A 72089-nucleotide genomic window follows, 5' to 3' on the forward strand; every position below is an offset into this window, starting at 1 on the left:
TGATACTAAAACTGCAGCAGATGGGCCTCCACCACAATATTGTTGCGGATTGTCCTGTCATGCAGAGACCATCTCTGACAGCTTGGGAGCCCCGCTTCTGGCAGCTTCACTGCCCATATGGGAACCTCCCCTAGATGAAATTGACTGCCATCTGGTGGGACATACTCTTGACCGACCAAAGAAATGAATGGACCGAAACCTGGCTTGCTTGGGTTTAGCACTGCTGACAGGCAGAAAGAAGCTTTTACGTCCTGGAGCTACTTAAATGATTTGTTCCAGCTCTAAACCAAAAGGAGTAACTGCATCAAATGGTAAAGGCTCCAGTGTACGTTTAGAATCTGCATCTGACTACCACAATCGCAGCCATAAAGAACTAAATAATTTAGCATTACATTTGGTATAGTGTTGCACAGATGTATCAGCAGACCCTTTAGTCTTGGAAGTCCCTTTCTCACCTAGTGGTTAAATTAAAACACACAGAAACACTGAAGAAAGAATAGAAATTACATTTTTCAATAAACATAGAAGCGGGTCAATTACAGCATATATATATATATATATATATATATATATATATATATATATATAAAAGGAGAAAAAGAGACCCACTCACACACATCAACAGTACACAAAAATAACTGGGTAGAAGAGAGTGTGAAAAAACTAAACCAATAGCTTTACAGCCTATACTGTTTGTTAATAACAGCAACCAATGAGGGAGAACTTTAGGGGAAAACAACAGAGTGTCTAGAATTGACATTTTCGCTGAAGAAGCCCGCCAAAGAGAAGAAGAAACACACCCATTCACACTAACTGTCAGAAGGAAGTGCTGCCTCTTATCGCTCCATCATGAGCACAGCCCCAGCCACACTCTCCATCATGGAGATCTGTTGTGGCTGCCATCCCCTGGCCGAGGCATTCTCTTCAGAAGAAGAACTGCTCGTTGCCTAGATGGACATTGTGCAGTCTGCTCTCTTCCTCCCCGTGCAGAGCCACAGCTGTGATATAAAAACCGCCCCCATAATGAGTCTTTGCTACAACTGCTCCTATCGGCTTCTGATCGAGGCTAATCCCCTTGACACAAGGACCCAGAACGGAGGAAGCCCACAGGTTATCCACTCTTGGGAAGGAGTTGTTGAGCCCATGTAAATCTAATAAATAAAATAAAAATAATAAAAAAATAAAACACAGGCTAAACAATGCCCTACTCCAAAGGGCACTTAAACAAAACTGAGGATTGATACAGATGGGAGGGGCAAATTAGGGGAGAGCTATCCTTTCAATAGTTAGAGATTTAAAGTACCCAGGTCCACCTACTTTACCCCATGCCCGCAGTGTCCCTCAGTGGCAGGAAAGAGAAATGTTATAGCAAATAAAATCCAATTAAAAGCCCTCAAAATATAACATAATACTCAATTACTAATTTAGGAAATAAATCTACTACATTCTAGAAAATGATTGCAAGAATCTGGTTAGTTACTAGGGGCAAATCCTCCACTTTTCCTTTTTAGAACATTTGATAAATCTACCCCAGAGTGCTGTTTGGAATTGAAATCTCCCAGGTTGTCAACACAGAAGAAAGACTCAGCACTGGTTGGGGCACTTTAACATACATGCCTTGGGAGACGCCTTACTTACCATTTTAGAACCGTTCCTTTTATTAATAAAACATTTTCATTTTTTAGTGGAAATACCACTCAATTTAGCCTCACTTATGTTTTATATTAATCAAAAGTGATGTGACATTGGTACTGCATATATTACATGTGGTACTTTGGTATGTTTGAAGCTTTTTTTAAATTTGACAAAGTTAACCTAGAAATGCCCTGCTCCAGTGTTGGCTAAACTGTGGGGTCTCTGAAATGGGACACCCACAGTTCTGCCCTTTGGGGGATGTTAATTAAAATTGGTAACATAGTATATAAAAGTGAACTAAAATTAGATAAAGCTGCACATTTGCTTACATAGGTTGTAGAAGAGTTAGAACTGCATAATATTCTTTGAATGTCAGAAAAGTTCAATTTTGACAGAATATTATTACTTAGCCATATAATGCTGCCATGTTTATATCAACATTCTGTTCCAAGTTAAAGAGGGTTATTTACTAATATTGTTCAAATCTGAATTAAAATCACAACAACCAATCAGACATCTGCTGTCATTGTAAACCATTCATTAGACAGATAAAAAGCTAGGTTTTGGTTGGTTGATATGGTTTCAATGCAAATTTGTACCTTTCAGCAAATATAGGTAATAACTAGTTGACTTAGATCATTTGATTATTTGCTTCTAAGCAGCATGCTGCAATGTATTTGTTTCTAGGACATCATTTACCTGTTTTGAACTCTGGTTACTTTAAATATAGACACTTAGGCTAGGTACACACTGAAGAATTTTCTGACCGATGTGTTACCTACAAAGACTTTCCCTTCTACCGAAGGTCCGATCACTCGGACGATTAATACCTACACACTAGTCACGTTTTAGACGATTATCGAAAGACCGACCATCCGGACAGCAACTTTTTACCGACAAATTGTCATGAGCAAAGATGTCACGGGCACTAGGAGTCTTTACCCAGGGATCACCAGGTGATGGGCTTACCAGAGCAGTATAGATGGTAATATGGTACTCTGGTAGCGGGGTGATCACGGAACAGGAGACAGCAGATGATAGAGATGCTCGTGAAAGTCTATGACTAGCAGCACTGGTAATATATATGTAGAAGTACACGAGGAACTGAATGGACAAAGGAACGTGAGGGTAGTCAGTTGTCTGCGGTAGCAAGTTGTACCACTGTTATAGTGAGGAGGAATGTCCAACAGCAACGAGGAGGTGGTGAGAGTCAGCGGTCTGCATTTAGCAAGTTGTACCGCTGTCTGGGTGCAGGAATGGAATCCAAGTGGAGGTATCCGGGGAGTCAGTGGTCTGCGTTAGCAAGTTGTACCACTGCTATGTGAGAGGATACTGGAACAGGTGACACAGGAAACAGGGATCAGTGGTCTGCCTCTAGCAAGTTGTACCACTGAATATATATGTGAGGAGGAGCACGGGGAGAGACTGCAATACAGAGGATACACGGGCACCTTGAACTTGATCCACAATGACATGCACAATATAGTAATGACTGAACAGCACTGCAATAATACAAAGTCACAGAAACTATCCGGGCAAAAGATAACACAGTCAATGATGGCAATAGTCTCAGCGGATAGTAAACTCCAGAGGAGAACAACTCAGTCCAGCAAGATATGCAATACACCAGCACAGTCAATGAGAAGTATGCATACCGTGGTTCAGGAGCAGGCTGTCAGACAGGAGTGCAGAGATACCTGAACGGTTGGAGGCCGACAGGATGCGAAGTCCCTGGAGGGTGAAGCGGTAATCAAGCAGGTGCAGCGCACAGGTAGGTAGACCAGCAGGGAAAGCAACAAATACTCAGGAAGCAGTAGTATGTAGAACTGGACTCCTGGAGGACCCTGAAGAGTAGCGATGGTCTAGCCGAGATGAAAGCAGCGAGGCGTAGATCCGATGCAGACTGGCGAGTAGACACCGGCAGGAACACTGAGAAGCACGGAGAGCGGATCAGCTGCTGCAGACACAAGTAGAACTGAGGAGTAGCAGCCAGCAGGACTCTGCAGGTACACGGAGGTAGCGGGTAGAAATCAGCAGGTGCAGTCACGATGAAACACGGGAGAGTAGAGCTGAGCTGGAACAGTTGAGCACGGAGAGCAGCGGATAGGAATCAGCTGTTGCAGTCTCGAGGAAACACAGGGGAGTTGAGGTGAGCTGAAGATTGTAGTGCACGGAGGCAGCGGATAGGAATCAGCTAAACAGTCACGATGAAACACAGGAGGGTTGAAGTGAGCTGAAGACTGTAGTGCACGGAGGCAGCGGATAGGAATCAGCTAAACAGTCACGATGAAACACAGGAGGGTTGAAGTGAGCTGAAGACTGTAGTGCACGGAGGCAGCGGATAGGAATCAGCTAAACAGTCACAATGAAACACAGGAGGGTTGAAGTGAGCTGAAGACTGTAGTGCACGGAGGCAGCGGATAGGAATCAGCTAAACAGTCACGATGAAACACAGGAGGGTTGAAGTGATCTGGAAACCACAGGAGAGTTGAAGTGGTCTGGAAACCACAGGAGACAGCAGCGCTGAATACACGAGGAAACACAGGAACACCTTCAGAGGCTCATGGGGAATGAGACTCCAAGATCAGGCAACGAGGTATGGAACTCAGGTGCTTTAAATAGGGAGTGTTGCCTGATCAGCCAATTAACTAAAAGGAACAGGTACAGAAGGTTTGAAAGGGCTGCGCATGCGCCGACCCTCGGGATGGTGGACGGCCACGGTTCCTAAACACACGGGAAGAAGCACTCACAGTCTGGTGAGTGACAATACCTTTAAAAAACAACAAGCAACTTCTCTTTTTCTGCTCACTGTGGCAAGAAGACTGCAAGTACAGACCTGGAGGGAAAGAAGGAGAAATAATAGATCTTGTTGGACCAAAGAGTGGTTCAAAAGAAGAGACTCATTATCTCATATGTCCCTGCTGTAGGAGATACGGGACAACAACCCCGATGACTTCAGGAATTTTCTGAGAATGAATGAACCCACATTCCAGGAATTGCTCCAAATAGTCAGCCTCATAATCCAGAAGGAGGACACCCATTTAAGGAGACCCATATCTGCAGAGCAGAGACAGGTTGCTATCCTAAGATTTTTGGCAACAGAAAGGACACTGGCTGATATGAAATACAGCACAGCAATTTCACCGCAAGCTCTGGGTTTGCTAATACCTGAGACCTGTGATGCTGTCATTGAAGTTCTCCATGAACAGAATATAAAGTTTGGTAAACATAAATAGTCTTTTTCAGATATAAATGTATAATTTTATTAACATATATACAATTTACAATATATAATAAATTGATAAAGTGCAAATCAATAATTGAAGCCAAATAAACAGTTTATAGTTGTTCATATTACAACACTTCGCTATTGTCCATTTCTGATGACCTTCCACTGAACTGTTACATGTTTGAGCTGGATATAGGGGTAGAAGTCAGGAATGGTTTTGGCTTTAAATATTGTCCTCCCATACTACCATGCTGCATATGTGTATGTTGAAATGTTAACGAAGATGTCTGCCTGTTGTTTGCTGGCGTTAGAATTGTATCTGCGTACAAATGTTCCTTGGTAGCCATACACAAGAGGTCGTACACCAAATGCTCCATTTCCACTTGTATCGGTCTACTAGCACTTTTCATTTTGATTGCTAGCGTTTGTCCAAGTAGGTGAAAAGTGTGTGGCTCAAGTTTTTTGGCCATCAATGTGTTTGCGCATTCCACCATGTTTGTAGTTAGCGCATCATTTTCATCAACTTCACAAAGCTTTTTTTTCCGCTTCTGTTGCACTTGTGGTGGAATTACAACCTGAGGTGCGTTATGGCAGTTGACTGTCACCTGGGTTCCCGTACAATAGTTGTAGTTAGCTCTTCTTGGTCAGCAAATTCCATCATGAGTTCTTGTGACAGGACAGTAGGCTGAGTAATTAAAAAAAGAAAGGATTTTTCAACACCATTCTAATGGCCATAGGGGATGCGAATTATGAATTCTTATTGGTGGACATTGGTAAAAATGGGAAAGTGCCTGATGCGATTGGAGCAGACTCCCTTTCATACAAAACGAAAAAACTATGAACTTAATATTCCAACCGGAAGTAATAAAAAATATGGACTAAATTTTGTGTTGGTGGCTGATGAATAATTTGCATTGCACAACAATGTATTAAAACCTTACCCGCAAAGCAATTTGTCTACAAAAAGGCGGATATTTCATTATAGACTGTCACAAGCTAGATGTGTGTTGTTGAAAATGAGTTTGGAATTCTCATTAACAGATTCAGAATTATCCATTCTGCTATTAAGCTACATTTGGACAAGATAGACAATGTGGTGATGGCCTGTTGTGTTCTGCATAACTTTCTAAGACATAAACTCCCTGTGTACGCAGTTCACATACGTATGAGCACAACAATGTCGAGGAAACGGAGGTAGTTGGCTTGACACCTTTGGAGCCGGGCCACCTTAGAAATGCAAGTGCTAGTGCAAAATTAAACAAAGAGGCATACCTTCAATATTTTAATGGGGAGGTTGCAGTGCCATGGCAGAATGAGTGTGTGTAACAATTGTTTATAAGCATGTTATGTGTGCAAACTTTATTGTTATGTATTTCTACTGTAATAAACCTGTTACACAGCAACAGCAAAATATACTTTAGTTACAGTTCCACTAGGAGGTATGTCATCTGCGTGGACCAGTAGGAGAAATACTGTCCATATCGAGGCTGCAGGTGGACTGGGGTGTAATTTCATTTTCACACATGAAGTGCAGAAGGTCAAGTACCACAGCTTTGGCACATAAACATCATCTGCACTTACCCCTGATATTTTTGAGGACTCAATCTTATTTAGTTATTTTTTGCATACAGTCCAAAGGTTCTGTATTTTTCTCTTTGCCCATTCCAAATTTGCTCCAGGGTAATGTGGCTGGTATGCTTTCACAAGTTCTTGCTTAGCTACATTACGTAACATTCTGTTACCATATTCCTTTGATTTAATTTTCCACAAACAGGGGTGCGCCCTATAAGTCTCAGTGAAATCCCTCATGAGCTCCACATTGTGCTCATATGACATTTTCAGGTTCTGTTTAAAAATTAAAAGAAAGACTCATATTCATCATTTGTCCACTGATAATATAAAAAAAAACTGTACAATATATGATACAATATTTATAAAATATTTTCACTATAATTTTAGCCATTGTGTGTATCATAAATATTACCAATAAGTATAACAAAAGTATTTTGCATATACACGTATTAACATTCACAAAATATATATTTATGTAGTAGTTACGATGAGCACAATGGTACAAGAAAACATTCATAATCACAACTTACCTTGTATGGCAACGAATGTAAGGTGTAAAACTATCGTAGTATCTGTTCGTATTTCTTGGACCACTAGGGGTTAAATATATTAATATATTCGCCAAATACGAGGTTATCATACACGACTTTCACCCACAATGCTCCATTCTGTACAGGTACCGCCACTGATTGGTCCACAACTTAAACGAACACCCATGTCTGAGTGTATAAAATTACAGTGGAGCCTGTCTGGCGCTGAGTAAGAAGATGGCGGATGAAGAGCAGGTGTCGGTGGTGATGCAAAAAGTAGAGAAAAATTTGTAGAAGTATTGTAGGGGCATGGAGAAGAAGAAATACAATTAACGGGCATGAAAAAAGCAAAGGCAATGACCCAGAGAGAGATGGAGATGATGGTAAAAGTACTGGACCAGTACGACTACGACTGTCAAAAGAGAAAACACAAGAAAGGAACTAATAATGCATAAATTACTAAAACAAATTAAGAAGAAACTTGGAAAGAAAATAAATAAATTTCAAGTGCAGTAGCGTTGGTCAGACCTAAAAATTAAGGAACAACGATGACTGATGCGAATTCGTAGAAATATTTAAAAAAGTGAGTTTGACTGTTTGAAGGACTTGTTAGTGAATTTGTAGATAAATGACTGACAATAGTTTATAGTATATTAAAAATGTTGTATTATTTCCAGAAAGAAGAATGCACGATGACATGTGCTGCGTAGGTACCAAAAATTTTAAAGATGAACACGTACTTATTAAAGCAGAAAAAATAGATACAGAATTAAAAGAAAAAAAAGATGTATTAATAGAAGATATTTGAAGTCACATGTGGAGGCTGTAAAATGTTTTTGGGAGAAACGTATACCGTTATAATAACCAAAATGGCGCCTGTTTTACAGAACCTATGGAGGTAAAGGGCACCTTTGCAGAGATGCAACAAGAAGGTCCACAACATAAAGTTATTACGAGCAGTGTAGAAGGTGAGCACAATGGGACTTTACTTGGTGTTGGAAAAGAACTAAACTTTATTACAGATATAGAAGTTAAATGCTGAACTACTTTTTATCCTTTTCTCGTAGATACCATCAGCATAGTGAACGAAAGCTCTGAGTGAGAAAAGAATGTTTTTAGTTCTTGCAGGGTGTGGCAGAGAAGAGAGAAATGCTTGAGGAATATTTTAAAGAATTAAGGGCAATCATCAGTGATCAGTGAAAAAAAAATAGTAGAAAAAAAACTTCATGGAGATGTTTCAGTTGTTTTCAGAAGCCTATGCCACAAGGCACTAGCCACTTTCACCATTAAAAACTCAAATGTTATAGTAATAATATAAATATGTTGAAACGTTTTATTTTGTTATTTTTATTTTTCAAATGTTATTTTTGAAGCATAATTCAACAATAAATCTATTGTATGTACAATGTGTGGCTTATTCTGTGTATTTTACAAATATGTGCATTAACAAGTAAATAAAGGTTCGATTATAAAATATCTTAAATGTACATGTAAATGGTTTTAAAGAACACAGGTGCAAGAAGCAGTACAATTTACACAGGTGTACTAATATGCAAACAGTCGTATATAAAATACACATCTATAGGAAACACAAAAGTGTGTGTTATATACAAAAATGTATTTAATTATGCAGGCAGACAAATGTAATACACATATTTAACCTTTTTGTTTATATGTATTGAGTGTACAATAAAGTGAAACACATATATTTAAGGAGGCAGACATAAGCAATACACATATAAATAAAACATTGTGTTTTATAAGACTACACTGACAAAGGTTTATAATTAAACTGGCAGACATATGCTTTATGCAGTAATGCAATAGACATCTGATATTGCAGGTGTGTATTGCAGGCTAAAGGCACCTAAATACAAAATGAGTGACGTGCAGACACCACACCACGTGGGACTGGTACATACATCAGAAATTAACATACACACGCCCCGAAAGGAGTCGCAGCTCAAGGAACTATCAGCACTTGGTCGTGGATCAATCGAAAAATTATTCACACTACATAATCGTTAGGTGGATTGGTTGTTAAATTTTAAACAGTGCGACCAACCAAATGAGCCGACAATCGACACTTTGGTACGACTTTCGACCATTGTGTCACCATACACACTATCGCTGTCGTATGGTGGCTGATTTGCCTGATTGTTGGATGAAAACGCTCCAGTGTGTACCTAGCAGTACATCTGACCATTGCTATTGTGAAAAATGTCCCTTATCTTAGCATATCAGGAACAGTACCACCCACTTTAACAGATGTCATTGTCTCAACTACATGCTTTCATTATTTATGTGTTTAGATTCACCTTTCTTTTTCATTCTTCTCTATTAAACTTAATCATTAGCCCCCTGAAAAAAATATATAATTGTACAGTAATTTATTTAGTACAAAAATTCCATACTTGGATCATTAAATTCCATCAAAGTATACTGTCGTGTTACATTGCCATACGATGCAAAAAGACTGTTGATAAGATTGCTGGTGATCTCTTGTAGCCATGGTAGAGACATAGAGCCAGTTGTGTCCACAGCATACGCCAGTGATGGGAATACTAAGGATATAGGAGAATTTAAAACATTATTTCAGCTGTATCTCTGGAATTATCAGAAAATATTTCAAACAGTGCAAGTTACATTAAACTGAGAGGCATAACAATTATCAGCATGGTTGCAAAGCATCTATTAACAATCAATTAACTGTTTTAAAGATTAGCTATAATTGATTGAGCTAACACAAAATGAAAATAATAATGATTTGTTTGCCGTTATTCCTCTTCTTAGTTATTAGGAATTCTAGCAATCATATGCAAAAATGACACTTGTAGTATCTCTGATAATCCCCAATATGTTGGACACTTATGAATGATGGCATGGAAATAATCAACAAGTATTTAGTTGCAGAGGTGCAGTTTATGGTCTGGAGCGAGTGTTCCTTTGACCCAGAACTCATTTTTGTCTGGCTCTTATTTATGAAGTGTACTGAATGTGTACCGTCAAACACTTTGGTTTTGCACTAATGTACCTATATGGACCGCTCTAGGTTTGCAGGAAGGCAGAAAATTGTCAAGAGGTGAGTAATACAATCGTCACATCTGTCACAATGTACCAATTTTCCATTCTTCCCTTACTTAAGATGGCGCTCAGTATAGTTTTACTTGAAGCTTAAATTAATCCTGAATGATGGGATATTTGGATGCATTTATTTCATATCTTACTTTGTGTGTTTGAAGCTCTTTTTACATTGGAAGTGTGCCTTAACATGCACTTCTCTGCCAAAGTGCAACTGATAGGTATACATGTTCTCTGTTAAAAGTATAAGACAAGACCCAATCTATATGGCTCTGAGCCTTTCACACAGCATGGAATGCCCATAGAACATCTTTACTTTCTCCACTACTTTATTTCATTTAAATAATCTCCATACACAAAATAAGTGTAGTTTTTGCATTATCCACAAAAGTAGTGGGAAGGAATGTCATCACTCTACTCAACTTCTCCTATCAACCATTTCAAACTTTGCCTTCTCCTCAAACACTGCTATCCATAAACCTGTGTACTTTCTAGGTGCACATTGCAAATCGACACACACAGCACTATTAAAAGGATATTTAAGTTGTGAGCCATTTTGTGCCGCAACTGTATTTGGCTTAATTTTAAAGGAACAACTGGAATTATTATTATTATTATTATTGGAATTATTGTATGTTCAGTACATAGTCCCTTAGACTATGTACTTTTAATGGAAGGTGCACATTAAGAGGTAAACTAAGAGAACCAACCATAGGAAAGGAATTGGGTGTCAGTGGTATGATTGGAGGAGGGAAACATAGAGCTCAGACAATCCAGTAGTGAACTTAAGTGTAGATAAACAAATTCAAAATTAATCTATGAGGAGCATATATGCTAAGCGCATAAAGATTCTTCTGATAAACAGAGGGGAGATAAGCCTTGTTTGAGATGATTTCAAGTCCAATCTTATGAGTTAGCCTTAAGTTTGTCAGATAGTTGACTGAGAGTGTGAGATGAGTGAAGAATGGATATTTGAAGTGTCACTGAGATACACCCTAGGCATAGTTCAGGGGAGGAAAGTAGCATAAACCAGGCATCAAGCCCATATCTGCTAAATTGACTGAAGTTGAAGGTAGAGCCAGTTGAAAGAGATCCCACTCCCATGAGTGACACAAGGGGAAGAGTAACATGAGCATAACGGTTATGTCCAGCAGGAGAGCAGAACAAGGACGTTACAGTGAGATGTATATGTCTACATATCGCAGAGATCAGGAGAGAAAGCTGTTACATAGTACAGTGTACAGAGCAGTGGTTGGAGTGTAGAGGGTGAATTTTGTCAAGTGAAGTTGTGGTGCCAATGATAATACCAAATATATATAGAACTGTATTGACCGGTGGTACTCACTATTACGATGATCCAAACCCCGACAGTACTATGCCCGATATAAAGAGTCCGAACCTTACATTCCCAATATAACCAGAATGCCTACTGTGAAAAAACTGACGTTTAATAATAGCGAGTAAGCGAGATCCTGGTAACCGTTAATGACATCACAATAACACCCGACACTACCCGATACTACCGCTGTTAAGAGGGTATGGAAGAAGGCGGCACGTGTAGAAGTTTTTTTTTACATACACATGTGCATTGTACACGCGCCGCCTTCTTCCATACCCTCTTAACAGTGGTAATACTAGTGTCGGGTGTTATAGTGACATCATTAATGGTTACCGGGATTTCGCTTACTCGCTATTATTAAACGTCAGTTTTTTCACATTACGCATTATGGTTATATCGGGAATGTAAGGTTCGGACTCTTTATATCGGGCATAGTACTGTCGGGTTTGAATTATCGTTATACAGTACCCAACCCATATTGACGCACTAATGATGGTGCTTTATCTGCCTGTTTCTAAACTTGCATATGCAAGAGCCCCTACTTTTTCTCCCACATAACTCAAGGATGATAAGAGTGGCCTGATGGTACCTCGTGTAGATGATAGGTACAGAAGTAGGAACCTTTCTAACACACCAAGTTCCGGACGTCAGTAATAGCAGGTGCCCCTGCTCTGTTATATGGCTCTGGAGTAACATCACACGGGAGATAGAAGTGAGTGTCTCTGCTATTCCGTGGTTTAGATCTCTTCCTCTTGTGGAGGGTTTCCAGGACATAAGAATACCTGGTAAGGAGCCATATTTATTATTTCTGCCGGAGGATCATCTTATTAATACCTACTGTGCGGGCAAGCTTCACCTTATTATTGAAAATCTCTCATAGGAGGCACATAATATATCCATAAGAAATGTTGCCTGTCATTTTGTTGCTGGGATCAAGTCTTATATGCTTTTTAAAGTAATCTGGACTCTGCATGCATTCTAACATTATATCTGGATCCAGAGTTATAATGGATGTGTGACACCCATTATCTATTCAGAATTTCTACCAATGGGGGACTGTATTGTTCATGTCCATTTTTACTTACATTACTAGACAGCACTGTATGAGATTTGGTTCAGAATATTTTTTTTCCTGTTTTCCTCCTCTAAAAACTAGGTGCGTCTTATGGTCAGGTGCGTCTTATGGAGCGAAAAATACGGTAACTTGTGCTTCTTATTTACTGGAAGTCTATTGTCATCAGAACAATTACATAAATATATAAACAGATATTATTTCTTGTACCTGCTTTTTCATCGCTGCAAGACACATTGTCAAAACTGTTGTCGCTGGTGATGTAGTAGTAGCCTGCAAGGAAAATGGAATAATAAACAATTGGTTTACTCCAGTAAGGTACGAGAAAGCTCAAAAGGAACTCATTGTGGCCTGAATCAACATTCTTAAGAGATTACACAGAATGTAATAGCAACCTTCCATGTACTTTTGCATTTTGCTGAATTTATAGTCTAGAAATAGAGCTGCTACAATGACAATCAATTCTTTCTACTCTGTTGTGTAGAAACAGGAACTCTGTAATTGCGCCAGCAAAACATAATTCCGTGGATATATGTTTAATTATGCAAATATTCAGTTCCACACAGTTCCTATTCAAAAACAGTCCAGAACATCAGGATTATGCCAAATTTTCAGTGAGTGTGTATATTAAAAAAAAATAATAATAATGATGCTAGCAATAAAATGTATAACACATTGAAAATCCAATAGCTTATTTCACCAATTGCTGCTGCTTATTTCAAAATTCCACAACCTATAAATATATACCATGGCGAAGATTAGCACATTTTAATTTATGCAATTGATGTTATCTGAATGATGACAGCTTCGGTGTTCAGAGTTCTTTTGTGGTGGTAAAACACCAGTACATGCTCCTGTGAATGTTAAAGTGTTCAAATGGAGACTCATAGGGGAAAATTAAATTACTGACGATATGCCACTAGACATCACCGTGATGTCCAGCTGCGCATATTGCTGGCAAATACGGTACATAATATCCGTTCATTTTCTAATAACATCCCTATGGGACACAGTCATAAATGCCTAGCCTGTCTCAGATACAGCAATTTGAAAGAGCTGGCTGTGACTGAAATTACCTTGGTCACTTGCCAATGAATACACCTATTCTGCCACCGCAAAAGATATACTATGGAGTCCTTACGTTCACTAAAATCACTCATAACTATTACACACTTAAATCACATACACATGTAGCATGAGCCTCACTTGGCTTCATAAATTCACAAAGAATCACGGAGAATATGCTACATTAAATGTATTTAATCTGAAAAATGCTTTCTAACCCCAATTACAAAACAATTAATAACAAGATACACAAAATGTTGTTATGGGTTATGCATTGTAACTAGTGTAGAATTTTGCGAACTCTGTTTATTTGCAATTTTAATTCACAATGTAGGTTTAGTTGGTTGTTTTGCACATATATTGATATTTTGATTGATATTTTAATGGTTGCTGGTTAGTATATGGTGTGCCAACAAAATTGCATTGTTTAATTGACATGAATTTGAATAACTGTCTGTCTATACAACATTAGATTTCCAGTGGTAGCTTGATTACCTTATTAAAATGGGGAGGGTCCTTCCCAGCTCTGTTGCTTGGCTGCTGATAATTGCACTTGATGCAGCACCTGTACTAGCCAGTGAATGAAGAGTAACCAGTTGGCCAGTTTTTAATCACAGGTCTTTTGTGTTCGGTAAGTGAGGGTGAAACACACTATTAAAACTATATAAAGCCTTATTACCATGTGTTCTGATATAAGCGCTCCAACGTAAAAAGTCTCTTTTGATAGCAGCTACTTCAGCTCAACAAACCCCAACCAGCAAGGGAGCAATCTTGGATCAGAAGCACAAATAGAACCGGAGAGCTCTACTAGTGCAGTATTTTTTTTTCAACACAAATGAAATATCTATAGGTCTTATATAAACTGTGTACAATTAATACAATTCAAAAGGTTTATCTGTAAACCTCCTGAAGTCGGTCGACATCAGGATATGAGTTCAAGGAACAAACAGTAAATTCCTATGAAGAACAGAGAACAATTGGCCACACATGTGTCGAATAGTTTCCAAAAGATTTTATTATTGCAATGATTAAAAACACTTACAATAATAAATAAAAATAGAGCTTATCTGTATTGTCACATAAAGCGCTGTCACATATCTGGCCCAACTAGCGAAACAGGATAATGAAACTTGCAGCAATACCACTCTACATGTTTCAGGGGTAAAGTTTATTTGGCATCATCCAGTTTATCCACTCCCTCTTTCCTAAGGGAGGGCTATTCTGACATACTTATCAGAAATACCAAGAACTGGTCTCCAGAAGTCCTGAGAGCATTCAGTTTCCTAAAATAAACTTTCTCCTCTACACCTATCCTCCAAACACCAGATACCTCTCAACCTTTCTTCCTTGAAGTTGACGCTTTCACAGTTGGTATAGAAGCTGTCCTTTCCCAAAAATCTCATTTGAACAAACTGCATCCATGCACCTTCTACTCGTGCAAATTTTTCCGTGCAGAGAGGAATTACACAATCGCGGATAAGTAGTTACTGGCCATGAAACTGGCTCTCTCTGAGTGGTGTTACTTCCTTGAAGATGCACAATACCCAATTACAATCATCACGGACCACAATAATCTACTATACCTTCAGACCACTCAGTGCTTAAAGCCCCATCAGGCTTGCTGGTCTCTCTTCTTCTCATGACTCAATATGCATATAACCTTTAAATCTGGTCACAAGAACAAAAAAGTTGATGCCCTTTCTCAGGATTTTGATTCTGCTCAAGATTTGAAAGAGCCTTCTAACTGTCTCATTCTGGATCCCAAATATCTTCTCTCCTCCTCTGTAGCTCCATCCACTGTTCCACTGCAAGGCAAGACCTTCATTCCACATTGATTGGAACAGGGGAGAGAAAGGGTGGACTAGCATAGTCCATGTACAATAAGGGTGTGCCCCACTAGTTAGCACAGGACGTGTTTTCAAGTAAGATCGACTTTAAAAACATATTGTATGTACAGTACGCATTAAAATCATCTAGATATATGTATTTCATGTAAAAAGATAAAAAATAAAAATGTAAAATCCATATTTTGATTAACAATTATACTGTAAAGAGTTGTTAATTTATTTTATAATATAAAATGTTTGCATGTAACCTTTAATTGAACAGACGCCTGTGAGTATACTGCGTATGTTTTGCTGTCTACATAGGGCAAATACCATTTAGGCAGAGCGTACTTATACATAGATTCAAATTAAAAATATCTGGAGATATGCTTGGATTTGGACACAGTCAGAACTACAAGTTTTATACTCAATTTAAATTACAACTTGCATGCAGGTTGTGCCTGACCATAATTAAGCCCCTTAGTACCTACAAACACAAAGGACAGCTATGAAGCCAACTTTGCCCGAAGCAATGCCAACTTATATGTGAATTCATGGGAACAAAACTGCAGATACAGAAACAATCCCTGCTTAAAGCAAATAATACTCTGCAAGCGCTACATCTCACACATACTCCTTATATGGATAGGCACAGAATCCCTGCTCAATGAATTAATGAAATACGTAAACCAAAACAGACTAAACCCCAAATTCACCTTCATAACAATACCAGCATCATCTTTCTATACCTAACATTATATATCAAAAAGTCAGAAATGAATTTGAAAACATTCTACAAACTCATAGACAACAACAATTATATCTTCAAGAGCAGTTGTCATAAAAAAAAACAAGTTGCTCAACAAGATTCCCTTCAAGCAATAAAGACATCTCAAATGAAACTGCACAAAAAACAGCACCTACCTAAACCAAGCCCGCAGCAATATTACCAAATAAAAAGAGATAAGACATAGTTCGCCAGTGTTACGACCTGCGGCGGTCCTCTTAGCAGTGGCAGCTCACTGTTTCCCTCTGAGTCGCCGTTCCGGCTATTGCCATGGCGACCAGAACGCTACTTCTTGCACATCCCGGCGGTCTCCTAGGCAATGGCTGGGATGCTCTGAGTAGAATCACTGCATCTCGGGTTTAGGGGCAGCCGGTCGCGTGCGGAAGATTATAATTAGTTTACTTATTCATTAACTTTTACGGGAGCAAAGTGCATTAATCATTCAGCCACTTGTGGCTGATGACAGGGCGATGCCCTAACATTCTGATTGGGCCATGTTACTATTTAAGGGATGGAGGGCTTAGCCTCCCTGCCGGATATAGCGCTCAGTGTATAACACAAATTGCTGACCAGCTACCTGTACCTCTGATACTTGGCTATCTGTGACCTGATTTTTCTGTTGTGACCTTGACTTGTTTTCTGGAACTTGCTTGTATTCCTATGCCCTATTAACCATTGCCTGGTTCCTTGATTTTTCTGTGTTTGCTACCTACCTTGACCTTTCGGCCTGTACCTTGACCTTCTTGTTTGCTTCTGACCCACGACCTGGGCCTGTCCCCGGTTTCTGCCTCCAGTATTCTGGTTTCTCTACCCTGTGCTGCGGTTATTCTGATAAGCTTCTACTACCATGGGGACATTATGTCCTGGGGGCATCCAAGTACCTATGAATGCGTCTAGTTCTAGTGGAAAGGCTGCTGCTAAAGGTGAAGACCTCTACTAGTCTGGTTCTTATCAAATAGCTGTGACCTAACACCCAGCCCTAAAAAAAGCCATGGCCAGAATTTAAAAAATAGACAGGTCAAAACTAATAGAAGTCAACCATGACACCTCCTCTACCTCAAAACATCCCAAGAAAGACAGGATCTGATTCATTGCACAATACAACATAGCTTCAAAACAAAAACAAATATTGCAAAACCCCTGGCACATCCTGAAAAGTGATGAATACATAGAAATCTTACTACCTGACAAACCCCACATAGCACACAGCCAGAGATCTGCAGAGACTATTAGTACCTAGCCACTTAAAAATTCACAAAACTGACAAGAAAAAGATAATATGCCAAACCCTACGGAATATAATACCTGCTGGAACTGTAAAGTATTCAAAAATGACATACAAAAGTACAAAAAATAAAAATTATAAGCCCACAAATGTTGTTTACTTTATCACATGCTCATGCAACTTACAATGTTTAAGACAAACAACAAGATCCTTAAACATAAGGATAAGTGAACACATGAATAATATATAAAAAAAAACACAAAATCTTGTTCAACATTTTCAGACAACACACAGCAGCAAAGTCAACAACTTCCAATTCATAGGAAAAGACAGACTTGCAACCCCTAAACGTAAAGTCCACATACAGAAGACTTATCGAGAATAGAAACCAAATGGCTATACTGTATATATTGAAAACACTAATCCCAAATAGTCTATACCCAGAGATAGTCCTTTGGAGCTTTTATTAACCTTAATAATTGTCACAGAAAAGAACCAATAGAAGTGCCCAATGATATTAACCACTCAATCCTAAAACAATAATAAACCCCCACTATAACGATTTTTTTTTAAAAAAAGACTAATGAATTTAAACAAAAAGAATAATATCACCAGCTCCTGATCAACAACACCACAGCAACCTACTACAAGCAGTGCTCCACGGCTACAGAAAGATAAGTATTACTGTTGGTATGAGTGTATTTAGCTCATAAATCCAAAATGATTTCCTTTTGGATAACTCCAAATATGATAATAATGTAATAATAACAATAATCCCAATTGAAATGTGTTCAATGACTTTAAACTTAAGGGTGTCAAAATTCTTACTTGTTTATGCATAAAGTGTCTAGAAACATGTTCTTGTATGCATATTTTGAGTTGTCTTTTTAGGTGACACCTAACCTATCTAAAGTAAACAATTATATAATGTTATGTTCATCCCAAATGTTTTGTTATCCACATGTTACAATGGTGACATGGGTAGCAATCTTTATCGCTGGCTTGCTATAGCCAATATACAATTTGAGTATCCTTCTATGATATTCTTAAATATGTTGGGGAATTTCAGGTTATTTACTTTCCTATAAACGACAGAAAGTGTATGTGAGGCATAATACAAGGTCTTTCAGAAGAATGTTCCACTGTTTTTTCATAATGAACTGAATTTTTAATACAGGAAGAACAGTACTTAGTATGAAAATGTCTAATATATTGTATCTACCATGTTTGCAGAAGAATTATATTTGTAAGTCATGTTTGTATAGAGAAACCTCTGTGGAATGTGTCCTTACAGATGTTTCCACCAGTTTCCAAAGCTCTTTAGGTTACTTCTAGAATTTAATAAATGTATTTATTTATTTAATGTCTACCTGCACTTTCTGTTTGTTCCGTTTCTTGAGGAAGCTAATTGTTCACACTAAAGTCATCAAACTTTGTTCTATATTATTCATGTAAAACATGATTTGTTCTGTTTACCTTGTTCATTACGTAAGCCTTTTTATTTCAATTTAAAATTGTTTACAACAAAAACTATATATCCATATATCAGAGAAAAAAATCAGAGAAAAGAAAAGTATACTTTATCCACATAAGGTAAAACATATTTAAAAAGTTTATAATTGAATCTGAAAATATATATTAGAAAACCTATCCTTAACTGATGAACATGTTTTTCTTTCAAACAATCCTGAAACTTCTACTCTGCTGTTTGGATTGGAGTTCTTATATGGGAATCACCACATTAAGATGATGATCACCAATGTGCTTTCTAAGCTGAACCATCTGGAAATCAAATACTTTCAGTTTTAATCTTATAACACCATGAACAGCTACATTCAGAAATTGCTGTTTGTCGCAATGCTGTATAATGGACTTTTAATAGAAAATAATTTAACAGTATTATTTTAAAATCATGCATCTTAGAAAGAATGAGGATTTTGTAATACCTGGATTTCATAATTTAATTTTAATTTTGAATAGAAAATTACATACCACTGGAAACTGTAGAATATACTGTAGTCTGTCCTGAAGCACATGCTGAGAAGATCCACAGCAGGGCTATACTGTAATACTTCATGTTCATTTCTATCCTAGGAATCAGCATTCCTTACTTGTGTCTTGAAACTATACATCATTGTTTATATACTGTAAGCTGCTACACCTTCTGATCCACCCAAAATTATAGAAAAGGAAGATTTCAAGAAAAATGTTTTTCAATGATGCATATAATATGTCACATACCATGACCCTGCTCTAATTACCAAAGCATAAAAGATTTTTTTTTGTTTTATAATATTCTTATTTCTTATGGTACCTTTCTCACGGAGGTTTGTATTTTCACATAGAATCAACAAAAAAACAAGTCCATATGAGTTCACTGCAATTCAGAAAATTATTCTGCCACTTCTGCATCTGCTCCATACGTGGTTTCCGTCAGTTTCCCATTGTATTGATTGCAGGAAGGAGCTTGGGCAGGCTGTGCGTTACTCTGTGCTTCTTCCTGCAATCAATTATTGTTGGGGTGACTACACTACAAGTGCTTCTCAGAAGTGCCCCTTGAATGTTTATGTATTAACCCAACATTCATCAAACATATGTTACAGTTCTTGAAGCAAAGTTAATTACACCTCTTAGTACTTGTCACAATTTACCTTATTCATGTGACAGTCGACGTTGGACACTGTTGCTCACACAGCAAGTTGAAAAACAATGCAACCAATCAACAGCCACATGTGTTACTATGCTCCAAGCCTGTTACCTTCATCATCATCCTCATCATTTATTTACATCGCCACCAATTCCACAACACTGTACAGAGAATATTTGTCATTCACATCAGTTCCTGCCCCATCGGAGATTACAGTCTAAGGGCCTGAGTCATTAAGGAGAGTAAGGCAAAAAAGGAGTAAATTTGATCCAGGATAAACCATGTTATAATGCAAGGGGTGCACATTAGTTTATTATTTTACACGTAGGGAAAATACTGGCTGCTTTTTCATGTCATACACAATAGCTTTATTTTTACACTGAAATTTGAATTTGATTCTACCCCAACTATAAATCTGTCCCCATATTTTAAATTTACCTCCCCCTCCAATGTAAAATGGTTTTGCCAAAATGTAAATTTACTACCTTTTTTTGCTTTCCTCTCCATAATGACTCAGGCCCTAAATTTCTTAACACTCACACACACACAGACACACATAGAGACTAAGGTTAATTTTGCCTGCAGCCAATTAATCTACCAGCTTTTTGAGTGTGGGAAGAAACTGTAGCACCTGGAGGAAACCCACGCAAATATTGAGCATGTTATAAATACCGTGGTTGAAGTGGGCTGTTATATGGTGGTATGCCCAACTGCCACTTCTCCTATTGCCTAAAGTTCCATACCGCCACTTCAACCAGTATGTGTTTATACACCGATAAGCCATTACATTCAAATCACTACAAGTGAAGTGAATAACATTGATTATCTTGCTGCAATTGCAAGGAGTGGGAAATGTTGGACAGTAAGTGTGAAGTCAGTTCTTGAAGTTGATATTTTAGAAGCAGGAAAGATGGGCAAGCGTAAAGATCTGAGTGACTTTGACAAGGACCTTATTGTGATGGCTAGACAACTGGGTCAGATCATCTCCAGATCTGGGAGGGAGTAGTCATGTACAATAAGGGCATGCCACTAGCCAGAACGAACATGTGCATGCATGTAAGATAGACTTTAAAAATGTATTGTATGTACAATATGCACTAAAAGCATCTTGATGTATATATTAAATGTAAAAAAAGTACAATCCATATATATATATTAATTATTATACTGTTAACAGCTGTTCATTTATTTTATATATAAAATGTTTGTATTTTGTTCTTATGTGATTTTTTTTTATTGATCAGACGCTTGTGCATATACTGCGCATCTTCTGTCTTTCTAAATGCGACAATAACATATTTACACCCAGATTCAAATTGACAGGTATCGAGAGATATGCTTGGATTTGAACATGGTTGGAACTACAAGTTCCTTGCTCATTTTAAAATGCAACTTGCATGCAGGTTGCATCTGTCCATGATTCAGGCCCTTACTACCTACAAACGCAAATGACAGCTATGGGAACCAAATTTGCCCCAACCTATGCCAACTTATACATGAATTCTTGGGTACAAACCTGCAGTTACAGAAACAATCTCTACTTAAAACAAATAATACTCTGGAAGTTCTACATCACACAAATACTCCTTATATGGAAAGACACAGAGTTCCTACTCAATCAATTAATTAAATACATAAACCAAAACAATGCAACCAGCATCAGTTTCCCAGACCTAACACTATACATAGAAAAATCAGAAATACATTTCAAAACATTCTACAAACCCATAGACAGCTACCTTTACACTTACAGGAGCAGCAGTCATGCAAAAAACACGTTGCTCAACAATATTCCCTTTCAGCAACACAAACATCTCAAAGAAACTGCACAAAAACAGCACCTATCTAAACCAAGCCCACAACAAGTCTGTCAAATTTAAAGAGAAACAACATAGTTCCCCAAGCCCTAAAAGAAGCCTGGGTCAGAGTTGAACAAATAGACATATAAAAACTAATAGAAGTCAACCACGACACCCCTTCTACCTCAAAACAACCCAAGAAAGACATTATCTGATTCATTGCACAATGCAACAAAGACAGCTTCAAAACAAAGTAAACATTGGAAAACCCCTGGCTGATCCTGAAAAGTGATTAATACATAGGCCCCTTACTACCAGACAGCCCCACAGAACAGACATAAAAGTCAGAGACCTACAGAGACTATTAGTACCGAGCCACCTAAAAAAATCACAAAATTGACAAGAAAAAAGATAACATATGAAAATCCTATAGAATACAATACCTGCTGAAACTGCAGAGTATTCAAAAATAAAATAAGCAAAAAATGTACAAAAAATACAAATAGTAAGTCCACAAATGTTGTTTACCTTATCACATGCCCCTGCAACCTACAAAATGTAGGACAAACAGCAAGACCCTTAAACATAAGGATGAGTGAACACATGAATAATATAAAATAGAATAAAATAACACAAAATATAGTCCCACATTTTCAGACAGCACACAGCAGCAAAGTTAACAACTTCCTATACACATATTCTTATATAAGTTAAAAGCACTAACCCAAAATAGTATAAACACATAAACAGTCCTTTGGAGCTTTTGTTAACCTTAATAATCGTCACAGATAAGAACCAATGCCAGTGTCCAATGATATTAACCACTCAATCCTGGAACCACACACCCCCATAATGAATTTTTGAAAAAAGACTGATGAACTTAAAGAAAAGTATATCAACAGCTTCTGTACAACAACACCACAACAACCTACTACGAGCAGCGCTCCATGACTACGGATAGATAAGCATTACTTTTGGGATAAGTGTATATAGCTCATAAATCTAAAAGGCTTTCCTTTTGGCTAACACCAAATCTCTGTCCCCCCTCCCCCTATAACCCCCAATATGACTGAATAAATATTTTCTGTACAGCACTGAATAATATGGTGGAATTATATAAATACAAAATATTAATAACAATAATACCAACTGAAATTTGTTCAATGACTTTAAAGTTAAGGGTGTCAAGATTCTTATTGTGTTTATGCATAAAGTGTCTAAAAACACATGTTCTTGTCAAAATGTCATATTGCAAATTTTGAGTTGTCTTTTTGGTCGACACTCACCCTGCACAATGTAAACAATAATATAATGTTTTGTTCATTAACCATAGTTCCTCCAAATACTTTGTTATCCCAATATTACAGTGGTGACAGGGGTAGCAACCCTGATCACTGGCTTACTATAGCCAATTTACAATTTGAGAATCCTTTTATGATATTGTTAAATAGGCTGAAGAATTTATGTATGTGTTTATTATTTATTATTTATTTGAGTTTATGGAGTAATGTGGGGCATAATACAAGATCTTTCAAATGACCGTTCCACTGTTTTTTTCATAATGAACTGAATTTTATTAGGGACAGAACTGTAACTAGTGAGAAAAGTCTAATATGTTATCTACCATGTTTGTAGGAGAAATCTATTTGTAAAGCATGTTTGTATGGAGAAACTTCTGTGGCATGTATCCTTACAGGTGTTTCCACCAGTTTCCAAAGCTATTTAGCTTTATTCTATTTGTTTATTTTATGTCTATCTGCACTTACTGTTTGTCCCATTTCTTGAGGTAGCTAATTGTTCACACTAAAGTTATCCCTGACTTTGTTATATATTATTCATTTAAAACATGATTTGTTCTGTTTACATTGTTCATTATGTAAGCCCTATATTTCCATTTAACATTATTTACAACAAAAACTAACTTACATAGATCAGAGAAAAATAATATCCTTTCTTCACATAAGGTAAAACTTATTTAAAATGTTTATAATTGAATCAGAAATTATATATAAGAGGTGCATTAGAAAACCTATCCTTAGCTGATGTACCTGTTTTTCTTCCAAACAATCCTGAAACTTATATTCTGCTGTTTGGATTGGAGTTCTTATGTTGGGAATCAGCAGTTCACTGCAATTCAGAAAAGTATTTTGCCCCTTCTGCCTCTGCTCCATTAATGGTGTCATCATCAACATCATCATCTATTTATAAAGCGCCACCAGTTCCGCAGTGCTGTACAGAGAATATTTGTCATTCACTTCAGTCCTTTCCCCATTGGAACATACAGTTTAAATTTATTAACACACACACAGACAGGTAGACACATACAGACAAGGGTTCATTTTGTCTGCAGCCAATTAACCTACTAGTATGTTTTTGGAATGTTGGAGGAAACCGTAGCACCCGGAGGAAACCCACGCAAACATGGGAAAAACATACAAACTCCACACAGATAAGGCACTGGTCAGGAATCAAACTCATGACCCTAGTGCTGTGAGGCAGAAGTGCTAACAATTGAGCCACCATTCAAAGGCAACTACTGTCCCTACTCAATCTGACTGCTTTTCCAGCATCTATCCTGTTGCCACTACACAGAAAGTACCTTGACCAAATTCACCAACAAACTTCTCTCGGCCAAATCCAGGGGCCACTTCTCCCTGCTTATCCTCCTGGATATCTCTGTGGCCTTTGACACAGTGGATGACCTTCCCCTACTCCACACCCTTTACTCCATTGGCCTTTCTGTGCACTATACTTTCGTGGTTCACCTATTACCTTGCCAACTGTTTCTTCTCCAATCCTGTCAGTTCCTGCTTTGGAATATCACTGTATCAGACTATTCCACTCCCAGGATGCCACCAAAACTCTTATTCACTTACTGATCATTTTTTGTCTTGAATAATGCAACCTTCACCTTACTGATCTCACCTGCTTCCATCTCGCTCCTCTTCGACCTATACTTAATGCTGCAGCTAGACTTACCTTCCTCTCTCATCACTCTACATCTTCCTCCCCTCTCTGCCAAACCTTACACTGGCCCAGATTCACCTACAAAATCCTGTTCAAACTCCTCACCCTCAAGTACAAGGCCCTCTACAACTCCACTGGCCTTTCATCTTCATCCTCATCTCCATACATACTCCCACCTGCCCTCTCCAGTCAGCAAATGACCATCGTCATTCCACCCTTCTGATAACCACATCTCACTCCTGTATCCAAGATTTCTCCTGTGCAGCCCCCCATCACTGGAACAATCTCCCTGAATTCTTTCAGACTTTCCCCTAGCCTGTATAGCTTCAAAAAGTCATTGAAAACTTACCTGTTTAGAAAAGTCTACCACTCTTCCACTTATCCATTTCACCATATAGTATACCTCACTCTCTTTCATCCTCCATCTCTCCCACTCTTTCTTCTTGCCATCGGATCTCCTTGCATTTGCTGAACCCATGTGTCAACCATTTGTCTGTCCCTTTCCCTATATATTGTAAGCTCTAGAGAGCAGTGCCCTCTTCCCTCCTGTTCTCATTGCCTACAACTTTTGCTCTTCAGCTACATTGTGCACCTCCTTCTTGGGCTCTATGCCCATTGATTCCACACCTCCATTGTCTTTGCACCTCACTGTAGTTGCACCAACTATAATGGGCACAGGTTTCATCCTGCGCTGAATATACCCTTTGCACCCCAGTAGCAGTGTTGAGAGTTGTAGCGTTATTTGTTTACTGTTTTGAACTGTTATACCTTGTACTGTCTTGTTGTTTGCCCTCTGTACGGTGCTGCGGACCTTTTGTGGCATCCTATAAATAAAGTTTGATAATAATAATAATAACCCATTTATGAAAACAATTTTACACAGGCAGCTGACCATTATCTATTGGTTAGAGCAATGATGACCCCTATCAACATCGAAAACATCTTTCTAAGCTGGCAATAAGACTCTTCACCCATGTTTCAAAATAATACATAGCCAACCTTTTTTTTTAATGTTTCCAAAATGTGTTTACATTATGTTAAATTGAAGAGCATACATTTTAAACTGCTTAGGACTTACAGCCTAATCATTAAGGAGAAAATGTGCTGAAGTATCTTTACATTAAAAAAGTGCTATAGTAAGTGATAATGTTGGTTCCAAGAAGATAATTAAAAGAAATGTAAATGCTGAAAGGAAATAAAAAATAAAAAAACATTCAAGTTTCAAAGTCCCTTGCAAGAATGCCCCAAAGGCAATTATTGCTAGTAAATGAAAATGTGGTTTCGAAATGTACAAATTATTTGTATGCACATATTGGTGACTATTAGATATAATAAAAAAATATCACACATTAGGTAGTCCAAATAGCCATAATAGGCTCATTCAAAATTATGATCTGACGCAATCAAGGATATATGTTGTGGGTCATCAGTTAGTGTGGGTTATTTATTTTGATCATTTTAAATGCAACAGTTCCCAATTTAAATGTTTTACTAAGAGGTTATTACTGGGATATATATATATATATATATATATATATATATATATATATATATATATATATAGGGTAAGTATGGTTGTCAAGGGCTGACTTAAAGATAAACGGCAACACACTCAAGAAGGTGTACAAAAACTCATGTGTTTTTACTAAAATGAAGATAGAAAAAGTGACATTTCTGAGGGGACTCCCTCCTTACATATGTTACATAGGATCAAAGATTTCAAATAAAAGACATAGTTGCAAGAACAAAGCACTGGTGACATCATGAAAGTATCCATAATAAAATGAAAGCGGAAAAGGGGAAAGAACATCTGCACAGATTCCCTACTATTATTATAAGGAGTAATATGATATTTTGGTGCAGATTCTATTCGGTCACTTTAGTCTAGGATTAATGCTGCGTTAGTAGTATTACCTAAATACGGTAATTTTAACCAGGATGTTTACTCGCGACCCCGAGAGGTGCGAGTGAAAAGCAGCGTTAAAATTTACGTACTAATAGTAATACTGCGCATTTTTACTGTACTAACGGTAAAAGTGCGCAGACTGCGTTATTACTAGAATAACACGGCCAAATTGAATTGGCCCCTTTGAATGAACTGCTCAAGTTGAATTGTCCATTTTAAATTTTGCTCTAATAATTAGTAGAATTATGTTCTGGTCATTCACTGGATCAGAGGGTGCTTCCTCGAGAGAATAAAACCATAAAAAATTTTTTTTAAAAAAAGTTAAGGCAAAAGGTTTTCTATTAATGGGGGCACTCCTCTATTGTTAATTGTAATACATTAGTATAAAATTAATTTTTATTACTTGTATTTTTAAATCTTGTTATACACATATATATATTCATTTTGGCGAAAATACCTTATAAAATCAAACATAAGTATGTGTAGCTAGAAAGAAATAGTGAATTAAAATGTTGTATTAGTACAACAAAGAGGGAATGATGGTGGTCTAGATTGATATCTATTTGAATATATCAAAATGCTGATATCATATCAGCTATCCCTTTTGAGTATAATAAAATAATAAAATAACGACTTCACAAATATCTGCAATGATTATACTCCCCGTAAATTTCAGTTTCTCAACACATCGCTGTGATACATATACCAGTTCCAGTCTATTCAGGGGCTATGAGAATAATGGCCGCTTAAGTGAGTTGTCACATTAATGATCAAAATGATTTCTACCTATTAACTTCTGGCTATATTTTCTTGCTGCAATCCTGCAATCACTTAACTGGTATGTTATTCTGTTTAAAGGACAATAAAGTCTGAAGCCGTTGAAACTGGCTGTCAGATATTTGCTATTTCTGCCAGTAGTGAGATGAAAGATAAGGATTTCAAGCATCTATCTCCCTCCTATGTTATATATATTTGATTGCTAACAATAAATATATTTTAAACACATGTTGTTCTAAGATGTAAAGCACTTATAATATGCACAGCTAGTGTAAGATATAAAAATCAATGAAAAAATGTTTAAACAGAGCCACTGGCATATATAAGTTGAAGAGGGATAGTATGATATTTACTGAATATGTTATATGCAGTCTCTCATCGGTCAGAGATATTTTATTTACATGCCATTCATCCAGAGAGTCATATGCTAACAGAAACACCAGCAAGTGTCATTTAGAGAGAAAAACAGTTAATCATGAAATTATTATTTTTTCTATATACCTCTCATCCTATATGGTATTGCTTTTTTGGGTTTGCATTCAAAGCGATGTAATGATGCTCAGATTGCGTATATAGTGCATTACAAACACCACTGATCCTATATAATCAACCTGTACAGCTGTACCAGATAATTATCTGACAGTTTTTTTAATAAAGTATTTTTATTGAGAGTTTTTAGTTACAACATAAAAATAACATAATTAACATCTAATCTAACTAACATCTATATCTGCCTATGTCGCTATACACATTATACAGTTATATCTCGTGAACTTTTAGGTTGAGAATATCATCATAGCATTTTCACTACACTCCAGGTCAAATCAATTGAAGCTGCATAGGGCTGAGAGTTAACCATTCACCTGGTGAATCCCCAAACCCACCATATCATCCTGATGAGGATGGATAACATAACTTCATTCATATCAGTGGTGCCATATCTTATAGTAATTATGTATGGAATTTCTACTTTCATAATTGAACCGCTCATGCCTCCATCCTTCAGTAATTAGATTAATCCAGTGAGGTACACTAGGTGGTTCAGTCGCCATCCATTCCCTAGCTATAATAACTTTAGCCAAGGAGGTTAAGGTAAATATATATTTGAAGTGTGGTTTACTTAAATTTTCTTCTAATGTAGTGCCAAATATACAGATCTTAGGGCATAGCAAAAGGGTCACAGGTAGTGTAAAAGAGATGCAGTCCCATTTTTGGCCCCAGAAGGACTGGACAACTGGACATGACCATAAAAGATGCCAAAAAGTGCCCTCAGTGATACCGCACCTGGGGCACTCCGAAGAGGTGCGCAGTCCCATTGCGTGCATCTTGGTTGGTTTTAAGTATACCCTGATACAATGTAAAAATGGATCTGCTGAAATCTAAGACAAGATGTGGCATGTCTAGTACTTCCCACCACCATATTCCTCTCCTCATCAGAAAGAACCCCTAGATTGGTTTCCCATTTTATTCTGAACAGATCTAATCCTCTCGGGATACCTGAGGTAACAATAAGGCATAGAGCACAGATTGTAATATATTTTTAATCGGAAAATCTGACATATCAGCAAACCTTCAGGAAATTGGGCATTCAGTCTCAGCTGTAGATACCGGAAGAATTGTTTGTTGGGTAATGGGAAGATCGCTCTGAATTGTTCATATGTAGCTAATTAACTGTCTATATATATTTGACCAATGGTGTGAATTCCCGCATCCTTCCACATCATTGAGCCCTTCAACCCACCTAGCTTCCTGAAAACAGTATTGAACCACAAGGGAGTGTCCTGGTCTAAACCTTCACCTCCCATAATAGCATGTGATATTGCCCAAATCATTGATGCCTGTCGTATTATAGGGGCTACTTCACTAGGTCTGTGCTTAGATAACAAAACCTGCAAAGCTCCAAGGGAGGGGTCGATCTCTAAGCCCAAGAAGTGTCCAAGAGTGGTGTTCTGCATCTCACCTAACCAGGAGACCAAATGTGTAAGCTGGGAAGCAAAATAATAAATTCTAAGATTGAGCAGGACCAGTACTCCTGAATTTTTGGTTCTACATAATGTGTTAAAGCACACCCTAGCTCTCATACCATTCCAGATCACGGAAATGAGATCTTTATTAATGTTTTGGAAAACCTTCAATGGTAGATACACCAGGAAGTGTTGTAGAGGGTATGATTACTTCAGTTGGATCACCATTTTAATTAGGTTGATCATAGCAGTGACTGTGAGAGGGAGCTTACACCATGTGTGGCTTTTGGTCTTTAGATATTCTGTTATTGGGTCAATATTTAGAGCAACATATTCTGATGCATGGGCTGTAATCCAGATACATAAATATTTAAACCTGTTGGTCCAGAGAAGTGTCTGAAAGTACAGAGCACCTGGTGGAGGTTGCCACCCATCAAAAAAAACAAAGATTTGTCCCAGTTGATCTTGTTTCCTGAATATGAAGCAAAGTCCTCAACCACCTCTAAAAGGTGAGACAAAGGCCCATAAGGCTCTCAAGGAAGACCAACATGTCATCTGCGTAAAGTTCTATTTTGTCAGTGACTCCTCCCATCTCTATGCCTCTATTGTGCTCCTGGGAGCGGATCAAATAGGCCAAGGGCTCAATAGCTAAAGCAAACATGGCAGGGGATAGATAGCAGCCATGTCAAGTACCCCGACCCACACCAAACGGGGCTGTTGGGAATCTATTAACACTCATTGTTGCTGCTGCCCCAGAAAAAAGCAGCCTAATAAGACTAATGAACCAGGGTCCTATGCCAAACTGCTCCAGCACATGCAAGAGATAGTCCTACTCAACCAAGTCAAAGGCCTTAGCCACATCCAAGGACATGACCACTGCCCTATCCTCAGCTGAATGGGTCCTCTAAATCTGCGTAAATAGTCTTTTAACATTAGAAAGTGTAGATTTGCCAGGCATGATCTGGGTGGACAATCTCGTGAATCAACCCATTAAGCCATGTGGATAGAATTTTAGCCAGAGTCTTGGCATCTGTGGTAATCAGGGTGTTAAGGCGATATGAACCTGAATATGGCTGCCCAAATATCCTCCTCAGTAAAGGAGAAATCCAGAGGTCAACCACTTCTTGGGACAGCCTCGGGAGTCTTACACCGCTAAGGTAGGTTGTAAGTTGAGTAGGCGTGGATTGAGCTTGCGTGCAATATAAAGAATATGTCTAAAGAGGAGAAAGTCCAGCGCTTCTTTTAAACATCTAGGAATGCAATTATAAAATAAACATTAGTTGATTATAATAAATCTTAAATAATCTAAAAAAACTATACCATAATCCATATGTATAATGGAGAAAGTCAAACTTGACAAAAATCCATCAATCAAAGGCTATTTCTGGTTCCAGTCCTATACGGATAACAGACCTTCTTCTTGTGGCTATTCTTGCTGCAGTCTCCTGTATGTGTGGAGCAGAACCTCATATCCAATCATTCACACTATCATAAATCTCCTGAGTATCTCCTCTTCATATGTAGCACGTGTGATTCCCTTATATGCTCCAATTGATGTAATAAACATAGAAGGGAAAAAAAGAAACAGAATACCATAGGGTGATTCCGTAAAAATACAAAAAAACTGATCTAAGTCTTATAAACTCACATTTTATTACAGTATTAAAACACAAAAATTAAAAGGCAAACTCTGTGTGAATATACTCGTACCAGATGGTAAATTAGATTGTGTTCAACTGAGAAATCATTTTGATGGTCTTAATGACCAGGTTGAGCAAGAAGATTTTAGAAAAGAGAATTTTTTTTATCCAATACAAAGATCATTCAGAAGAAAAAGATTTTGAAAATAAGAGGTCGTGGAAAGAGTGGCAACAGAGGAGGGAAAATTAGGTCCAAAGGTAGAAAGAGAGCAAAGAAAGAAATTGTTTGTGGATCATCAAATGATGAGACTAAAATTTTAACCTCAGCACACATGTGTTAATAGAAGAAGAAAAATTAGTAATATCAAAAGTACTTAAGTTTGCCCCTCACATCAGATTAATTCTTTTGAAGTTTTCGTGGATTTACAAAAATTCCTACGAAAATGATCTTTAAATAAAAATGTTCCCAAAAAAGAAACATCCGCTGCAAAAGCACTAGTTGAGATTAAAATGAAGTGTAGTGAGGATAATAATAAAGTACAGAAGATTTTTAAGAAAAAATCCACTTTTAATCCGATTCATAAGAGGGGATGTTTTATTGAACCATTCGGTAAAATAGTACAAACTGAAATAGAATCTTTTATCAGAAAGAAAAAAGAGAAATCCTTCAGAGATCTTCTGGAGTCCATGTCTCGATGGTTCAGAGCTGTTTTGGTGACACAAGGGGGACCTACACAATATTAGGCAGGTGGTTTTAATGTTGTGGCTGATCAGTGTATGTCTAAACTTCTGTAGATAATACCTGTATAAACAGTAAGGTCTGGTGCCATCACTTAGAATCATTGAGTTGTGATGTCATCATATCAGTGCTTATTAGGGAAACTTGTGTTTTATAAGGAATAGCGCACCCCTACAGTTAATTATTACTGATTACATAGGTCTGCAACCAAAAAGCTGTTTTCATAATTTTATCTGATTCTTATGTTTTTTGGTGCGCTGAATTCGAAAATGACCACCGTTTTTTCCTGGGACGTTTTCACAATCGAAATGTGCCTTGGTCAAACAGGTAGCTGGAAATCGCTAAATTTCAAATTCATCATACTTGGGGAAAAAAAACTGAACATTGAAAAACAAACTTATTTTCACTGCCAGTGTTTCCAAAAACATGAAAATACATGTTTATTGGTCCTGATGGTGATCACTGCATTGTTGAGTGTGCTTGCTAGGGCCTGCGCGGATATGTTCTTTCATGCATTAACTTGTTCTCTGATTCCTCCACAATCTTGTATTTCATTTCAGTCGGCATCCTGCTATTGTCTGTGTGGTTCAAAATTAGTGCAATGCCTCCAAGAAAGTGTGTAAATTCGCCTGACAGTTTCTGTTTCATATGTGGAGAGTTCATAGTGAAAAAGCAGCAGAAACTGCAGAAACCAAAACTGGTTCGTATGTGGGGATTTAAAAGTATTGTGTATGCTGCTGGAACAACAGGCTGGGTACACCAAATACCCTTGTTTTCTATGTTTATGGGACAGTAGAGACCGACAAAATCCCTGGAAGCAAAAAAATTGGCCACCAAGAAGTCTAGTTTGTTGGTGAAAAGAATGTTCGCAGAGAGATACATTGCTACCCCCTGAAAAGGTTTTATTACCACCACTCTATATACAATTAGGATTAATGAAGCAATTTGTTAAGGCACTTCCCAAAGATAGAGAATGCTTCAAGTACTTGGGATCCAAGTTTCCAGGTTTAACGGAGGCAAAACTGAAAGAGGGGGTTTTTGTTGGCCCGGATATTAGAAAACTCATATCCGACAAAAACTTCATCAGTTCAATGACTCCAACTCAAAAAGAAACGTGGGTTGCCTTTACTGTGGTCATAAAAAACTTTTTGGGAAACCAAAAGGACCCAAATTACAAGGAAATGGTGGAAACAATGTTGAAAGCGTTCCACAAGCTTGGTTGCTACATGAGCTTAATAGTCCTTTTTCTCAACTCACACCTAGGGCTAGATTTACTAAGCTGCGGGTTTGAAAAAGTGGGGATGTTGCCTATAGCAACCAATCAGATTCTAGCTTTCATTTATTTAGTACCTTCTCCAAAATGATAGCTGGAATCTGATTGGTTGCTATAGGCAACATCCCAACTTTTTCAAACCCGCAGCTTAGTAAATCTAGCCCCTAGACTATTTTCCTGAAAATTTGGGAGCAGTGAGTGAAGAGCAGGGAGAACGTTTCCATCAAGATATAAAAGAAATGGAAAGAAGGTATAAAGGGAAATGGAGTGTTACGATGAAGGCTAACTACTGCTGGATGTTGTACAGGGATCTTCCGGAAGACACCTACAAGAGGAAAAGCTCAAAAAGAAGTTTAGAGTTTAAAAAAAGATGATTTCACAAGCAATCTACTTGAGTGTGGTGTTAATTTTGTCGTCACCTGTGCAAATCAGTTAATATTTTTCATGTAAATAAAATATTTGTGTTAAGAGATTTTTTTAAATGATGACCACCCGTTTGTTCGAAAACCTGACATCCCAGGACAAAACGGCTGTCATTTTTGGATTCAGCGCACCAAAAAACGTAAGAATCAGTCAACTAAACCAAAACATCTGTCCAAAAATTTCTTTTTGCAGACCTTAGAAGGAAGCTTGGAAATCTCTGACATGTATGAAGGCAGTCACCCTGTGGTCTCATACATTTATATGCTTACTGATCTTCTTGGTGATCTATAACATCTTTGTAAATTTAAAGCAGTGTTATATATATATTATAATAATAATCTTTCGCTTAGCATCCCGACAGCTTGCCGCAGTCTTTGTCCGAAAGTGGATGAAGATAATATTGTGACCTGTGAGGTGTTCAAAATTGACTGGAAATGACTGAAAATTTGTGTTATTGAGGTTAATAATAATGTAGGAACAAAAAAAAGAACAAAATTATGTGATTTTAGCATATTTTAACTATTTTTCTAAAAAAATACAGATCCAAAACAAAAACCAAAACACGCAAGGGCGGTTTTGACAAATCCAAGATGCAAAATTAATCCAGATCCAAAACCAAAACCAAAACACGGGGATCAGTGAACATCTCTAACTATTACTACTACCTCTTAGTTTATTTGACCCTCGCTACAGTAATGCGAGTGATTTGTTCAGCTGTTTGACTAACAGTTTAACACCTTCTAAAGCAGCACAGGTAGTACTGGAGACCACATCACAGTTTAATAATATCCACCTGCAACACCTTCAGTTACAAGAACTATAAAGATACAAAGGGAGTCAATGGACTATTCTTGGACTATTTTTTCCTGTTTGCCTCATCGTCATTGGGCTAGTACTCTGCTATAAGTGAGAGTGACTTATTTAATTATATTGTCCTTATTTTCTCTCAGAGTCCCTAGTGCTCCACTCTTATTTTTGGGAACTGACATGCCTGACCTGCCTACCAGTTCGCATGCACACTGCTGGGTGTTACAGTTATACCATCAATACTACTAATACTATTAGCATTAACAAAAGTTAAATTTAAAGGCGTTTAAGGAGATTTTATTACCTCCCAATGGACAGTTGGAATGCTGCATCTTTTATGTCTGTCAAATCAACTTTGTCAGCACTTTTGATAAATCAACTTGCTTCTGAGATATTGTCACATGCCGGTCCCATAGTTAGGTGCCGGCGCAGTGACTTTCCCTTTAAGAACCATGATTCTGCTTGCTTCTGCCTCGTAGACATTACTTTCACAGGTGTTCCTGGCTACTGTGATCTGGACCTTCTCCTGAACCTCATTGGTCCTGGAGCACTATATTAACCTCCCATGGTTATGGGCTGTTCTTCTTGTTACTCTGGTTGCATTTGGATCTGGCTGTATACCGCTCCTTCCGTGTGTCCGTTACCTGCTCGCTGGACTGAACTCCTTACTGCTGTTCACCTGCAAGCTGCAAACTCCTCACTGCTGTTCACCTGCAAGCTGCAAACTCCTCACTGCTGTTCACCTGCAAGCTGCAAACTCCTCACTGCTGTTCACCTGCAAGCTGCAAACTCCTCACTGCTGTTCACCTGCAAGCTGCAAACTCCTCACTGCTGTTCACCTGCAAGCTGCAAACTCCTCACTGCTGTTCACCTGCAAGCTGGAACTCCTCTCCACTATTCATCTGTACGCTGAACGAGTATTGTGAGTTGTTGCTAAACCTGTGCCTTATCTATTGGTTCACCTTTACGTCTGGCTGGCTAAGATCGCTGCATCTCGCTGTAAGAGCTACTATCAAGTTACTTGTCACCTGTAGTTCCACGTCTGACACTGGTTATCCTTACTCTGCTATTACCTGTTTACTGGACTGTTATTGTGAACTGCTTGTTGTGCCGGTGGCTAGTACTTGGGCTCAAGTTACGTGTCTCTGTTCATTTGCTTCATACTACAGCGAACTTACCATTGCAGTTACAATGAATCCTGCTACTTGTAGTTCCACGCATTGTTCAGATACTACTCACGTCTCTGCTACTTCTAGGCAACATTCTACTGCAAGTGTCAGTGTTCATCCAAGTCCTTGGGTGATGTTTAACGCTTGCTGTTCTACTTAATAAGAATCACAGTGTTTCCAGTACCACCTGCTATGTTGAGTCATCTCTACTCTCGAATCAGCTAAGTTCTATATACTACTCTGTTTGGACTGTAAGCTGTACCAGTGATTCACATTCATCTGCTGTGTGGTTCTCTATTGGATCCTAGTGTTCTTGTTTATCATCACTACGTTGAACTGTATATCATTTCATCTCATGCTGTTGCCAAGGGTTACCGACTATGAAGTAGCATATGTTATTAATGTCTGCATTACAACGAATTGCTGTGTATTCATCTTTGCCAATATATATATCTAATTCCTTCCATTCCTGTTATACCAACATTTAATATAATACGTTGCAGCACTACTACTTTCTCCTGTGTTATTATTGATACTTGTAAGCCGTGAACTTATCCTAAGAATATTATTGTGTTCTGCCTCCACCATCCTCTATAGTAGATGCAAGGGATCTGCAAAACATCCTCAGAGCCATGACAGATACACTTGTAGGCGACCCAACTCCTAATTGCGACACTATCTCCTTGAATGATAGTGAGTATGGTCTGACACACCATCTTATTAGGACTCATTGCTGCAGAGCTCCATTTCCAGCTGACTGCAGGGTCAGCGTATGTGTATTCCCTGTACCTCCTTGCCTGTAATGCTACCTGTGAGGAAACCACCCTTAGCTGGGACATTGGTTACCGTCCGCGGGATTCAATTTAGTATCGGCCTCTGAGTTGTCTACATTTTTGTCTGATCTCTTCCACAAGCTGCTCCCTGTGGCCTCTGATCATGAATTACTAGTTGATTGCATCCACAGGCTTCCTAAATCACAATCAGGCCTTAAGAGGGTCCCTTGGAACACCTTGATGACAATACACTACTTTCATGTTTAATAAAAGATTCTACGTGCTGCTAGATCTTTGGACTCAGCAAAGTGCATGCAGGAGCTTACGTTATTTCCTGGCTTCTGCTGTTACTATTGCTAAGAGGAGATCTTTTCAGCCTCTTACTAAAACTTTGATGGAACACGAGATTGTATATCGGTGGGGTTTTATGGTTAAGCTGATGGACATCTCAAATATAATCTCCAAAGTTGAAGTTGGTCTTCAGTTGTTGAAATCACGAGTGGCTGATTCTTCCTCATCAGCGCAAGCTCCCCAGCCCCTTATGCGTAGTGACTGGTCAAAAGTCTAAGCTGAATGACAGGCTGCAGTATGTTGTTTTCTTATAGCTTCTGCTCCCGTATCGCCATTGATAGCTCATTGGCTTCTAAGGCTATCTTTGGTGGTTACTTCTAGAAGATTGTCTTCAAGACTTTGTGGACGGTTTGGCTCAGTAGGCTATCCCGCTGCCATTAGGTGAAGTTGTTGGTATCAGCTAGATTCATTTTTTTTCTCTCTTCTTTCAAGGGACTTAAACCCGGTGTGTACCCTCCAGTGGTAGAGTAAAAACCCAAAAGGTGGGAATCTGCGCTCCCTTTGGATCTAGTAGGTGTTTAGTCTGTTGCCGTAGGGGACGAGTTTTAGGGAGGCGAGTTTCAATCCTCCAGGTAAGTATAGATAAAGATAATCGGGTCCCCTTGGTGTAATAATAGTAAAATGGATATACACATTTACTGTAATCCCTTTTGTAGTGAGAATCAAACCTAATAATGATACAGTTTTCTTAAATAATGCATTTGCAACATTGTAACAATAAACCACAGTATCGCTCCCTGAGCTGCAGCTCAATACTTGTACAATGGGTAATTATGCTTTACTGATCAATGAAGTAGCAATGCAAAATTTCAATGATAAATTAAAAACTTTGGTCCTCAAATTGTAAATCAGTCAGAGGTAAACACATGGGTCTCTAAGGACAAATAGTAAGTCGGTGAGAAACCATTCTTCTGAAAATGATGGCTATCTTTGTAGGGGGAGATGAAGCCCTCAAATCCAGACCATGGGGGTCAAGGCTATCTAGTCCAAACCAATCAAGGTCATACTAGTATTGAGCTGCAGCTCAGGGAGCGATACTGTGGTTTATTGTTACAATGTTGCAAATGCATTATTTAATTAAACTGTATCATTATTCGGTTTGCTTCTCATTACGAAAGGGGTTACAGTAAATGTGTATATCCATTTTACTATTATTGACCCAATTATATATACCATCCAGTGGTAAGCTGAAACACCCTGAGCCCTGGGGGTAAATGTATGAAGCTCTGGGTTCTACAACAACCGCGAGTTCGGAGTCTTCAGCGCTTAAATTTAAAGCGGTGCTGCCTTGTAAAGGGAAGTTTCCCTTTACAAGGAAGCGCCGCTTTAAATTTAAACGCTGAAGACGCCGAACTCGCGGGTGTTGAAGAACCCGGAGCTTCATACATTTACCCCCTGATCTCCAACAATATTTTTTCTATTATGAAATGTATATTGATACTGCCATCATCTGTTAGTTATTAAGTTAGATCTCATATTTGTTGATTCTATTTATTAAATGTTTTTTTGTTTTGTTACTGTTACAGTTAATGTTGTGGCTAATGCATAACTGCAATTACATCTCTTTCCATTTGTGACAGGATGGACCGCCTATGCCACCCTGTCTGTTGTTGCTGGGAACCGGCTGGGCTTACTTTGCCACCATTCCTTTTCGTTGTTCCAAAAGCGCCCTCTTGCTGCAGTTGGAGGGGCTTATAATGCTGCCACCATTGAGCTCCTTCTATGGCACTCAGAACCACGTTCCTTCTGGGTCACTGACGCTGCTAGTGTACCTCGTTGCTGGTGTACACGGACTGGTAACTCCGGACCTCTTACTAGGGATCCGGGTTGCTGTGAATGGATCCCCCCTGGCCTATTACACGGACCAGGCTGCATGGGTAGAAGGCAGAGTGTTGGTATTGGAAAAGCTTGGGTCCAAACCGCAGAGTCAGCAGATGAACGATTAGATTTTAGGGTCTAATCTGTAGATCACAGGAAAACTGCAATATTGAAGATGTTTCCAAGTAGGTCTTTGAAGCAAGATGGTTTATTTGCTCACACACACTGGTGAAAGATACCAGTGTGATCAGGTCAGATGAAAATTCAGAAGAACGATACATTTCAGTGTACAAGTCAGAGCATTTATACCTTTCAGACACATGCTATTTTTAGCATCAGGATATACTCTATTTACACAAACATAAATTTACATACATTGCAAAGCCACTAATATTTATACTTGGCTTTGAAATTCTTAAAAACCATGCTGTGATATTCTGCATCTTTGAGATGCAGGAATTGTAGCAGCATGTTTTAAATTAAACCTTCCTGTCTCCAAGTTAAACCTCACACATCAAAAGATTTAATTAACAAGTGGCCTTTCATCAGACCATTCGAAATTCATATTCACACAGAACAACAAAAGGACCCACAACAAGCCAGTTACCCAAACCACAATACACCAAAGGCTTGGTAAACACAAGCTCATTGTATCAGAAATAGGCATATCCTATAGCAAGGTTAGACAAGAGACAAATTTCTTCCCTGGTCTCAGAAATAACGATTACCTATCCCACGCTGTAAACAAGATAAAAAAATAAGTGCAAATGCAATTACATAAATAAGTGCCAGGCGCTTTTCCCTTTAAATAAATTTTTACCAAAAGTTATTTAATAGTGATCCAGTCACACCATTATAGAACTTTTACAAATTGGCTACTTTCATGGCACTCTTGACGATATTTGTGTTTAGTTAATGTATAGGTGGCATATTTATTATCCACTGTACTTTCAACACGATCCTTTTCAATCTTTATAGCAAAGATGAGGATTGAAAAATCATGCCTATTTATTAAAAATCTTCACTAGGAACAGCAATCACGAAAAACTGCTGTTCCTGTGAAGACCTGTCTTGTATGTCCTCTAAGATTACTATCGCAAAGTGGCCACCTTTGCGATAGTGACCAGAGGGGAGAGCAGGTAAGATGCTATGAGGGATCTGAAGATCCCTCTAACGCAATGCTCTCCCCATAGGCTTCAGAGGCTAACACCAGCTTCAGGGCGTAAGTTCTGAAAATCAAAGATTTTCAGAGCTTGTTAAATTGCTATAAATAGCACTTCCCATAGACATCTATGTTGATTGCTTTTGAGTTTGAAAAAGAAGGCAAAGCAGCAGATATCTAGGATATCTGCTGCAAAACCCTATTAATAAATGTCAATGTTACCTAAATATGCGTCTGTCCCCTGAAAACTGTAATTTTAATGTTAAAACTGTCATAAATAGGCCCATATGTTTGTTATGTATCATTATATTAGTTATAGCTCTTTGTGTCAACTATTTTTGACCTTAACCTTATAATTTTTAGATTAGGTGGTGACTATCTGGGTTTCAGCCGCGCACCCCTCGTTACATATTTTGCTGGCCCCTTTTAGTCCAGCAAATACTCTAACCCAATGTTGTTGGTTTTTTCCTTCTACCATTGTATTTTTTCTTCTTCTCCCCTTCCCTTTTTTTCTGTCTCCTTTGGTAGCACAATGGGTTTTACACTTTTCTTGTATGAATGCACATTCCCCAATAAACGCTGTTATAATGAATTTCTTTGCATTTGAGCCCAGTTTCCTTGTTTTGGACCACATGATTAAATTCCTCTCCGTGAATGTTAGGGGTCTTAATTCCCACAACAAATACCATTTGGCACTTTCTTCCTTTCATTAGCATAGGGCAGACATTTTCCTGCAGGTGCCATGCATTTCCCCTATAGGGATAAACACTTTACAGATTGTTATATGGCTAATTGCCCCTTTAAAAAATATAGGAATGGAAGACAAATCTTGGTTCACTTGAGGTCATTAACAAGGCCACAACTTCTCGCATTTTAAAAATAGAAATTACTGGCTTAAGGTCCAACCTGCAGAAGTTACTTTCGGGGTGTACTCAGTGAACCCTCAACCGAATGCTCCATAAATTCTATGTAGTGGGTAACAGAGCTGGTAGGCTCTTGGCTAGGAAGATAAGAGGGCATAGAGCTTAAGCCCAGATTAAACTTATTTTGATGTGAGAGGCAAAAAGGTCTCGAAACCACATGACATTTCATATCTTTTGCAACCCATTATTCCTCTCTCTATAACCTTACTCTCCAGCCACAGGAGTGTGATATTGACGACTTCCTCCGTACTATAAACCTTCCAATCTTAGATCCTGACACTTGTGAGTCTCTAAACTCCCCATTGTCTCAAAAAGAGATCCTAAGCATTACCAAAGACCTCCATAGAGACAAAGCGCCCGGCCCTGACTGATACACCAATAATTTTTATGTCTCATTTCAGTCCCAACTAGTCCCTATCTTAGTACAAATAAATTATGTGAGCACAGAGCAGGGTACTTTCCCACCTGAAATTTTAGAGTCGCGAATAGATACCATCCTTAAACACGGAAAGGTCTGTCTGTCAGAATTATCAGCCGATAGTCCTCCTCAACTCTGACTTAAAGATTTATGCTAAGCTCATTGCCAACAGGCTTAGCTCATCCGCAGACTAATTCACTCGGATCAGGTTGGCTTTGTTTTGCGAAGACAGGCATCCGATAACACTAGGTGAGTACTCAATAACATTGAACAAGCCAACAAATGCCATTTGGAATTGTTAGTCCTTTCCCTGGACGCTGAAAAAGCTTTTAATAGATTACATTGGGGTTTCATGAAGCATGTCCTTGTCTGGTTTGGGTTTAGGGATACTATCTTGATTTCTATGATGTCCTTATATTCTAGGCCTTCGGCAAGAGTGTTTACCAATGGCCCCTATCTCCTTTCATTTTTCTACTTGCAATTGAACCGTTAGCAGCCACAATCCGTCTTTCCTCTACTTGTCAGGGTACAGGTAATGCTACTCATAAAATGTGTTTGCCGATGATGTTCACCTGTTTATCACTAACCTGGAGACCTCATTATCATCCCTTCATGAAATGTTGGAAAGCTATAGTGGCGTATCCTATTATACACTAAATACTTCTAAGACACAAGTTCTTTTGGGCTTTCTCTGTTTGAGATTTTTGTATTCGTGAAAAACCTCACCGTTGTCATATTTATCGTTGTCTTCCTTTATCAGTTGGAGTTCCACAAGGCTCAGTCCTAGGTCCTCTGCTATTCTCTATCTACACCACTTCTCTTGGAAAACTAATAAGCTCCTTTGGATTTTCATCTTGGATGTCTTCTCGCCAACTCAAACTCAATCTTTCAAAAACTGAATTAATAATATTCCCACCCAAGAACAGAAGCTTCCTGCCTGACATTTCTATTTCTGTCGATAACATGACCATAAATCCCACCCCGCAAGCTCGTTGCCTAGGTGTAATCCTTGATTCACAACTGTCGTTTATTCCCCACATCAACTCTATATCTAAATCATGTTACATACACCTAAAGAACATTTCCAGAATACGCACATATCTGACACAAGACACTGCAAAAACATTAATTCATGCACTCATCATCTCCCGCATCAACTATTGCAATTCCCTCCTTACTGGTCTTCCCAAAGTCAGACTTGAACCCCTACAATCTATTTTGCACGCAGCGGCTAGACTGATTTTTACTTACAAACCGTTATTCCTCTGCTGAGCCACTCTGTCAGTCTCTACATTGGCTACCTGTATTTCAACGAATCCAATATAAAATTCTTCTACTAACATACAAGGCCATCAACAAAATTGCACCGTCATACATTTCCTCACTTGTCTCGAAATATCTCCCTACTCGACACCTCCGTTCTGCACAAGATCTACGTCTCTCCTCCACTCTCATCACATCCTCCCATTCTTGGTTACAGGATTTTTTCTGGGCTGCACCTACTTTGTGGAATTCCCTCCCTCGCACAGTAAGACTTTCCTCTAGTCTTCAAACCTTCAAGCGTTCACTGAAAACCCACCTCTTCAGACAAGGTTATGATATTCCTCAACCATCATCTTAATTTCCCCAGATTACCCTATTGCCATCCTCTACACTGCTAACGCAAGACAACAACCTTCTGACCAACATTGCAACACACACAGCCCACTCAGTACTTTTACCTTTGCAGTCTGGCTGGTCCATTGTGCAATATGATGTAGCACATGCCCTTGTGTTTCTAACTCCCATTGTCCTATAGATTGTAAGCTTTCGAGCAGGGTTCTCTTACCTCTCTGTCTGTATGTATTACCCAGTATTGTCTTATTAATGTTTGTTCCCAATTGTAAAGCGCTACGGAATTTGCTGGCGCTATATAAATAAATGATGATGATGATATTTAGGTATTTTAATTACTACCCGCTGATTTACTTACTGCTAACTATACCCCTTTATTGCTGAACCTTTCCATTCTGACTAAGTCGTGGCTGTGTTACAAGGTTTATTGGAAGGGCAAGATTGCTTCTTTTAAAATGACAATTCTTCCTAAGTTAATGTGCCTTACCTTATTTGCTGCATAATGGGTTGATAAATATTTTTCGGAAGCTAATTTGTTCATATATTTGGAAAGGCCTATTCTCGTATGACCCTCAAGAAGAAGCTGGGTGGCGTAGCTCTCACAGACTTGGCCAAATACTAGGAGGCGTGTTTTTTTTCCAAGATGAGAGTCTGTTCTCTCAATCTTGTCAAAACCTTGTGTAGAGAAAACTGTCATTCCATCTTTCTCCCTCCCAGATTTGATATGGGTACTTAGGTCATGGTGTCCCCCTGTTTCCAGTTTTCCCCGATTTGCGAGAAACTCTTTGATGGACTGGGACAAAGCTTTTGTTGCTACTCAAGATGTCTGATGCAGAGATTATGGCCCAAAATTGCATCCTGGCTAGAGACTTTCATAAATTTCTCCAACTTAGACACTAGATAATGTCGATTGGCCTCCCCCAGTATTTGTTCTTCAAGCCTCCCCAGTAGTTGTTGACTAGATTGACCTCAGGACAAAAAAGAGCAGATATTATTACGTTTTGGTATAAGTTTTTCTTATATGCTCACGAATATCCAAAGTGTCCTTCCCAAATTCACTGGGAATGGGACTTGGGTCTAGTCTTTACCATTGCTCAAAGGGAATCTGTCTTCACTTCCACTCATCGTATTTCACATTGTTTAAATCACATTAAGATATTCTATAAACTAACTCATAAGCTCTATTTAACTCTGGCGCAATTACATTAAATGTGGCCTTCCGTTTCAAAATGTTGTTGGTGTAAATGTGGGGAAGTGGGGGATATTTTTCATATTATCTGAAGTTGCCTAGTAGTTCAAGACTTGTGGACCACTCTATTTGTGTTGGTTACAGCTATTATCTACAAGGGTTTAGCAATGTCCCCGAAAATTTTCCTTATTGCATATGCTTCCCCCTCTGATTGCTTCTTGTGATAAATATGTTACTGGTCACATTGTTATTGCTATGCAGGCTGGAATAGAGCAGACTGGGAAGTCCAACACAGTTCCCTCCATTCATAAGATAGTTTCTAAAGTTCAATATAGCTGCAACATGGAAACTCTAGATGTGTCTTATTCTACCGTTGCAACTTCCCCCATTATACGGTGTTGTAGCTGGCTAGAATTTATCTCTGATCCTAGCAGACAATCCCCCTACCAGGCTCCCTCAGATTCCCTTTTGCCCTTCCTGCCCATTTAGATGGGTCCCTACTACAGGTAGTTTATTGGTGTACCTTGATGTATTTTGCTTTATTATGTTATGGGTTTTCAACATATTTGGCATTGTAATGTTTGCTGTTGCTTGTCTTTTTTTTTTTTTTTTAAATAAATTTTATTCAGATTTTTGTCGAAAACAACAGAAAAAATTTTAACGGTACAGTATTTGTTATGCTCAAACAATTCATAACAATATTAACAAAAGAGTTTGCAAATTAGATGAGACATAGAACTCGGGGACACCACAAACGTAGTGGACCGCAAGATTAGTAATATACAGATAAACGAGAGTCAAAAGAGGTATGGTTATGAGATATCCAAAGTACCGTGAGGGGAAGCTGGAGAGGGGGAAAGGGAATGGAAATAGTGGAAATGGAACATGGAGGGGAGACAGTTTGGGGGGAGGGGGAGGGAAGGAAGGAATGTTAGTAAGGGGAAAAGCAAAGAAGAAGGAGGAGGGGGAAGCAGAACCTAGCCAGACTTGGCGCAGACAATTACTACGGTATCGTTGTTTTCATTCTTTAAGAAGGGGAAGGTGTAGCAGAGAAGTAATCTTGCCACCTGTGCCATGTGGAGAGAAATTTGTAAGGGCGATCATTAACTACACTAGTCATGTGCTCTAGGTTGTGTATTTGCCAAACACTTTGAATTAGTTCCGAAACAGAGGGGCTCTCTGATTGTTTCCATTTTTGGCTATTAGGCATCTGGCTGCGGTCAGGATATGGCCCGGGAGTAGCCACATAATTTTGTGGGTGTCAGGGGGAAGTCGAGGGAGGAGAAAGTATGAAAGATGGAATGGAGATCTTAGATTAGACTCTTTATAAATAAGGTCAGCTACCTCCTTCCAGAAGGGGATGATTTTCGGGCAGCTCCACCAGATGTGGGACAGGGAGCCGCGCTGGCCACAATTGCGCCAGCAGAGGTCTGAAGTAGCCGGATAGATTGTTTTCAGTCTGGATGGGACTAAATACCACCGGAACAAAATTTTGTAGGAGTTTTCCTTTATATTTGTACAGATGGAGGATTTGGCAACAGCCTCGCGTATCTCAGTCCATTCCTCAGGATCCAGAGACTCGGCCATCTCCTCCTCCCAGCGGAGCTCATGAGTCTCCTTATCAGGCAGATTATGATTCAATAGTAGAGAATAGAAAGTAGATATCAAGCCTTTAGAAGACGTTTTGTTTTTACAGAAGGTTTCTAGGGGGGAGCGATTGTGAGGAGCACGAGGGTCTATTAAGGAGGAGAAAATGTGACGAATTTGAAGATATTGGTAAAACACGGAGGACGAGAGATGGAAACGCTTACGAAGATCAGCAAAGGTTGGAAAAAAAACCATTGGGACAATATCGGAAAGAAACAAAATATTTTGTTTTGTCCATTGGGAGAAAGATTTCGGGTTGGCCCCTGGAGGGAAAGAGGGGTTATGCCATAGAGGGAACATCCGCTTGGGATTAGACAAGAGTTTAAAAGTGCGGGTGCTATATCTCCATATTTCAATAGAGAAATGAACTGTAGGGGGGAGGGAGAGCAGGGGAGGAAGGTCCTTAGGGTCTAGCCAGAACAAAATACTGGGAGATAGCATCTGGAGGAGGTCAGCCTCTGTGTCAACCCAAAGCCTAGTTTGAGGGGGAGAGTGAGAAAGAACGGCTTGGGTGAGGTGTGATGCCAGGTAGTATTTATGGAGGCACGGTAGCCCCAAACCACCCTTCCGGTCATGACGAAAGAGAACTTTGAGGCGAACTCTAGGACGACGGCCGGACCATATAAATTGTGAGATGCTTGCCTGGAGATCTTTCAGAAAGAGTGATGGGACACGTACAGGGAGGGTCTGGAAAAGGTAAAGAATCCTTGGAAGAATATTCATCTTAACTGAAGCCACTCTACCAATCCAAGAGATATACCTTGGGGACCAGGACTTGAGATCACGCTTCAGGGCGGATGCTAGAGGGGGAAAGTTGGCCGAAAATAGACGATCATATGTTTTAGTGAGATTGACACCTAAGTATTTAATGTGATGGGGTTGCCAATGAAATTTGAAGGTGTCTTGCAAGTGAGTTTGGGTGCTCGGATGGAGATCAAGGGCCAGGGCTTCAGTCTTATCGGGGTTGATTTTAAAGTTTGAAAGTAGACCGTACTCATTAATTTCAGCAAAAACAGAGGGGACAGAGACAAGAGGGTTTGTGAGGGTTAGAAGGACATCATCTGCATACAGGGCTAGTTTCGCCGATCTTAAACCTGTGGAGATACCAGAAATATTAGGGTTGAGGCGAATCCTGGAGGCCAGAGGTTCCATCATTAGGGCAAAGAGGAGGGGAGAGAGGGGGCATCCCTGTCTGGTACCATTTCGAATTGAGAAAGCCGCAGAAGCACATTCATTAGCCAGGACCGTTGCTGAGGGGTTGAAGTAGAGAGAGGCAATTCCATTGAGAAAGGGACCTTGAATGTTTGATGTTTTGAGAACCTCACGCATGAAAGGCCATGAGACCAGGTCAAAGGCTTTTTCAGCATCAAGCGCGAGCACCAGAGCTGGGATTTTAAGCTTATTTGAAGCGTGGATTAAGTTGATGACTTTCCTTGTGTTAATGGCTGCCTGGCGGTTGGGAATGAAACCTACCTGATCAGGGTGGACCAAGGAGGGGATCACACCTGCCAAGCGGTTTGCTAAAATCTTAGCGAAGAGTTTTAAATCAGTATTTAGTAATGATATTGGGCGATAACTTGCACACAGGCTAGGATCCTTACCCTCCTTCGGGATCAACACTATATTGGCTCTGTCAAACTTTTGGCCCTTGAGGATCGAGTTAAAAAGATCTAGGAGCATAGGTGAAAGGACCGGGAGCAATTTTTTGTAATATATGGCCGTGAAACCATCCGGGCCCGGGGCTGAGGTATTTCTCAGAGATTTGACCGTATGTTTCAATTCCTCAGCAGATATATCCTGACCAAGTGAGGTAGATTGCGATACGCTTAGCGCTGGCAGACCACAAGTATTTAGGAATGTTTTAATACGAGATCCGAGGTCTCTAGGGGGGGGAGCGTCAGATTGGAGGTCGTATAGTTTGGAGTAAAATTCCTGGAACCGGTTAGCTATTTTCTGTGGATCAAATTGCTTACAGGAAGAAGCATCTAGAATATGAATAATTCTGTTGCGGGTCCGTTTGGTACGTAAACTATGTTGCTTGTCTTTTATATACCTGATTGTCACTTTTTCTCTACAGTTTTGAGAATGACACAAATAATATTTTTCCCAATGTTTGCTGCCTCAGTTTTTATGATGGCAATTTGCATATACCCCATAATGTCATGAAGACTGATCAGATGAATTGCAATTAATTTAAAAGTCTCTCTTTGCCATGACAACTTATTCTATCGTTCTTTTTCCTATAAACACTAAAATATGGGAAACCTTATATGAGCATTAACATAGACCAGCACCTTCTTAAAATCAATGCATCCAAAAGATAACTTTATCACATGCATGGCATTATGGTGCTTCATCTGCCATGTGGTGTCAGTGGTCACATAAGAGGGAGTTTATTTAACTCCCTGCAGATACCGCATTATTCTCCTATGATCGTATTCTCCTATTATCCCCAAAATAACATTCCCACTGCATTTCAGACCTGCCACAAAAGGACTAGCTGACATCAGGTCAGCGATTCTCTCGTTAACACAGGTGAGAGTTTTGATGAGGACAAGGGTAGAGATCACTCTGTCATGCTGATTGAGTGAGAATAACAGACTGGAAGCTTTAAAAGGAGGTTGGTGCTTGAAATTATTGTTCTTCCTCTGTTTACCATGGTTACCTGTAAGGACACACCTGCAGTCATTATCGCTTTGCACAAAAAGGGTTTCACAGGCAAGATTCTTGCTGCTAGTAAGATTGCACCTAAATCAACCATTTATCGGATCATCAAGCACTTCAAGGAGAGAGGTTCAATAGTTGTGATTAATGCTTCAGGGAGCCCAAGAACCTCAAAGAACCACCAGAACCATCTCCTAAAGTTGATTCAGCTATGAGATCAGGGCATCATCAGTGTAGAGCTTGTTCAGGAATGGCAGTAGGCAGGTGTGAGTGCATCTGCACGCACAGTAAGGCGAAGACTTTTGGAGGATGGCCTGGTGTCAATAAGGCCATCAAGGAAGCCACTTCTCTCCAGTAAAAACATCAGGGACAGACTGATATTCTGCAAAAGGTACAGGGATTAGACTACTGAAGACTGGGGTAAAGTCATTTTCTCTGATGAATCCCCTTTCAGATTGTTTGGGGTGTCTAGAAAAATGCTTATCTGTAGAAGGAAAGGTTAGCACTACCATCAGTCCTGTGCCATTGTATATTTTGAGACTCACTTTGCTTCCAAAGTGAGAAGCTTTCCACTCTCTCTTACCCAGCTCTCATGTCACTGATAGTGCCAGGTACAGTAATGACAGCACTATGAAGGGGCTTTGATTTCTGATGACCAGTGCCACTGATCAATCTTTATAGTGGTGTTACTATTACGGCCGAAGTAAGAGTCAAGTGTGGGTGAGGTGGTAGTCTTCTGTGTTAGCAATGATTTAAGACCTACGGTTACTGGGGCAAGCTTAGTGTAGCTGGAAGCTGTATTAGTGTGGGTTATGATTAATATGTTAATTTTTGGAGGTGTGTTTGGATGCAGAGTGTGTGTTGTGATTTGGCATCTTGTTAGGTGAACTGTGTACACTGCCTAACCTGTCCCTGGAATTTTTTGAATTTGCTTTAGTGTATATGTCATTAAATAATTTTCAGGATATATATAGTTGTTTATGCAAGGTTGATTAAATACTTTTTTACCCTATAATTCCAGACTGTACACCTGAGGCTTGTAACATGTATTGACTACAATTTGAGTACATAGATTATAAATATATAGAAATATTTCGTTTTTCTTTGTGATCGCTCTTTATTGAGTTTATAAAGTGTGCAGATTGCTGTTTTTACCTAACTAGGAAATATTGATTAATTGTATTTCTTGGATATCATGCTACACTGCTCGGCCATTTTGCACCTGACATCATACATAGCAATTTCCATGTAATTTTCTGTGTAAAATCCAAATTTGATATCATGTAAGGTGTTTGAGATATTATGCAAAATTGAAATTTGAAAAGTAAAGTATTTAATCACAGTAAGTGCAAAACTCCCTTGGCCAATGTGCGTGTGTACTGATGTTAGCATTTTAATGATTGAATTTGGTGTTCAACACAATACTAGTGTGTGGCGACTGTTTATTGATTCTACAAAGAGTATTCTGAAAGCAATGTTACCCCATAATGGGAACACAATCCCTTCAGTGCCTCTGGCCTATGCAGTGCACATAAAAGAAACTTATGATGTATGGCTGTGTTGTTGGAGGGAATCAAGTATGTGGATCATGGATGGAATCTTTGTTGTGATTTAAAGGTATTTGCACTGCTGTTAGGTTTGCAAGGTGGATTCACAAAGTACTGCTGTTTTCTACATTTGTTGGACAGCAGAGACACTAAAAACCACAATATCACAAAGAAGTGGCCAGAGTGGGCAACCTTTATTGCTGTTGAGAAAAACACCAAGTACACTCCAATGGTTGAGCCACATAATATCATTCTACCTCCGCTTCACATTAAGTTGGGCCTAATTTAGAATTTCGTGAAAGCTCTGGATAAAGAAGGCCAGGCTTTCAGTTATCTGAAGGAGCAGCTTCCAAAGTTAAGCGAAGCAAAGCAAAAGTTGGTATATTTGTAGGCCCTCATATAAAGGAACTACTTATGGATGAAATATTTAATACTAGATTGACAGAAATTGAGTCTGCTGCTTGATCCTCATTCAAAGCTGCTGTGCGTGGATTCTTAGCGAACAGAAAAGAGGCTAACTATGTGCCCACCATGAATGAACTATTGGACAGCTGCAAGAATATGGGTTGTAGAAAGTCACTTAAAATGTACTTTTTACATTCCCATCTAGACTTTTTCCCTCACAACCTGGGTAGTGTACGTGATGAGATTCTGATCATCGCTACCAAGGATGCTGGGACCTTGCAATGATGGGGGACCACTGCTTATTCCTTTTAAGAGAGTGCTGTACGAATGGAAATCGTCAACATCCTATTTTTCTAAAGCAAAGTGACTTTACATTTTATCTTTTATTAACAATTACATTATGGCTAACTTGGATTGTTATGAGTTTCTTGAGTTTAGTTTCTGCAATTTCTCAGTGTTTCTGTAGTTTTATTAGTATTTTATAAATGAATTTTCACTTATCTCACTTTTTTTAGATATAGCTATTACCGCTTTTGTTATTTGTGTTTATCTAATAAATATGACGTTATAGAGACAATCTGTTTTTCCACTGAATTCAGCATCCCTAAATTAGGCGAAAACACAATCACAAGTCAGATGCAGGGAATATTTTTAAATTTGTTGAGTAGTGTTGTTATACCATTCATGGTTTCTAGTCATTCCAAATGATCAATTCATGTTATGCAGATTGCTCTCTCTCTGTCATTGGGAATAACACATACTCTTCATAAATCCCTTTGTCCAGGTGTCTCAAAACTACATACTTATTCTATCGTTCTTTTTCCTATAAACACTAAAATATGGGAAACCTTATATGAGCATTAACATAGACCAGCACCTTCTTAAAATCAATGCATCCAAAAGATAACTTTGTCACATGCATGGTATTATGGTGCTTCATCTGCCATGTGGTGTCAGTGGTCACATAAGAGGGAGTTTATTTAACTCCCTGCAGATACCGCATTATTCTCCTATGATCGTTAGTTGTACCCATTCTTACCCATCTTTATTTTTTCTGGTGCACTCCAGTGTAGGACAACAATCATGCAACATGGACGCTTCACAAAAATGCTAATTTTGAGTGAGGTTTATGAATGATACTTTAGGTCTCCAAAATGCACTCTTTAGTACACAGCTAGAGACTGCAGTGGAGGTTTAAAGAAAACAGAAAAGGGACCATTTAAGGCAAAGCCAGGGCCATGGCTATTACAAGTCTATAATAACATTTACTGTGAATTTAAGTGAAGTTTACCCATATTAATATATATAGCTGTATACAAACATTTAGACACCCTGAGCCTAATTCATTAAGGAAAGGAAAGCAAAAAAATTAGTAACTTTGCACATTGGCAAAGCCATATTGCATTGGAGGGGATGTAAATTTAAAATGTGAAGGCAGATTTCTAGTTGGGGTAGAGCATGTCCTAGATCACCTTTAAATTTCAATGCACAAATAAGCTATCAAGTATTTGTGTGCTTCATGAAAAAACAAACAGTATTTAACTTATGTGCAATATACAAAACTATTTTGAACCACTTGCATTGGTTTTGTCCAGGCAAAAACATACTCATTTTTCTGCCTTAATTTGCCTAATGAATCAGGCCCCCCAACTTAAATTGCATGGTTCATTGAAACCTTTAGTGGAAAGACGTCAATACAACCTCTGCAGATACAAACTTAAAATTGCCATATTTCCGCTCATTTTAATGCATAATTACTATTTATTAAAAGTAAAACAGTGAATTATCTTGGGTTCAAATCTTTTGATGGGTTAATCAACATTATTGAGAAGAGCCATATAAAGTGAAAAGTTACATATTGCTAAGAAAAGCCTATATATTGAATCCACGACATAGCGTTCTAGATGAAAGCATGTATTGCCCACAAAGGCAAGCAAATTACTATGAATCAATATAACTGCATTATTTTTCAGTTATAATAAGGAGTTGTTCCACAGGTCCATTAATAACTGAAAATAGTAAACAACAAGTTCCCTGTTATGAATAAAACAGCAGTTGCCATGTGAGCCATCAGGGAGGTTGCTCCTAAAAGAGAAGGGAGAAAGACAAATATAATTACACACTACAAATACTATATGCAGACCTGTTGTATCTTACATTACTATTTCTGCTTATTAGATTTTTATTTCATCATAAATGTGTCTTCTGTTTCTCACCTCATCTGGAGGTTTTTTATTGAGCAATTGGAGATATGTTAAAATGGAGAGAACAGGAGAAAATATTTGGAGATATTGGTGTATGGCTCCTTCCATCTGAATATTTGACCTTAATCTTTACTGGACTAATCACCACATTTATTTTCTTGTGCAGCCTCTTTAGCTAGTTAAAATACTGGGTCATCCTCAGTATACAATCCTTGTTCTGACAAACTGAGTACATATGTCAAATATGATGAAATATTCAGTCATATGGATAAATGCACTTATCATACAATTACCCACAAGAGATCTTAACCCAGCCCCCCCCCTCGACATCAGGTTAACAATGCAATTTAATAAAGTATGTATTGCATGTGTGTATGTATTGAGGTGTGACAGCATTAATAAAACAGATGAGGCAAAGCAATTACCTCAGCTTAGTGTTGGGCTCTACATATCAGAGCTGCAGAAGTGGGGATGACCTCCATACAGTTCTAGGGACTTCGCTAGTGCTACAGAAAGATGGAGAAGCTGGATGCAGGTGGAAGTGCAATTTAGCATTTAACTTTACTATTGTCCTAGTGATAACAATGAATGCAACATTCAGGGTTTTCCCAAATCTTTGTGCCATTTGTTAGACTTAGCCTACAAGTGGCTTTCCAGTTGTTGTGAGCAACAGAGACAGATTCGTACATGTAGATATGTGAGAGGGTGTCCCCTGCATCCAGAGCCAGTGAAGACGGCAAAGAAAAGAAGAATGGAGCCTGTGAAGAGGGCGAAGAACAGACTTACCCAATACGGGATCTAGTGCAAGTTGGTTGCTCCTTCTCTTTTTTTCATGTCCCAGCACTGGCGACAGCAAATCGGGGATGATTCACTGCAAGCCAATCAGTGGCCGGAACGGTCAGCCAATCGGAGCTCACCACTGGCCATTTGATCTATTGGCGCTATAACAAACCAATCAGGGCTTGCTGAGAAGACATCGAGGGACGTTTGGGAGACAAGCTGAGAAGAAAGGAAAGAAGCTGCCGGGTCAAGCAAAGAACAAGGCAGCGGTGGCAGAAAGCCCTTGCCAGGGGTTAGAGCGGTCCTGCCCTTAGAGAAGAAACAGAAGTGCCGAACTGGAGAAGAGGCACTGCTGGCTGGAGGGTCTGGAAGTGATGCAGATAAATATGCTCTCTCTCCATATTGAGACTTTGATACACCTATATGCCATCTTTTTGATTTGAACACATTCATCTTCTGTTTTTCTTGCCCAATATAGCTTGAAAAGCAGACAATTTAATTTTCATATAGATGAAGCACTTTCCTTATAAAAAAAAAAACATTTCACCTGACTACAATACCCAGCATTTGTCACAGTAAAACTTTTCTTTCTAACTCTCCTTGCTCTTTAACTTTGTACAGTTCCTAGACCACACCCAACTTATCTTTTGCAGATTCACATACTTTCTAGATTTCAGCAAAAACATATCTGGGCTTTCTTTCTTAACCCATTCTTTTCAAGTCTTATTGAACACTCATCTGCTTCACAGGAGTTAACAAATCTAAGTCCATGAAAACACTTCCCAGCTTTTAAAACACTTGATTTCTTTGCAGAGCTTAATTTTTTTCCAACTGCTTCTGAAGGGGTTTGCAAACACTTCTGTTATTCCAACACAGAAATATCAACTTGAGACTGACAAGTTTAACTCTTTTCAGCACATCCAACACATCTTAAATCTTCATGTATGCAGCAAGCATTTTGCTTCCCACTGCCGCTGTGCAAAAACAACCCAGTTTTTAGTTGCTATTATCCACATAACATGCACAGACCTTTAAGTGAAAGCCTTTCTCCACTGTGTCTGTCACTTTAAATTTTCAATGCAATTTTTATGGTTGCAATTTAAAGTGCAGTAGCTTGCATTCTTCACGATCAGTCTTAAGATTGGGTTAGGGGTACTGTCTCCTGGAGTTAGTCGGCGGCACGGCACACACTTCATCCAGATAAATCACACCAGTCCAGTGCCTTGGTTAAACTAGCCTCAGATAGATTTGGGCAGCATGGTGGATAAGTGGTTATCACTTCTGCCTCACAGCACTCAGGTCATGAGTTCAATTCCCGACCATGGCCTTATCTGTGTGGAGTTTGTATGTTCTCCCTGTGTATTAGTGGGTTTCCTCCTGGTGATCTGGTTTCCTCCCACACTCCAAAAACATACTAGTAGGTTAATTGGCTGCTATCAAATTGACCCTAGTCTCCTCTGTATGTCTGTCTGTGTGTGTGTGTTAGGAAATTTAGACTGTAAGCTCCAATGGGGTCGGGACTGATGTGAATGAGTTATATATACAGCGCCGCGGAACTAGTGGCGCTATATAAATAAATGGTAATGATGATGATGATTCTCCAGGCATAAAAATAAACAAACAGAAACAAAAGTCCTAGCCTGTCCATATTCTAATTTAACACACAGGAACATCTGCTCTCATGTGAAGGACCTTGTGTCCTATACACATACAAAATACAGAACTTACTGGTCACTGTTTGCAGTGTCTCTCAGGCGGCATCCAACCTCCACCCCAGGTGTGAGAGACTGATTGAACTGCCTTGCAGCCTTATACTATCACCACACAGGTGCAAATCCTGATTACCCAGCACTGACACAGGTAATTTGGAAGGAATGGACCTTCTCTATGGATTCCAATCATTTCGCTTCATTCATATCCCAGGGACTCTTATATCAGCTTTTCCTGTAGCTGAACACACTCTTTGGGAAGCTCCTTCCCACACACAAAAAATCCCCCTGGTGTTTTAAAGCACATAAGACATAACTAGATTACTTAAAATTACTAATTATAAAGCTGCATTTTACAACCAAGGGTAGAAAATCCTGGATATTAGAAGCTTGAAGAGGACATTTCACAATTGTGCCCAAATGTGAAATAAGCTGAATATTCCACAAACAATTTTGAACATGTTGCTTATCTCTAATATAATGTATGAAGGTCTTTTTTGATTAAGTACAATTTGGATAGAAAACCACTTCATATGACAATGGACAAAAGCAGTAAAATTAATTCCAATGTGTTAAATGTATTTGTTGACTGCCCGTTAAAAAACAGTTAAATGCTCACTGTCATTGTTATTGGAACATATTAAATTACATACTCACCATTCAGGATTGGCTTCGTGATTTGGTCTGTTATAAGAAAGAAAATAAAATATATTTAGGGAAAATAAATGTATCTTCTGGTGTGTATACATTATTGTACATTTTGAAAACAACAGGGCAGGCGAGACCACATCCAGTCAACCAAAGGTCCATGCATAACATATTCACCTCTTGCAGGGTCACACCCCTTTTCCAACCATTTGTATGGCTTTCGGTATAAGAAGTTCGGTATTATTGAGAGTAAGGCTTGGTACACACTACAGGTTTTTCACCCGATTATCAGGCCAATCACACGATAAGCGACTGTTCTGTCGATATCGCTTTTTGTGTACACTCCCACGATCAACGATTATCATTTCTATGCACATCATATCGTTTGACTTTATTTTATAAACCTTATGAATCTCTGTCAACGATCTAGCAATATCATTCCAATTCTACAGTGTGAATGCACTTTAGATCAGGATCTCCATAGAGAATACAGAGTCATAATGTTTTTAGCCAATGGTTATGACAATGAAGAGCACAGATCTGAAGGTAAATCTTGTAAAATCTTATAAACGTGTACAGTGTTTATACATGAATTGGAAATTTAGACTGTAAGCTCCAATGGAGCCGGGACTGATGTGAATGAGTTCTCTGTATAGCGCCGCGGAACTAGTGGCGCTATATAGATAAATGGTGATGGTGATGATGATGATGATGATGATTCTCCAGGCATAAAAATAAACAAACAGAAACAAAAGTCCTAATCTGTGCATCTTCTAACTTAACACACAGGAACATCTGCTCTCATGTGAAGGACCTTGTGTCCCATACAGATACAAAATACAGTACTTACTGGTCACCATTTGCAGTGTCTCTCAGGAGGCATCCATCCTCCACCCCAGGTTTGAGAAACTGATTGAACTGCCTTGCAGCCTTATACTATCACCACACAGGTGCAACTCCTGATTACTGTCATGCGCCATCTCCGCACTGACATTTGATGCAGGAGACGGACGCCTGCACCTTCTCAGCAACTATGTCCTGTTGCCTAGCAGCGGGACGCTATCTCTGCTCACCTGTCTGCAGCCAGTATGTCTTACCGCCAAAATCTCCCTTACCCTATCAGGAGGCACCTTTGGGTATATAAAGCAGCCTCTGACACATGTCTAGTGCCAGAGTATTTGGTCTTCAGCCTTGCTCCAGTGCTTGTTCCTGTGTTGCTGTTATTTGGATTCTGACCCCGGCTTGTTCCTGACTTCTCCTTTGGTTCCTGATTCTGGCTTAGAGTGATATTTGGTATTGACTCGGCTTCCTGATCATTCTCCTGCTTCTGATTTGGCTATATCCATTCCTCTGGTTTTGACCCGGCTAGCTGACTACTCTTCCATCTTGCCCCCTGGTGAGCTGTCACTGCTGCCTCAATTGTTACCTCGCCAGCTGACTGATACTGAGGGCCGATACCTTTACGTCTCTCGCAGCAAAGTCCATACCTCCTTGCGGGGGTTCCTGGTGAAAACCAGGGGCGTGTTAGACTCCGCGCCTCAGTACTCAGTAGCGCCAACTGCTGGCAGGTATCATCAATTCCACCTAGTGATTCTGACAATTTCCCAGCACTGATACAGGTAATTTGGAAGGAATGGACGTTCTCTATGGAGTCCATTCTTTTCTCTTCATTCATACCCAGGGACTCTTATATCAGCTTTTCCTATAGCTGAACACACTCTTTGGGAAGCTCCTTCCCACACACAAAAAATCCCCCTGGTGTTTTAAAGTACATAAGACAGAACTAGATTACTTAGATTACTAATTATAAAGCTGCATTTGACAACCAAGGGTAGAAAATCCTGGATATTAGAAGCTTGAAGAGGACATTTCACAATTGTGCCCAACTGTGAAATAAGCTGAATATTCCACAAACAATTTTGAACATGTTGCTTATCTCTAAAATAATGTATGAAGGTCTTTTTTTATTAAATACATTGTGGATAGAAAACATCTTCCTATGACAATGGACAACAGCAGTAAAATTAATTCCATTGTGTTAAATGTATTTGTTGATTGCCCGTAAAAAACAGCTAAATGCTCACTGTCATTGTTATTGGAACATATTAAATTACATGCTCACCATTCAGGATTTGGTTCATGATTTGGTCTGTTATAAAATAGAAAAGAAAATATATTTAGTGAAAATAAATGTATCTTCTGGTGTGTATACATTATTGTACATTTTGAAAACAACAGGGCAGGCGAGACCACATCCAGCCCACCAAAGGTCCATGCATACCATATTCACCTCTTGCAGGGCCACATCCCTTTTCCAACCATTTGTACGGCTTTTGGTATAAGAAGATCAGGATTATTGAGAGTAAGGCTTGGTACACACTACAGATTTTTCACCCGATTATCAGGCCAATCACACAATAAACGACTGTTCTGTCGATTTTGTGTACACACCCACGATCAACGATTATCATTTCTATGCACATCATATCGTTTGACTTTATTTTATCAACCTTATAAATCTCTGTCAACGATCTAACAATATCATTCCAATTCTACAGTGTGCATGCACTCTAGTTCAGGATCTCCATAGAGAATACAGAGTCATAATCTTTTCAGCCAATGGTTATGACAATGAAGAGCACAGATCTGAAGGTAAATCTTGTAAAATCTTGTAAAACGTGTACAGTGTGTATACATGAATTGGAATGCTGATCAGGACATTCAGTCCTTGCTAACAACATTAACGATATTGCATCGGGAGAAATTTTCTGTAATGTGTACTCACTCAGCCTTATGTAATATATAGTGTGAAATACTTTCTTATCTTATCTTGCTGTTAAAAGGCACATTCATTCTCATCACATCGATGTCTTAAAATATAAGTTATTATCACCAGAAATACATTTCTGTACCCCCATTGCCATTGAAGAGAAAGAGACATTACAATAATGGAGGTTTTTTTGAGCCATAACAAAAATGCAAAGATGCACCGCAAAACAACATTTTCTGCTTTGTGATGGTATGCGCCCATTTTGCGTGGTTTTGAATATTGCTACTGACGTATCTAAGGCTTAGAGCACCAAGATGGCATTGAATTCATGAGGATTATAATATTGCTTCCAATGAAGGACAGAGATAGGCAGACTTGATCATGAATACAAAATTGAGATTGTGGTTTGCCAGACAAGGTAGTCTAATAAACTTTAAGAAGTGAAGACTATGCAGGTTTAGAGGCGTATCCAATGTAATGGGAATCAGTACAAAAAAGCAAGGTGGTGTGATTTTAAGACCATCTCAAAGGTGGTAATGCTCAGGTCTTGAACGCTACACTCAGTAAGACACCATTTGCACCATTTCACTGCATTTATTAGCAAAGTGATTAACATCTGTACATTGGGATTGTAACCACATCTTGAACAGTTTAAATCTCAGTTTCAATGTATTATTGCTCAAATACAAACACGCCCTTTTTGGCCAGGGAAAATTAGCCATCTTAACCTACATAGTATTCATATTGTAACTAAAGATTCCAGCGGCTTCTATGTTATGCTTTCATCTTGCATCTCTTGCTGGCAGGAAAGTGGTTATTCAGATGATGTAAGGGTGTTTTAGACCCAAATTACAGGGGCAATGACTACTTGCTGCACAATGGCTCCACCCACTCAACCAACTGAAGGGAATCAACACAACTTTTATCTCTATTCCTTTTTGTATTTCTATGACAATTACACCTGGACAAGAAGAGTATCTCCCTTCCATTCTTCCCCTCAACACCACTACCACCTGGAGCATTGAAGGATATGAACCTGCCCATGGATCACATCCCCTCTCAGCTCCTTCACTTCCTCTCCTCCACTGCCTGCTTCCACATTGCTCTCCACTGGAACATTACACTCATAAACTCCTTATACCCTTTAAACATCCTCTTGTCTCACCCATTCCTATAAAACTCAACCTTGATCCCACCTCACTCTCTAACTGCGCCCCATTTCTCTTCTCCCATTTGCCCCCAAAATACTTGAGCAGCTTGTCTAAAACCATCTCAGCAGCTACCTCTCTGACAACTCCCTCCTTGATCCTCTCCAATTTGGCTTCTGCTTCCTCCACTCCACTGCACAGAATCTGGCCTGACCAAAGTCACCAGCGATCTTCTCTCGGCCAAATCCAGGTGCCACTTCTCCCTGCTTATCATCCTGGACCTCTCTGCGGCTTTTGAAACCATGGATCACCCTCTCCTATTCCACACCATTGGCATTTCTGACACTGTAGCTTCAGATGTCACCTCCTACCTCGCCAACCACTCTTTCTCTGTTTCTACCTCTAATTCCTCCTCTCAGCCATCCATCCTCTTTGCTGACGACACTCAACTCTACCTCTCATCTCATGATCTTTCCCCTTCCCTCCTCTCTTGGGTGTCTAGTTGCCTCTCCACCATCTACTCTTGCATGTCCATATGCTTTCTCAAATTTAACATGGCCAAAACTGAACTCATTGTTGCTCCCTCCAGCAAGAGTCTCCTCCCTTACCGAATACTATCACATTCAGTCTCTTGCCCAATCCTGTCTATTCTAGTTTCACGACATTGCCTGGATCTGACCCTTCCTTTCGTTCTCGGCTACTGCAACCTTCTCCTTACTGGCCACTCCCCACTTTCATGTAGCTCCTCTTTGAACTTCACTTAATGCTGCAGCTAGACTTATCTTCCTCGATCGTCGCTCCACATCTGCCTCCTCTCTTTGCCAAGCCTGATTCCTCTTCCCCTACAAAATCCTCTTCAAACTCCTCACCCTCATGTACAAGGTCCACTCCAACTCCACTGCTCCCTATATCTCCAACCTCATCTCCATAGATACTCTTTCCCGCCCTCTCCAGTCAGCTAATGACCTGTGCCACGGTAACCACATCTCACTCCCATATCCAATATTTCTCCTTTGCTGCCTTCCCACCACTGGGACGATCTCCCTCATACTATCAGACTCTCCCCTAGGCTGTATAGCTTCAAATGGTCATTGATACCCCACCTGTTTATAAAAGCTTACCAGTCCTCCACTTAAGCACTTCACCATGTAGTATAGGTAACCCTCTTTCATCCTCTATCTCTCCCACTCTTGCTTCTTGCCCTCAGATCCCCTTACATTGGCTCACCCTATGTGTCAATTATTTATCTGCCCATTTCCCTTTAGATTGCAAGTTCTAGTAAATGGGGTCCTCTTCCCTCCTGTTCTCTTTACCTATAACTTTTGCTCACCGCTACCCTGCGCACCTTCTCCTTGGGCTCTCTGCCCATTGACTTCACTCCTCTATTGTCTTTGCACCTCTTTCAGTGGCTCTAAACCTGTTAGTTGCACCCACGTTAATGGGCACAGATTTCAGCCTTTTACCCCAGTAGCTGTACTAAGAGTTGAAATGTTATTTGTTTACTGTATTGTACTGTTATACTATCTTATTATTTGCCCTCGGTATAGCGCTGCAGACCTTGTATGGCGCCCTATAAATAAAGCTTAATAATATAATTTTTTAAAAAGAAATTTTATTGGCATAATTATTCAGATTTGGACTGTGATTAATAGATTTAGATTGGGAATATTGATATTCAATGTGCAGAGATATGTTGGGATTCTGAGAAAAACATGTTTATTCATATGGGAATGCTGAGATTGTATATGTTGTGATATATGGGTATGCTGAGAGTAATAGAATAATATAATATAATATACTGAGAATATTAGTTTAAATGGGAATTATTTCTAAATTAGGAATGGTGGACATCAACTGATATGGGATAGATATATAGATACATGGGAACATGGACATGGTGAAGGTGACATGGAAAAAAAGACAAAGACATGAGACCATATAGAATGAAGAGTTAGTAAAGAATGTGAAAGTACCTATACACCATATATATATATATATATATATATATAATATAAATTTCAAAAGTCTAAGAGAACTAGGGCAGTCAGCAGCAGAGTATACAAGGAAGGACTCAGTAACGGCTGTACCTCAGAGATGGGTACTTCGATGAAGAAAGTACCCTGAAATTGTTTCAGCTTTCAATCTGTTCAGCCTACAGTCTAGGGGAGCTCCAAAGAGAATAGCTGAGAACAGTGTTTTATGAACTGCCTCCTGTGCCCTAAGCAGTATGTGCTTGCAACTCATATGGCTGGTATTTCAGATGTCAGTACCCAGATCAGAGCAGAAAACTTGTGTCATTTTCATTTTTAATGCACAGTGCAGTAAACTGATGAGAAAAAATAGAGGTCTTATTTTGATCCCTGATGGAGGCTATTTCTAAACACTCTGAACGATCGTGGCAAAAGGAGGTAGAAAAATTAGAAGACAAGCAATGGGGAAATCAAAAATCTGTATACTGGGAGCTAAGAAAAGGTTGAACACACGAAAACCCAAAATAAAAATGTAAGCATAGCTTAGACATATGATGTGTCCTTGTGTCCTTGAGAGAAAAACCCAGGGAGAAAATCCCCACCATTTGAGAGAGAGGAGGTAAGAGTTTTGCAGAAGTCTGAGAGTGCATAACAGAAACCCCTTAGCAACTATAGTTGAATAGAGTTCAATTTGCTGAGCAAGCCTCAGGTCCAAGTCTCAGTTAGGTATGCAAATGTATTATGTGCCTGTGGTGGAAGGTGACTGAGTCTGAAGACACTGACTACCTTAAAGGAGGACCTGCAGAGAAACTAAGATCCAGTAGCAACATTGGGGTCATTACAATTCCTTGGCCTCATAAGATTTTTATAAAGGTTGGTGATTTTCTATGGACAGGGCCCTCTAGCCTTTTGAGGAGCAGTCTTGTTGGTCACTCCACAAATATTACCTGTTAAACCTAATGATGGATGAAGATACAGCATTCACTTGTGTTTTTACCAAAAGAGGTGGCAGGGGTCTGAAAAGTCACCAAACTTTTTAACCCAGGAAAAGTGGAAGTACTATTACAAGTTGAACTTGTAGACAATGCTAACTGAACTGTCTGAGGAACAGAGAACTGTGGTCCCATTTAAGTTAGAGTTATGTATAATGATTTTATATCAAATAGGAAGCCAACAATAAGGCTGGACTTATGTTTACATTGGGAGAGAAAGGATTGGTAATATTTCTCTGTATAATATTAATGTTTTATTGCGTGCATAACTAATGCACATTTGATTTGGATTGTGCTATACGTAGTTTGACAAGGACTGCAAATCTGAACAGGGGAACTTTGAACCTGGGAATCATGAGTCTAGTCGGTGGCTAAGCTACTTTTAAGATACCAACAGAACTGCATTGTAAAGCAGAGATATTTAAAAATAGAGAAAGTGAATTAAGGTCAAAAGAGAAAAATTTTACTAATTAAAAATAAAAAAAATATTGTTAATAAATTGATGGTGGGATTATTTCTTAAAGGAAATAAAAATAAATAAACATACCTTGTTTAATTATAGGTCCTAAAGTCAGAAGGTTTCCCGTAGCTCTACTATCAGGAAGGAGAGCTCTCATTCCAGTGCAGTACTGAAAAGACAAGTCACTTGAGTATTCACTATATTAGGATCATCTGACAACATTTATATATACAAGTTTGTGGTCCAGTTTATTATGCCATCTTGAAGTATAAAATATTCAATTGGGTCTAGCAAAAAAGAATTAATTAGATGTATTTGTTTTGGGTTTTTTTATACCCAACAGTTGTCATTGTTACTACTGAACATGAAGTTAAGTTAGTACAGTGAATATATAAAGTGTACACACCGTTATTGCAAGGCAAGTGTTTGTAATGTAAAATCTGCAATCAAGATAAATCATGTCAGATCTAAATCCATCTGTAATGTGACATTGCACCCACCATAATTCAAGTGAAAAACAAGTAGGCAATTTTTAGGAAAAAGTTAAAATAAAAAACCTTACTGCATGCGTGTGCACACCTCTCAACAAATATTATGCAGAACACTTTTTTCTTTTAATTATAGAAGTGAGTATGTTTATAATAAGTCTCTGTTAATTTTGCACGCCTGGACTTTGCAATTCTATCCAACTCTTCCCAGCAAAAAAGATTAAGGACTATCAAATTGCAAGAGGATCTCCTATGCACAGCCCTCTTTAGGTGGTTCCACAGGTTTTTTAAAGGGATTGAGGCCTGGGCTCTGACCGAGCCATTGCAAGACTTTGATTTCCTTTTATGAAGCCATTCCTTGGTTGACTTGGAGGTATGCTTTGTATCGTTATAATGTTGGAAGGTGAAATTCCTCTTCATCTTCAGCTTTCTGACAGAGGCCAGCAGATTTTACGACAAAATATCTTAATATTTGGAGCTATTCATTATGTTCTCTATCCCAACTGGAAAACCAGCCCCAAAGGCATGATACTGCCACCACCATGCTTCATAGTAGATATGGTGTTCCTTCGGCAAAGAGCTGTGTTGTCTTTGCACCAAAAACATATTTTAGAATTAAGAACAAAAAGTTCAAACTTGGTCTCATCAGACCATAAAACTTTTCCCATCATTGTTTGGAGTGATTTGATATATTTTTTACAAAATTTTGAAGGGTTTATTTTTGCGAGAAATGGCATCTGTCTGTCACACTAGCCCATAGCCCAGACATGTACAGAACACAAGAGATTGTTTTAACAGGCAGTGAATGACCTGTTCCTGGCAGGAGTTACAGAAGCTCCTTTACTGTTGCCGTAGGCATCTTGGTAGCCTCCCTGATGAGTTTTCTCCTTGTCCTGTCATCAACTTTGGAGGGATATCCTGATCTTGGCAATGTCCCACATTTTCTTCACCTTTTCTCCTCTTACTGATGCACAGTGTTCCAAGCGTAATGCCTTTGAAATTATTGAAATCATTTTCAATTATTTATTACCTTTCAATAATGAGATCCGATAGATATTTTTAAAGCTCTTGTGGACCATGACTATCCCAGTTGGATGCAACCAAGGAAACTGCAAGGAAATTCTACAGGAACTGCTTATCTTTATTTCCAGTTAATCACAATCCCTTTTATTGTTGGCAGCTATATGCTAATTACCCTTGAACCTGATTTTGAATGTTATTGATTAACTTTGAACACAGCTACAGCCCTATTATGAAATGGTGCTCACACCTATGTGACCAGGGTATTGTAGCTTTTTTAGTTTCACTTATTTTTCTTACAATTATTTCACTCCAATTATGTTGATTGCAATGTTACATTAAAAGGGTGAACGAAGGTATGATGGGGTTTATCTTGATTCAGGCTTTACATTACAAACATCTGCAATGTCAATAAGGGTGTGTAGACTTGTTATAGGCACTGTAACTCCCCATAGGTTATGATATGGCTATATTTATGGACACGCTCGAATAGCACCCTATAACTTTGTTCATGTCCAACCATGGTGCAAGTAATTGGTGCTCATTTATGCAGTTATTGTTAAATAATTGTGCTCCTACAAGTCCTAAAATGGAGAATAAGCGGAAGTAAAATCCTAAATTATTGTCATTTATTTATGAAGCAACAACATAGTCTGCAATACTAGAGAAATGTATTCAACTCATCAGTTTCTGATCAGGGGAACTTCCAATCTTAATTGTCCTACCTCCAACAAACACACTAGGGGCTAAATTAAGTAAGGAGCGTTTTTTGTAAATCGACAATATTCGTCAACTTTGACAGCTAAATATAAAATGGCACTGTGTTTAAAGGCAAGTTATCCCTTGAAACACATTGCCATTTTAAATGTAGCTGTCAAATTCCCTGAATATCGGTATTGGAATACAGGTATTCAGAACGGTGGTAGTCAGCATATCGATGCTAACTACACCGACAACACTTGCACAGACATCTTCAGTCCAGATGCCTGCTTCCCGACAAGGATCCACAACGACTTCAGCCAATCCACAATGAAGGAAGACGCTGGCGGGACTTGATGTCATCAGTGAGATAGGTGACACTATTAACGCTGTTCTTAAGGGGGTAATGTAAGTTTGTGCCTATGTACACTATACAACCCTTTCTAAAGTACATTGTACATAGCTGCATACTTAAATTACCCCCTTAAGAGGAGCATTAACAGCGTTGTCTATCTCACTGATGTCATCAAGTCCCGCTGGTGTCATCCTTCATCGTGATTGGCTGAAGTCGCTTCACAGAACAGTCATCATGGATCCTTGTTGGGAAGCAGGCGTCCGGACTGAAGATGTCGGGGTAAGTGTTGTCGGTGTAGTCAACACCGCTAAGCCGTACCACACCCATTCAGAAGCCATTAGACTTTGCAGTATGTCATTACACTTTGGAAATGAATCACAGGGAGAGCATGGAAAGCCCACGCAGAGAGCACCAGAATCAAATCCAAGGTTGGAAAATGTTGTGATACAACAATGCCAACCAAAGTGCCACCTTACTGCAACAACACTGCGAAAAGCAGTTTTTTGTTGCACTATGAACCTAAATTATGGCAACTTACTGATAGAAGATGATTTCTTACCAGAAAAAGAAGTAATGTAACTTAACTTGTGTTTCTTTCCCTAACCAGTGCATGTGTAACATAGTACACATCTGTCCTACAATATAGTAGTAAATGTATGATATTTGGCTTGTACTCATGTAGGATATTTGGCTTGTACTCACAGGTGTGCATGTCTCATTTGTGTAATCACAGAGATGAATGTCACAGTGCAAATAGACTACATTTGAATCCTTGACATAGCTGAAGAGCTGGACTGAAAACTGTCCATTCGGAGAGTTTCCATTTGAAATCACATTAATAGTCGAATCCTGCTGGCTGGGGCAGCTGTAACATAACATTGGGAGATAATAAGATCATTTTCTTGATTTGGAATTTGAATAGGATTAAAATTATTGATTATTGTTAATCATCCTATTGATAATGGTAACTAAAAGTGCTACAAAGTATGTCAGTTGAAAATTAGAAATAACAATACGAAATTGTAAAACTACTTAGTAATACTAATTTCTGCACATCTATATATCATTGTCTTAGCTTATACTTCATAGACCAAATCAGACTTTCCTGTGATAAACATACCTGTTCTTTATTATATCATATTTTGCTGAGGTTGATGCGTTCTTTGAACCTGTAGCATAGCAATTTCTCATCAGTACATAAAATTGAGAGCTAGCTGCTGATTTTAGCATGACTCCAACATACAAAATGGTTTTGGATGTCAGTAGAATTTCTGAGCCCTCGTAGGGTGTTTTGTAGCTTGAGTCTTGATAGAAAGCCATAGTTACCATTTGATCTCCTGTTCCTTCCACACTAACAACAATTGAGCTGTAGTAACAAATAATGTCTGTTATTTTATATAATACTAAAAATAATCTCAGTGCTACGTGAATAATATAAGAAAGCAATCATTATTGTTTTCTCCATAAGTCACAGGAGGAGGATAATAGACAAACAAATACTGGAGAGAAAGTGAATTCAGGTCAACAGAGAAAATTAAATTCTACTAAAGGTTGTTGCAAGTAGTATAACGGTTTGGTGGTAGAAGGTGGTTTTCGATGTGTAAATAAGGGTAGCAGTGATGTGAATGTTATACATCATAATACAGCTGGTGAGAAAGGTACTTAGAAAATGGATAGAGAGAAAACACGATAGTTGAATGTTTATCATTGAATCTAAAAGGGGATCTGTGTAGTCAAAACAGATAAAAGTTTGATATGTAAGTTTGTGGATGAGAGAAAAAGATCCTACACTGCTGATATCAATGATTTAAAAAATAATAATAAAGAGAGGAGCTCTGCAGGTATAACGAAGGATTCCTTTTAAATCCCTTAATAAAAATTACAATAGTAAGAAAAAGCAAAATCTAAGCTTTTGAATTTGTCTTTTTTTATGCGTTTTCTACACTCCTGCAGGTTCTTCAGAACTGATATAGGCATAACAGGTGAATATTTATACCTTAGTCAGGCAGTCCAATAGGAAAAGTACTTAATTACAGAGTTGACCCTTTTCTACCCTATGAAATTAAAACCCTACTTAAATAAAGAAACAAAATGTTATAACAAATATTATACAGATATATAAAAAATATTAAAACATAAGTGTACAATAAATATTTTAAAGATATTAAGTGAGAAATGCTTATATATAAGTTACTTATATGGGGGGGACTTTAATTAGATGAACCTGTTAAAACTTTTTAAAGTTAATGTTTTTGTAAGGATTAACTGAGTGCTTGCAATGATTGCAAAGCAGTCAGGAGTAGGTTGAAGATGGAACATGAAAAAACAAAATACAATTCAGGAATAGCAGGTACTATTAATCAAAACACAGTCAAGGTATTGCAGGATATAAACAAAACAGAATCCGGGTATGGCTGGATAGGTAAAAACAGTCTCTGAAATGGCTACTGAACAGTAAGTAATTGCAGGAAAAGAAGGACAATTACAAAACAGATGATTACTAGACAGAGGCAAATGCTGCAAAAAAAGATGCTGGAGGAATGCAGGCAAACTATAGTTTAGAATGGAGGTAATAGGTAGAGCCAAATATACATGGGAACAAACACCGGGAAGCAGATCATAAGTGAATTTTTAATTAAGAAATAGTAAAGTATTGATTTTTAGATTTAATTCCAGGAGAACGATTGTAAACAAATAAATTATTAATTACAGGCTGTCAGTGCACCTTTCTTGTAAAACACTTCTTTTCTTTATACCTTTTGTGATAGTGTTGAATACCTTAACAGTAAGAGGATTACCTCCTGCTTACATTATGTTATATTGGAATAGTAAGATCATTATATTTCTGTTATGTTATGTTACATATATTTGAAATATCTTAGATTAATTAGATTATTGTGTCCATAATGGAATTAGGCTTTTCTATAAATCAGTCTTGCTACAGAGAACAATGGGAGGCATGGTGATTAAGAACATTGATTAACTCATTAATATTTTAAATAAAATCAAGATAACATTTTTTTTTTTTTCACATATATGCTGAGTGTTACTGTGGATTTTACATAGAACTGACTGTTTTACTAGTGCATTTACAAAGCTGATTGTTAATTGATTAGCTAGAATCTGATCCCCAGGGAGTTTAAATACAGGATACTTTTTAAGCATGCCATATGTCTGAGAGGAAGTCATCTTGGTCTGGAAACATATTTGGTGTGAGATGACAGACTTTATAGCTGCAAAGTACTTTTTTATTAACTGATATTACACATCTGTGCACTGTCAGCATCAGCACAGGATTTTATCATGGGAGGTGTCTTCCGATGGCATTTGTGACCTCTCACAGCCCTATTGTCTGGACTTTAATTTATGAACATTTTCCGGAATCTTTCCCTGCCCTTTTTGGATTGCAAGATTACTTATCCTGTTTATTTGAGCAATTATATCACAGTATTCTGGATGTAGACTCTCTAAGATGATAAACCACAAACAAATTATTCCTAAGCGCTTCTATATGATAAATTTTCCTATATCTGTAAAAGTTACCATTCAGCTCCTTAGGTGGGGTGGGTGCCACATCCCTCAGTATAGAACCAGTTAAATGCAACAGAAAAGAGTGCAAGGTAACATAAATAAATCAACTAAAAATATATTTATATACTCTAAAGAATATGGCAGAAAACACACAGTAGGCTACTAGCTAATTAAAAAAAAATATTTGTATGAAATTATTCAGAGTATAAATATTAATATCACATGACAAAATATTTAAACACAAGGACTAGAAACTGTATTTGATGGGGAAGTGAGCTACATGCATCAGCTATTAAATACACAGATCATGCAGATAAAAGATAGTTAAACTTAATATCAAAGGGATCTTCTACAAACATACATTATGGGCTAGATTTACTAAGCTGCGGGTTTGAAAAAGTGGGGATGTTGCCTATAGCAACCAATCAGATTCTAGCTTTCATTTATTTAGTGCATTCTACAAAATGACAACTAGAATCGGATTGGTTGCTATGGGCAACATCCCCACTTTCTCAAACCCGCAGCTAAGTAAATCTAGCCCTATGTGTTTATTGTTCATAGAATGAGCCAAATGAATGGAAATGAGTGAAACCAGTAAGTAGTCGTAATAATAATTCACTGCTGAATAGATCTGATGTCCATTGAGTTCTCGATAATAGGAGTAATGAACGATAGATAATGATAAGTAAAGAGGAGGCGAGTGGCCAAATCACCTTACTCTCCGCGAATTCCATCCTTTTCAATAGAAATACAGCTTCGCCATAGCGACAAAAGAGAAGGCTCTCTAAGACTAGGTATACGCTGAAGGTTTTTCAGCCGATTATCGGGCCAATCACCCAATGAACGACCGCGCGGCCACATATTGTATTAGTGTGTATACTCACACGATGAACGACAATTGTTCCAAAGTGCCGATTATCGTCTCATTTTGATGGTCGTACTGTTTAATAATCTTTTTTCAATCACCTTCCGATCATGTAGTGTGTATACACTCACGATCTCCATTGAGTTTACAGCGTTGTGCTCTTTTCAGCCGATGCCAGCAATGAACATGTCCCAGTGACTAAGGGCATGATTCATTAAGGATCTTAACTTAAGAAACTTCTTATTTTAGTCTCCTGGACAAAACCATGTTACAATGCAAGGGGTGCAAATTAGTATTCTGTTTTGCAAATAAGTTAAATACTGACTGTTTTTTGATGTAGCACACAAATACTTAATAGCTTATTTGTACACTGAAATTTAAAGTTGGTATTTGTGTGCTACATGAAAAAACAGTCAGTATTTAATAGAGATAGGCGGGCTCGGTTCCCCGAGATCCGAATCCATCCAAATATCGCCTATCCGAGTAGGCTCGGTTCTCTCCCGCCCATTCGTAATCGAAATCGAGGCAAAATGTCATCATGACGTATTCGTATTTCGGAGCTCGGTTCTCGCGAGATTTGAAAAGCATAAATACCAGCCTTCACAGCAATCCATCGCCATTTGACAGAGGGAGAGAGCAGAGTTAGGTCATAGGCTATATTAGCGCAGGGACAGAGCAATTATTGTACACATAACTGTTTCTATACTAATCTCTACAATTAAAATATTAATACCATTTGCAATTGTTAGAGCAGTAATAGAGGAGGATAGAGGAGGTTTTTTTTTTTTCTTTTTTTGGGCACTCCAAGTGCTTTTGGGGTGTCTCATATTCCCCAGTGTTTTACACTAACTTTTCTGGCTGTCAAAAAAAGTCCTCTTTGTCAGCAATAACTATCTAAAACAATATTTTGCACTACAAGTGATTTGGGGTGTGCAATACTCCACAGTGTTTTATAACTACTTTTCTGGCTGTCAAAAAAAGTCATCTTTGTCAGCAATATCTATCTAATACATTATTTTGCACTACAAGTGATTTGGGGTGTGCAATACTCCGCAGTGTTTTATAACTAGTTTTCTGGCTGTCAAAAAAAGTCATCTTTGTCAGCAATATCTATCTAATACAAGTGATTTGGGCTCATTAAAATGGATTCAAAGCAGTCCACATTTGAGCAGAATCCGCAACCAGGTTCTCTCACCAGTCCTGATGGTAGTGTTCCCAGTACGTCATCTGGAAAAGGCGATGTAAAAGTACATAGTCTTTTTAAATCTGGGGAAAAACACACACCAAAAAGAAATTTACCATGTTGAAGCAAAAAAGAAGTGTAACTGATAAAAAGTTATCTGCTGATAAAAAAATAAAATTGCCAACATGCCATTCTACACACACAGTGGCAAAGAAAGAATGAGGCCTTCGCCTTTCTCTATTAGTGGCAGATCCAAAAATGTTACCGAGCCTTCTTCTTGTACGGTCAATCATCGTGACCAAGCAAGACCAAGTAATTTGCAGTCTAAAAGTAGTGCACAAATACTGTTACACGTGAAAGCCGAGCTGCAAGAAAACAGTAAAGCATTAGAGGATAATGTATGCTGTGAATAAGAAATGACAACAATCCCTGTGGAGAGTCCATCCAACAGTGGTATGTCTAATCGTGAGCATTCTGTTAGTGTACCCATAAAGAAGGGCCCTTTCAGCAGTTCTGCTGTTGTGTGCCTGAACAGCCCGAGTGTAGCCCGTGATACACCAATTGAGGATGCCACTTTGGAATAAGAAGAGGATGAGGGGGAGATTTGTGTAGGCGACGAGGGCGCTAATGAGGATGTTGATGAGGATGAGGTTGTTTATGTAAGTCCTGCACCAGTGGCAGCAGTTCTGGCACGTGACAAGAAAAAGGCCATTGTCATGCCTGTGCATAAAACCAAAAAATACACTTCTTATGTGTGGAATTATTTTTACCCAAATCCAGACAACAATTGTATAACCATTTGTAGTGTATGTCAAGCCACAGTCAGTCGATTGAGGGACCTTAACCTCGTCTATGTTACGCCATTTAACGAGAGTTCATGGCAAAGTGTTGGGAAAAGCTGAAAGTTCTTCCAAAAAAATTACAAGCACTCCATCATCAGCTAGGACCCTCCAGTCACCGACATCCCGACGGCTACAAAATACACCCACCACACCATCCTCATCAATATCCTCAGTGGCGCTCGGAGTTAGCCCTGCATCCCACTTATTAAGGCTGGATGACTCCTACACTATAATTGATTCCTCTGAAGAAAGCGATAGTCCCAATGCTGCTGCTGTTGCTGCTGCTGGGGGTGAATCGTCAGCCCAGAGGCAGGCCAAGAAAATGAGCAGTCCTACATTTCAGCAATTAACTGTGAAACAATCATTTGCTAGGGAAAGCAAATATGACAGCAGTCACCCAGTGGCCAAGCGAATCACAGACGCCATGGCTGCCATGTTAGTG

Source organism: Mixophyes fleayi, chromosome 7, assembly GCF_038048845.1.
Source record: "Mixophyes fleayi isolate aMixFle1 chromosome 7, aMixFle1.hap1, whole genome shotgun sequence".
Lineage (NCBI taxonomy): Eukaryota > Metazoa > Chordata > Amphibia > Anura > Limnodynastidae > Mixophyes > Mixophyes fleayi.